The 69502-nt window shown below is 35.7% G+C and overlaps 9 protein-coding genes and 1 long non-coding RNA gene across 12 annotated transcripts; 8 read left to right on the forward strand and 2 right to left on the reverse strand.

Annotated features, from left to right (window-relative positions):
- Nucleotides 1–534: 534 nt before the first annotated feature.
- On the forward strand, nt 535–5894 carry LOC124920549 (chaperonin CPN60-like 2, mitochondrial). Its single transcript, XM_047461052.1, has 18 exons — nt 535–662; nt 749–770; nt 1017–1148; nt 1237–1396; nt 1630–1805; nt 2264–2359; nt 2457–2561; nt 2827–2913; nt 3003–3092; nt 3670–3750; nt 3829–3897; nt 3979–4056; nt 4164–4259; nt 4362–4461; nt 5056–5159; nt 5252–5357; nt 5467–5545; nt 5619–5894. Exons 1-18 carry the CDS (start codon nt 625–627, stop codon nt 5713–5715), a joined length of 1716 nt encoding a protein of 571 aa, XP_047317008.1. The 5' UTR covers nt 535–624; the 3' UTR covers nt 5716–5894.
- Nucleotides 5895–6548: 654 nt separating this feature from the next.
- LOC124914103 (putative pentatricopeptide repeat-containing protein At1g17630) lies at nt 6549–9146 on the forward strand. The gene has a single exon (XM_047454586.1). The coding sequence runs from the start codon at nt 6549–6551 to the stop codon at nt 8676–8678; it is 2130 nt and encodes a 709-aa protein (XP_047310542.1). The 3' UTR covers nt 8679–9146.
- Nucleotides 8758–9813, reverse strand: LOC124914112 (protein LATERAL ORGAN BOUNDARIES). The gene is made up of 2 exons (XM_047454597.1): nt 8998–9813; nt 8758–8826 (listed from the first exon to the last, which is right to left on the reverse strand). The coding sequence occupies exons 1-2, from the start codon at nt 9811–9813 to the stop codon at nt 8758–8760; spliced, it is 885 nt and encodes a 294-aa protein (XP_047310553.1).
- A 10412-nt stretch (nt 9814–20225) lies between these two features.
- On the forward strand, nt 20226–21588 carry LOC124918737. The gene is made up of 2 exons (XR_007097512.1): nt 20226–20290; nt 21253–21588. It is a non-coding gene; the product is annotated as an uncharacterized LOC124918737 (long non-coding RNA).
- A 599-nt stretch (nt 21589–22187) lies between these two features.
- LOC124920551 (nucleosome assembly protein 1;4-like) lies at nt 22188–25625 on the reverse strand. Its single transcript, XM_047461054.1, has 12 exons — nt 25434–25625; nt 25260–25303; nt 25070–25165; nt 24421–24513; nt 23964–24051; nt 23791–23852; nt 23529–23713; nt 23262–23439; nt 23132–23175; nt 22827–23025; nt 22705–22722; nt 22188–22600 (listed from the first exon to the last, which is right to left on the reverse strand). The coding sequence occupies exons 1-12, from the start codon at nt 25501–25503 to the stop codon at nt 22538–22540; spliced, it is 1140 nt and encodes a 379-aa protein (XP_047317010.1). The 5' UTR covers nt 25504–25625; the 3' UTR covers nt 22188–22537.
- Nucleotides 25626–42459: 16834 nt separating this feature from the next.
- LOC124920552 (nucleosome assembly protein 1;4-like) lies at nt 42460–45963 on the forward strand. The gene is made up of 12 exons (XM_047461055.1): nt 42460–42727; nt 42838–42881; nt 42987–43082; nt 43743–43835; nt 44125–44203; nt 44326–44387; nt 44477–44661; nt 44747–44924; nt 45008–45051; nt 45157–45361; nt 45485–45502; nt 45612–45963. Exons 1-12 carry the CDS (start codon nt 42658–42660, stop codon nt 45669–45671), a joined length of 1134 nt encoding a protein of 377 aa, XP_047317011.1. The 5' UTR covers nt 42460–42657; the 3' UTR covers nt 45672–45963.
- A 659-nt stretch (nt 45964–46622) lies between these two features.
- Nucleotides 46623–48085, forward strand: LOC124920553. Its single transcript, XM_047461056.1, has 2 exons — nt 46623–47283; nt 47426–48085. Exons 1-2 carry the CDS (start codon nt 46770–46772, stop codon nt 47887–47889), a joined length of 978 nt encoding a protein of 325 aa, XP_047317012.1. The 5' UTR covers nt 46623–46769; the 3' UTR covers nt 47890–48085.
- Nucleotides 48086–48422: 337 nt separating this feature from the next.
- LOC124918738 (5'-nucleotidase SurE-like) lies at nt 48423–50408 on the forward strand. Its single transcript, XM_047458781.1, has 10 exons — nt 48423–48695; nt 48775–48869; nt 48989–49056; nt 49139–49182; nt 49250–49327; nt 49389–49557; nt 49632–49793; nt 49860–49967; nt 50029–50103; nt 50188–50408. The coding sequence occupies exons 1-10, from the start codon at nt 48442–48444 to the stop codon at nt 50290–50292; spliced, it is 1158 nt and encodes a 385-aa protein (XP_047314737.1). The 5' UTR covers nt 48423–48441; the 3' UTR covers nt 50293–50408.
- A 600-nt stretch (nt 50409–51008) lies between these two features.
- On the forward strand, nt 51009–56268 carry LOC124920554 (probable phospholipid-transporting ATPase 4). The gene is made up of 10 exons (XM_047461057.1): nt 51009–53448; nt 53527–53637; nt 53746–54022; nt 54118–54206; nt 54320–54407; nt 54482–54691; nt 54788–54913; nt 54989–55087; nt 55170–55361; nt 55444–56268. The coding sequence occupies exons 1-10, from the start codon at nt 51644–51646 to the stop codon at nt 56119–56121; spliced, it is 3675 nt and encodes a 1224-aa protein (XP_047317013.1). The 5' UTR covers nt 51009–51643; the 3' UTR covers nt 56122–56268.
- A 426-nt stretch (nt 56269–56694) lies between these two features.
- On the forward strand, nt 56695–59953 carry LOC124920556 (probable protein phosphatase 2C 6). Of its 3 annotated transcripts, none has more exons than XM_047461059.1 (5): nt 56695–57081; nt 57735–58588; nt 58665–59021; nt 59108–59213; nt 59310–59953. In XM_047461059.1, the coding sequence occupies exons 2-5, from the start codon at nt 57860–57862 to the stop codon at nt 59708–59710; spliced, it is 1593 nt and encodes a 530-aa protein (XP_047317015.1). In that variant the 5' UTR covers nt 56695–57081; nt 57735–57859; the 3' UTR covers nt 59711–59953. The 3 variants fall into 3 exon arrangements, with proteins under 3 accessions (XP_047317015.1, XP_047317014.1, XP_047317016.1); XM_047461058.1 differs by having other exon boundaries at nt 57848–58588; XM_047461060.1 differs by lacking the exon at nt 56695–57081 and adding an exon at nt 57172–57590.
- The last annotated feature ends 9549 nt before the right edge of the window (nt 59954–69502 follow it).

A 69502-nucleotide genomic window follows, 5' to 3' on the forward strand; every position in this document is an offset into this window, starting at 1 on the left:
GATGTATGCGAAAATGCATGATTATTATGAGTCGTTGTCTTATGTATTACAAAGAGGGAGGTCGATTTTTTCATTTGTTTTTACATTGTTACGCTATTACAAATATATGAAGTCTTTTATTAAATTTGACTAGTATTCAATGAGTTATGCCAAAGACCGTTAGTGACTATTGAGATACATGAATCAAAAAAACTAAAAAAGCGAGACTTAGAAGATGAATTTTTATCTCTATAATTTCTTGTGGATTATCTGGTTAAAAATAAATCGGTGAACATTTAACAACCAAAATATGTCAACTTAAGGATTATTCATAACGCCGTTATTATGACTATGTCGAAGATTAAATTCGAAAAACATGTGAATTCGTGTAGAAATATTATTGCTTTTCTTGAAAATTTTCAAGTTAATTAATTGTTTTTATGTATTCTATTTTTATTTTTTTCATTAGATGTTTGTAGTTGTATTTAGACAAAATAATAATACTTTATATTTATTTGCTTTCAATATTTAGTTTTATTAATAAATTTCTGGAATAAAAAAGTCTTCAATTGGTCGTGAAGGGTTTTAAGGCTTAAACCTCTCTTGCTCGTCTCTCTCTTTCTCGACTTTGGTTCACATTTCGGCATGTACCGAGCAGGAGCAGCAATCGCTTCGTCATTGAGGTACACAATATTCGAACCAGCATCATCAATTCATTCAATTGTATTCAACTTGTTTATGCATTGTTTCTTCTTATTTATTTTCCCAGGTCACACTCTTCCAGGAAACAGGTTAGTGTTTCCGATAACCTAGTTATTGAATCTTCCTCAACTGCTCTCCACTTATTATTCCGTTTTCTTTATGTTATTCATCTGATTACCGATGAACGTATTCTTTTATTTAACCTTCTTTATAGCTGTTTCATAACCATACCCAATTTTATAGACAGGAAGGATCAAAGAACATGCTATGTCGAATTGAATCTATTGTCTATCACAGTCACTAACTCATCTTTCTTTGCTTTTGGATTTTGAAAGGTTTACAGTAGAATTGTTGGTAACAGAAATTATGTTGCAAAGGATATTAATTTCGGAACTGGGGCACGTGCAAGTATGTTACAGGGCGTTAACGAGCTTGCAGATGCTGTGAAGGTCACAATGGGACCGAAGGTAGCACCAGGCCATTCTAAAGATTGTTTACTTCTCTTATTTTGTGTAATCTATTACTGACAAGTTGATTCGCTGTCTGTCTATTCAGGGTCGCAATGTAGTTATCGAGACATCCCACGGTGGTCCTAAGGTTACAAAGGACGGAGTTACAGTGGCAAAGAGTATAAATTTTTCAGAGAAAACAAAAAATGTTGGTGCTGATCTTGTAAAGCAGGTGGCAAAGGCAACTAATACTGTGGCCGGAGATGGTAAGTTAGTATGTTAAGTATGACAGATCATGTCAGCAGGAAAAATATTATTGATTTCTCAATGGAGGAAATCTTCTTTCCTACTCCTTGGAGCATGGTTCCATGTGAATATTCTTGATAGAGCTCTTATTTGTTCATCTCTAAGTTTTCATCTAGATGCATTTTTGTTTTTATGTAATACACTCACTGCCTACCAGATTCTATACTGAAGAAATTACACTGTCTGCCTATAGGTACCACTTGTGCCACAGTGCTGACTCAAGCAATATTCTCAGAAGGCTGCAAGGCTGTGGCTGCTGGAGTAAATGTTATGGATTTACGAGCTGGTATAAACATGGCAGTTGAAGCAGTTATAGATGAGTTGAAGAAAAAAGCATTAATGATAAGCACGCCCCAAGAGATAACACAGGTAACAGAACAAAAATTTGCACTGTTGATTCTCAAGTTTTTAGATTATCGAAGGATATGAAATCTTGTTGTTTCCATGGAGAGAAGTGGAATGCAAATCATGCATTATCTAATGTCTCTCTATTTCTCTCATAAAGAAAGATTGTGAGAAACGTAAACAAAATGAGACAGCCTCCACAACTTTTTCTTCAAATCCCATGTCTCTCTCAGCCTTGAACTTTTATGCTCTAAAAAAAACCAGAAATGTGTTATTTTATCTCTTTGTTGAGCAAATTGAAGCTAGGACCAGAAATAAAGATGTCCCACATGTGAAGAATCCAATATATCTTAGTTTTTCTTACTTTCTTATTTCTTGCGATTTTTGTCTCAAGATTTCATGTTCTTGTGATTTTTGTCTCAAGAGTTCATGTTCTTGCATTAGCTCATGCTTGTTCCTGCCATTGTCCCATACTGACTCAGGTAGCCACTATCTCTGCCAACGGTGAGCGTGAAATTGGGGAATTGATAGCAAGGGCGATGGAGAAAGTTGGAAGAGAAGGAGTTATCACTATTGCAGTAAGCATAATACTATGTAGTAAAGTTGATTATTAATTGATTTGTGGATATGCTGTTGAAGTTGGAACTTGGAAGCACTAACCTTCAAACTTTGCAGGACGGCAATACTTTGGATGATGAATTGGATGTGGTGGAAGGGATGAAGCTGGGTAGAGGCTACATATCTCCTTATTTTGTTACTGATGAGAAGACTCAGAAATGTGTATGTACTTCTTCATATTCTGGTAGCTTAATTTAGGAATATCTGAATCTGAAAGATTAATGTTTTGTAATAAGAAAGCAGCTGAAACTTCTGGTTATTCTGTTGCCATGTATTATTCTTCCATTTCACATGTTCAAATATGTGTCTCTTTACATGTAGGCAAATGCTGTTTTAGATGTATTTTTGCTTTTGTTATAGTTTCTCATCCTTGTAAAGATGCCAACTATTGTTTGTGATGCTGACAATTTTCTTCCCACCTTTGCAGGAACTTGACAATCCTTTGATCCTTATCCATGACAAAAAAATTTCGGACATGAACGCACTTGTTAGGATATTAGAGATGTCTTTGAAGGTAACTTGTGTTTTGGTAGTTTCCTATATATTTTCCATGGCTCTGAGAGTCAGCTGGTGAATGATATTAATTATCTCGCGCCTTCCCAGAGAAACAGACCCCTACTTGTTGTTGCCGAGGATTTGGAGAGTGATTCACTAGCAATGCTTATTATTAACAAGCACCGTGCCCAGGTTAAGGTAATGCTTTTTTTTTGGACATGCTTACAATTGGATCTAATTTCATTTCTGATCCATTTGCATGTCAAATAACAAAAAACTACCTAAATCAATGGTTATGCCTTTAAACAACTAATATAGCATGACTGGTTTCAGTTGTTTCTCCTTGTTCTAGCCAGCTTGGAAATGTTTGATATCTTAAATAATTTTGTTTAACTTGATTTGCCTCTACCCAGTTACAATCTGTGAAATGTTCCAAACGTTTTGATTAGTTTGATAGTAGTTTGGGCCTAGAATATTTATTATTCATTTTCTGCTTGCTTGGTTGAACTCTAGAAATAACCTCTTTGTGAAAAAAAAGGTGAGCAGCTTAAATCAGCACCTCTCCCAGATCCTGCTCAGAGCAGCAGCATTGTACTCTTAGTATTACAGGGTTTTCGTCATTGGGATCGGTACTAGGTTTATTTAAATTGAAAAGGCTTGCAGTGGATGTAACTAAAAAGGAAACCTGGTCGGAGCAAAAGAAAGACCTGAAGTTTCATTCTTTTTAGGAAACTTAACATTTACTTGAAATTTGATAAATCTTTCTCCATATTAGGTTTGCGCCATTAAGGCTCCTGGTTTTGGGGACAACAGGAGAGCTAACTTGGAGGATCTTGCTATTCTCACTGGAGGAGAGGTGATACAAACTTGTGTGATGAATTTCCTGATGCTTTACTTTTACCATATATCAACTCGTGTATATATGCACTACTAGGTTATCACGGAAGAACGTGGTCACCATCTGGATAAGGTTACAATTGATATGCTTGGTACTGCTAAAAAGGTGTGAATAAAATTAGAATTGAGACATCCCTGAATTATGTTTGTTACATAGTTCCAAAGCATATTGATGTTTGTTGAACAGGTCACCGTTTCTATTGATGATACCATAATTCTACATGGTGGTGGGGATAAAAAGCTTATTGAAGAAAGATGTGAGCAGGTTGGTCAAATGTATATTTTTTTTTCCTATTGACTGTTAATCCCATGTCATGTAAAATAGTAATATTTCTTTAGGAAGATGAGTGATGATTCTATATGTTCAATTAGTTAAGGGAAGTCAAGGAGAAGAGTACTGCCGTATTTGACAAGGAAAAAGCACAAGAGCGGCTGTCAAAACTTTCTGGGGGTGTAGCAGTTTTCAAGGTAGAAAGTTCAATGTTGCCAATGATTTCCATGAATTATATCTGTTCCTTCTTTCACTGCTTTTATTTTTAAGGACCAAACGTTGTCCATATTTTCTTTTAGGTTGGAGGGGCTAGTGAGGCAGAAGTTGGGGAAAGGAAAGACAGAGTTACTGATGCTTTAAATGCCACAAGAGCTGCCATTGAAGAGGGTATTGTTCCAGGTAAGCTTTTATTTATTTTACCATTTTCAAGATTGTTTCCCGTCTTTAATTATAACTGATACAGGGCCTCGCATTTTATGGTTTTGTTATGTTTGTCAAACAAAAAAAATCAGTGATCCAGAAAATAACATGGATAATGTGAATCAATAAAGAATCTCTTGAAGTAGTATAACATATAATGAAAGTCAATCTCGAGATCAACCTTCCTAAATTGTTTTATGAGTCCTCAACCTCAAAGCTGGTGGAAGGTTCACTTAATAAGGTGTTACTGCCCTGCGGAGATCTGCTTGTCTTGTGGCCCTAACTGGAAATCAGAAGCCAAAAATCATACTGTAATATTATCTGGATAATGATCCAGAAAATATTATAGTACTAAAATGTAGCCAAAAATCAGGTTTTAATTTGGATCATGTTCTAGTGAATAATCTAGATGATTATATTCATAAAACTATCTTAAAAACCAAACAAAAGGAAACCACTACCAATTTTAACTTTCAAGAATTTCCATTAAGATCATGATTGTGTATAAAAAGTATTTTTGTTTTTGTTGCTTTCAAATAGGCTCTTACATAGTTTCTTCCATTTCCCTAATAGGTGGTGGTGTGGCCCTTCTGTATGCCACCAAAGTACTGAAGGACCTCCAGACTTCGAACGGAGACCAGAAGCTAGGTGTCCAGATAATCGAGAACGCTCTAAAGGTTCCATATTTTTTATGAGTAATTCAATTGGTCATTCAAACAGATTCACATTGGATACTGTTCTATTATATAATTTATTTTTTGACCAATAGGCGCCCACCTACACAATTGTATCTAATGCTGGGGCTGATGGTAGCTTAGTTCTTGGGAAGCTATTAGAACAAGATGATCCTAATTTTGGTTATGACGCCAGTCAAGGTAGGTTTCTTTGTTTGTTTGGTTGAATCCAAGATAGATAATCGAGAGGCATTTTGAATTCAAATTTAAACTTGAAGCTATCTAACATTGCCTGACCTGCATTGAATAGGGAAATATGTAAACATGTTGAGTGCTGGAATTATAGATCCACTTAAAGTTATTAGGACAGCTCTAGTTGATGCTTCGAGGTATGTTTATTTTATTTATTCTCTTCTCATATTCTTCTTAGCAAATAGTAATATTCATATTATTATTGTGCAGTGTATCGATACTGCTGACGACTACGGAGGTTGCAATTGTTGACCGTGCTGGGCAGAAGAACCCCCTTGCAAATCGAATGCCAAACATGGGTTACTGATTCTGGAGAAAATATATTTTGTAACAACATTCATTCATAATAGAGAAAAATCAAACCAAACATTTTAAATGTGAGTTTTTTTTTTTCCCTCAAGAGGAACTTATTTTTGTATGTTTGTTACACTTTATGGATACTTAAATATAATAATAGTATTATACATTTCTAGCTTGTTTTAATCATATATATGTATTGTAAAATCTCAATTCTTCTTTATTGAAGAATATATACATGCTATTAGGGTTATTCTCAGTTGCAACTAGTTATTTATGCATCATCTATTTGGACATATTTATAATATTACACTTTTAGGAGTTTTTTTCTTAAATAAATAAATAAAAGATGTGTAGAAATAGAAAAAAGTCTCATGGTTAGTGGTGGGGAAATTTGATGAAATGACCTTAATAAATGCCTTACTTGGAGAAATGACATGTGCCTAATAAAAATTGTATAAATGACCACTTCATATTTTTCGAACGAAAATACCCCGTCGTGAGAGAATCGTGTTAAACAATTATACTCAATTCAGTCTTGAATTTCCGTCGCGAGACGATCGTGACGCGACGGGAGTATTTTTGTCTGAAAAATACGAAGGGATCGTTTATACCATTTTTATACCGGTCATTTCCCTAATTAAGGTAATTATTAGGATCATCTCATCAAATTTCCGTGTGTGTAACGGGATGTATAAATAAGCTCATCATAAAAATAAATTAATTAGTTCACTTATAAATAAATATAAAGTAAATATTGTTAAATGGAAGGGCGGATTTATATATAAAAAAAAAAGTTATAGTTAATTGATAGTTTTTCGAATATTATGGTTTATTATTATTATGTTTCATAAAGGAATTTCATCATCTCTCATTTTCCGACGACATACACACATTTCATCTTTTAGCTTGAGTGATATTGAGCATGGTCTTCTTGTCGATTTCTTCCATCATCTTCTACAACGGGCCAAAACCCTTCGACACTGCCAGCAGGTCCACGGCCAAGTTCTTCTCACCGGTTCAGACAATTCTGCATTTCTTGCCTCCAGACTTGTCTCTCACTATGCCCGTTTTGGCCTCCTGGGCGATGCCCAAACTGTCTTCGAGACAACCCCTGTATGTTGTATTTCCAATTCACTTTTGTGGAATTCCTACTTGAGGGCTATCTTTTCACGCGGGAAACACCAAGACACCCTGAAGATTTACTGTCGGATGCGAAATCTTGGGGTTGCGGCTGATGGCTACACTTTTCCCCTTGTTTTAAGGGCTTGTGGGGAAATGGGTGTGCCAAATTTGTGTAGGTTTGTTCATTGCCATGTTTTACATGGGGGTCTTTTTCACAATATACATGTTGCTAATGAATTGATCGGAATGTATGGTAAACTGAGCCTAATGGAGGATGCCCGCAAAGTGTTTGATAGAATGCTTCTCAGAAGTCATATTTCGTGGAACACCTTGATCTCGGGGTACTCAACAAACTATGATTGTGTAGGCGCTCTTGGAATCTTCCAGTTAATGGAAATACAAGGAGTGAAACCAAACGTCGTCACCTGGACAGCTTTACTGTCAAGCCATGCTAGGTGCAAACGTTATCTCGAGACTTTACGGTTTTACTGTGAAATGAGAAAGACGGGGATCCAAACTAACGCAGAGACACTTGCGGTTGTAATTTCTGTTTGTGTTGATTCTGGCGCAGTTGATAAAGGTGAGATAATTCATGGATATGTGATAAAGGGTGGGTTTGTAGACTACTCCTTCGTCAATAACTCGCTAATATGTCTATACGGGAGGAATGGAGACACAAAAACCGCGAGAGGTTTGTTTCTAGAAACGAAGCACAAGAAAATAGAAACTTGGAATGCTATGATATCATCTTATGCAGAGTCTGGTTTCTGCGAAGAGGCCTTAGCGGTATTTAAAGAGTTGGAGATGTCTGATCAGGAGTTTCCAAATGTAGTGAGCTGGACTGCTGTTATCAACGGTTATGTGTCCAACGGGCGCGGTGAGGAAGCATTAGACCTCTTCAGGAAAATGCAACATGCCAGAGTGGGAGTCGTCGCCAATTCTGTTACTATTTCCAGTCTCTTGTCGGCTTGTGCAGATTTCTCAGCGTTAAGAGCGGGTAAGGAAATCCATGGCCATTTAGTTAGAGCTGTGATGGACTGTAGTACTAGTCTAGTTGGAAATGGTTTGATCAACATGTATGCAAAGTGTGGCTCCCTAAAAGAATCTGATTATGTTTTCAAGAGAATTGAGTGCAAGGACACAATCTCGTGGAATTCGATGATAGCTGGGTATGGTTCGCACGGTCGTGGGGAGATTGCTTTATATATGTTTAGCAAGATGATTGAATGCGGTTTTGAACCGGACAAGGTTACTTTTGTGGCAGTCCTCTCTGCTTGTAGCCACTCAGGGCTGGTGGCTGAGGGTCTTGAGAAGTTTGATCTGATGATGAGAGAGTATGATATTGCACCTGGGATTGAGCATTATTCGTGCGTGGTTGATCTTCTTGGTCGAGCCGGGCTTTTACAACAGGCGAACGAATTCGTTAGAAGTATGCCCATTGAGCCTAATGAGCACATCTGGAGCTCTCTTCTGCTTTCCTGCACTAGATATAAAGACGTTGATGTAGCTGTTGAAGGAGAAGTTGTTTCTTGGGTTTCTAGTACTAGTCTGGGTTATGAATCAACTCCAGGGAACTACATGTTGCTGTCCAATATGTATGCGGCAAATGGAAGATGGGAGGATTCAGCTAAGGTAAGGGTGTCTGCAAAACTCAAGGGCTTAAAGAAAGTCCCTGGTTGGAGTTCGATTGAGGTCGAGAAACAGGTATATACATTCACAGCAGGAAATAGTCTGGCCACAGGTATGAATGAAGTTTTGAAGAGTTTGGCCTGTCACATGAAGAAGAAGAAGAAGAAGACTGAAGAAGAAGGCCAACAAAATATGCAGGTCCATATATATCCTCGTTAGAATTACATTTCTCATAATATAATTATTGTATTTGATAAAACTGAAAATGAAAGTGTCGAACATGCATGGTTTAGAATTGTCAATCTCTGTCCTCCAATATAGGCTTGCTGCCATGCTGGTGAAAGTTAGAGATTGCTGTTGTTAAGTCCTGTTGCATTATCCATGCTGCAGGAACATCCATTTGCAATGGAAGCTCTGATAATCTCTCTTCTTCTTCTTCTTCTTCCTCTTCTTCATCTTCTTCTTGTTCTTCATCTTCCTCTTCTTCTTCTTCTTGGTGGACAATATATTTCTGTTGTTGTTCTACTGTAACTCTAACTTGATGATGGTTGTTATCCACATTGTGATCATTTGATAGGACTGATTCCTGATCATGCTGCGGATGTTGTTGTTGTTGTTGTTCTGCAGGGGCATCATCAATATGAGCTTGAAGATGATGCTGCTGCTGATGATGAGGATGGAAACCTAGGTGATTATAGGTGTCTTGAAAGGGGGGGTCTAGGAGATTGATGGATGGGGAGGACGAATCATGATGATGAGTTGATGACCCCAAGGTGGTGGTGGTGGTGTTGGTGACGGCTGCTGCTGCTGCTGCCGCCTCGGCTCCATGACAGATGGCGAGCTGGTGGAGGACGAGTTCGAGCTCCATGGTAAGAAACTCGATCTGGCGTTGAAGATCGCGTATAATTTGGTAGCAACCGCCAACGGGGTCAGAGGCTCTAACGTCAGACTGGAAAATGATAGTCCTCATGGCCTCATCTTTGTCGGGAGGATTGAGGTTTTTGATGATTTTGGTAATGTTGCTGACACCGAATAGACGGTGGGCGTTGAGGAATTGTCGGGTGCGGTCATGGGGGAAGTAAGGGGCGAGGATGCAGTCGGGGGCGCACTTTCTACGTTGGTATTTGCAGGCTGCACAGGCTTGATTACCGCCGCCAGCATTATTCCCTTTTGGTGGTGGTGGTGGTGTTGTTGTTGTTGATGTTTCAATTAAAGAAGATGGTGTTCTTATTGGTGGTGGTGCTATTATGGGATCATTATTGTTGTTATTATTGTGGTGGTGGTTGGTCATTAGAAGAAGAGGAGTCGGAAGTCTTTTGGAGGAATTGGGGTGCGTGAGATACGTCGGCTGCATTTCCGGCGGGGGAAATGAAGATGACTTTTTTTTCTCTTCATCATCTCTTCTTTTTCCATGCCTCCAAATTAATGGGAGATTCAGAGAATTTTCAGGCTCCCTCTCCCCTAACTCTCTAATTCTATTTTCTATTTTCTATTTTCTATTTCTATTCTTATTGGCTGGCCACATTTTACTTGCCTCCTATTGCACCAATCATACTTATATCTATAATCTTTATATTCTACTTTTAACCAATAATAACATTTCATAAACATCTATAAAGAACAATCATCTATCCTAATTCCCATCACAAAATTTAAAAATATGTTCTTTAATAAACTAGTATGATACAATTAATATAAAATTTAAAATTATATATATACAATTATATGATACATTTATAAAACTGATTGGATTTAAAATATAAAATTCTTTTATATCTATTTTTTTTTGGTTAGGTTACTAGTTAAAAAATTAATGTTACATTTTATCCTTTCAATTTAATTGTTTTAAATTTTGTGGACGGATAAACCTGCATATTGATTAAAATATTTTACTTATATTGTTTAGTTACACGTTCAAAACTTATTTGTCTAATTTTTAATTTAATGGTTTCAAATTCACTAGATGGTCAACCCGTAAATTAAAAACAGACTTATTTACTGTAACTAAACAAGTCGTGCGTTGTGATACGAGTATTGGAAAAAACCACTAAATAACAATTGCAAAATAATTGTTCTTTCTTCGTATGTCACCATGAGATAATAAGAAAAATCAAATCAAATAGTAAACAATAAAATCAAATACACAAACGAAAGACACGATCGGCACGATCAACACGAACATAAAAATAACACGATCGACACGGTATCAAGGTCATTGTTTCGCTTGTTGTGGTCGCGATTGCTAGTCGTTCAAAGTCGCTTGTCAATTCAAAAATGTGCGCACAATCGGAACGATCGGCACGATCGACACAATATCGACTCTAATAACTAGGTCGTTTATTCATCTGCAAAGCTTGGTTGGAAGGTTAGGGTTTCTAGTTTACCCTGTTCTGTAATAGTTAGAGTTTTTAGTGTACCATATTATGTTATTGCTCTGTTTTGTTGTTGTGTTCTGCTATTCATCAAAATGGGTAGAAAGAAAAGCAATAAGAATAAGGAAGTCAGAGAATTTGTGATGGAAAGTTTAAGAGAGGTAGCTGAAAAAGAAATCGATAGGATTGCTGAAGAAACTATCTATGAAAAATAGGAATGCAGCAAAGGTAAAGAACCGATTACTGATATAAATTCTGAAGAAAATGCAGCAGGAGAACAGGGGAAAATGAAAGAATATGGAAAGTTGGGTATAATGAAAGAGAAAACCTCTTTGGACTTAAAAATCAAATCACAAAGCTATTGATGCATGCAAAGAAATGAGAGATTATGCTCAACAAAGAGAAAATACAGCAAACAACCGTCCAATTGAATATACATTATCTTTAAGATTGGAACCTACTGAAGAAGGAAGAATACGAAAAGATAGTAAACTGGTCAGTGAAAACAATGAAGGAGCTAATAAAATCCCCAAAATCAAAGATCTATACTATCAGGAGCAATTCCAACTAGAAGGTAAATGAAGTCTGGTAAAAGAATGCAAAAAAGAAAGTAGAAGATCATTCATACAAATGTCAAATTTACTTGGGTGAGTTTAAAACAAAAGTTGAGATTCTCAACTCTCCTTTTGAATTTAAATTACCCACTTAAGTGGAGGAGAAATGCGTCAAAGAATGAGAAAATGTAGTTGTTGGGAACTACATAGGAAAGAACCGTGTATCTTTTCCTAACACTAAGGAATCACTAATGAAACAATGGGAGCAGAAGAGATTGAAGAAGGTTTCTATAAACATCCATGATCTGTATTTTCTACAATTCAAAAAGGGAACGAACTTGGATGATATTCTGGAAATTGGGCATACTTATATTGGATCCAACTATATGAAGTTGGAGAGATGGTCTGAAGAATTGAGCCTTCTAAGCAAGATAAAAGAAACAGCCCAAATATGGTTCAAACTTAGGAACATCTCAGCACACATGTATAATGCAAAAGCTCTAAGTCACTTTACTAGTCTATTGGGGAAACCATTATATATGGACTCAATTACAGAGGAAGGAGAGCACCTTATTTTTGTTAGAATAAACATTGAAGTGCATCCTCAAAATACACTACCAAAAAACATGACAGTTGTTGATAGGAATGGAAAGCCCACAGTTATGGAAATCTCATATGAATGGAGGCCAAAAAGGTGTGCTTTCTGCAATAATTTCCAACATGTTAGTACTAAATGTGCAAAAGTAATTGAGGAAGAACAGAAAATCATGAAAACCTGAGAAGTAAAAAAAAAGCAGGAAAATGAAACGGAAGAATCAAGAATGGGAGAGCATATTGTGGAAGTTAAGGATAGTGATAAAAAAAGACAAAAATGAGGAAAATACAGAGGAAGAAAGCAAGGAGAATTCTGAGAAATAGGAAAGCAACGAAAGAAAGAAAGTAAAGGGAATCAAGGTGAAGAGGAAAAGAAAATTTTATGTAATGCGAAGGATCATAATGGAAAGGGAAGATGAACCTCAAGTTGTTGTTGAGGAAACTCAAGTGAAAAACACCCAGAATTTCAAAGCTGAAACAAAGAATTCTAAAGTCGATAGAGAAGATTCCAAAACCGATATGGAGTCTGAAGCCGAAGTTGAAGATAATGAAGACAAGAATACAGAAATTCAAGTTGAAGATAACAAAGGTAAAAGCCCTAAAATTCTCAGAAATAATTATTTCTATCAAATTAGAATGGGCTCGTAAAAAGAGAGAATTCAAAATGAGAATCAACAATACTCATCATCCTCTTCAATACAATCTTCTTTTATCGTTAGAGGAAGAGGAAGGGGAAGGGAAAGAATGCATCGCAATGAAAATAGATGGCATTCGAAAATCCCAGGTTGGGATGGTTAGGTTTGAATGTAGTCTTTTTTGTTTGTAATCTTTTTTTTAGAATGTATGAATGCTACTAATCAGTTTTTTTAGGGTACTCTTTTGATTGTCATCCTAAATCATAGCTAGAGTTTGTCTAGATTTAATTTCTGACCCTTCAACTTTTGGGATTTTAATGAAATTGTTTTAACTGTTTTCCCAACAAAAATAATCAAATACACAAACACATCAATTTAGAGTGAAAAAATTTAACAAAGATAAAAAAAATAATATATTTTTTTGAGAATTAAATGAGAACTAACATGACACCCTATAGTCATGACCTCGTTTAAATTCAAAGTGTTTCTCGATGTAATTGAACTTGTGACCTTTTAGCCTATATTATAGTGAGTTATATCAAAGTTTTTTCTATTACTCTAGAATTTCACTATTACAAAGTCTTCATTGTTAATGATAAATTAACAAAACAATAATAAAATTTGGTCTTAACGGAGTGGAATATTCAAACGAGTATCTAAGAGAAGTTCAATAAATATCTCAATTGGTTGGAATTTATGGATAAGAAAAATTACCGATATTATCGGTATATCGAAAATACTGTACCGCAATATATCAAAAATATCGATTTTTAAGGTATACAGAAAGAAATGTAATGTAGGGTACCGATACCAAAATTATTTGTACGGTAAATGTATGAGATATTCAAAATTTTGGTATATCGAGATATACCAAAATACCGAAATAATGTTTATAAATTAATATATATATAATATTTATAAGGAAATAAATAAATTTAATATTAACTTAATTATAAAAACATAATTTTTTTAAATCAAATCAAAATATAATAATACTGTAATATTATTCAATATATGTCATCTTTAACTTGCTGATAAGATTGAGAAAATATTTAACTTGCTAATAAGGTTGTAGTGAATCTGCTTTTAGCTTAGGTAAAGGGATAATTTATCATTTGAAGAGTAATTTGAGTCCTAAAATGGTGGAGGCATTGGTGTACACAAATGATTGGCTAAAAGGAGAAAAATCCAACTTATAAAAAAATCATACAAATAATGAACTTGAGTTGTTTAAGAAAAATGAACAAATTAAAAAGAGTGAGTGTTTTATTATTAGTTAAGTCTAAATTAAGTGATATTTATTATTATTATTATTATTATTATTATTATTATATAACCTGAATTATATTATTAATTTATAAGAAGAATATTTTATTTTATAATAAATAATTTTATTTTTAGTTTTGTGTAACGTTTATGTATTAACTATATTGAGTTTTTTTTTAAGTTAAAATGTTTTTTAGGTATGAAAGTAATAATACTGATACCGTACCGAAATTAAGGTATATCAAAATCAAAGTAATGTAAAGTATGAATTTTTCTATACCAAAATTTTCGATAAGGTATATGGTATGGATACAAAATTAAGTTATATTATAAACACTAAAAATCTACACATCAATTTATAATATTAAAATAATTATTTTGATTAGTTTTTGAATAAATAAAATCAAAATAATTAACTCTAAGGTCAAAACCCAATTAAAATAATTAATTAGATTAATTATTGTGATAATTAAAGTCTAATTAATTAAGAAAATTTGTCAAAATAAAAAATTAAAAGTATATGGGATAAATGTAGTATTCATTTCTCTTATAATAATTTTAAGAAAATTAAGGGATTAAAATAAATAATTTAGAATAAAGTTAGGTACCCATTTCATCCTAAAAAATTATTTATTTAACCCTAAAATATACAACAAAAAAACTAAAATAAATTGGCAAAATATTTGTCATATTTATTTTAATATTTTATATATTTAAAAATATCAAAATTAAAGCCAAAAGGGTGAAACAAAAATCAATTTCAAATAAGTCTTAAAGATTTAAATAAAAATAAAATTCGTAATCGGGTGTAGCCAAAATTTTGTAGAATAGTTACAGCTGAAATCGCGTCCATCGGATGAGAACTGGATTTTCATCCAACGATCCAGACGCGCCCGCGTAGCCTGCTACAGCTAAAGGAGTTCGGCACCGAAATCAGCATTGATCAAAGAAAGTGTGATCGATACAGGCGACACGACACGATCGGCACGAGCGACACGATCGGCACGAGCGACACAATAGGCATATGCGGCACAGCCCGATCTGCATGGACGATACGATATTATATGGATCAAAGGAAGCGCGATCGGCACAAGCGGAGCGACACGATCGGCACGGGAGGCACAATAGGCATAGACGACACGACCCGATCTGCACGGACGGCACGATATTGTCTAGCGACGTTCTGTTGTGTAGTTGACATTGACTGTAGTTTTTGGTTTCTTTTGGCTGCTTTTTTGGATCTGCTGGTTGCCGTCTATTGTGTAGTTTGCTCCTTAATCAAGCTGGTCTAGGTTGGGTGACTTTTGTTGGCTCCTCTATTATCATCTGCTACTACAGATTACTATTATTGATTTCTGTTGCAGGTCTGAATTGTTACTAGTTGTTAAGGCATTTGGTTGTCTGTTGCGTAGGCTAAGCTACGATGAGCCTACGCTCGACCAGCCTCCGCTCAACCAGCCTCCGCTCGATCAACCTCCTCAACCGACCTAAAAACACAAGGAAAAATAAAGAGAATCGGAAGAAATTGGTTGAAAGGACTGCCACTTCTTTTAGGTGTCCGACCGTTCACAACGCTGCCTTCAATCCAATTGTTACATTGACCACTCACATTGCTGGTCTATCTATCGGCTGCGCCCGTCTCCCGACTCATCTCCCAAACGGCCATAACGCCCCTCCCCTGACCGGTCACGATGCTGTTTTTCCAGTTGGGCTCACATCAGCCATTACGGCATGTCACGACATCCCTACCCCAACTGCTTAAATCCCTGATAAGTCGTGGATCATTGGACGAAATGAAATCGCAAATCTAGAGGGCATTCGAAACCAAATTCTCAAGTCCCTCGCCCAGTTACAAAGCATGAACTTGTCATGACCAATGAAAGGAGCGAGCAAATCATATGCCAATTCAAAATCCGATTCGAGCAAGATTGGAACTCATTCGACAAAGTCAAATACTAGGAAATCGTTATATGGTCGGTTAGTGTAATGAGGGAGATATATAATGATCCCCAAACCTATGCCTACACTACACAAACAAACGCAAATCGAACATGGCAAACCAATAAAGTTTGGGGTAAAAACGGGACAGCTAATGGAGGCAAGCTCAATGTGGATCCTAGTCTAAAAATTAAAACGCTCGAACACCTGCTCCAAATTGAACTTCCCTAAAATTGAAGAGGGATGCATCAACGATTGGAAGCGAGTTGTCATCGGTCACTTCATGAGCACCCACAAGGCCCCATTCCGAGCAATCAAGACCGCCTTTTTCCGACAATGGAGCGAAAAGGGACTCAAAAAAGTCAAAGTCAACGAATTTGACTATTTTTCCTCACTTTTGGCACGGAGATCGAAGCCCAAGCCATTGCCGACTCAGATTTCACCTTCATGTTCAACTTATATTTTAAGCTCGCCAAATGGAATGAAGAGATGGACATCAATAGCAAACCGCCACAATCCGAACAAGTGTGGGTGAGACTGAGAAACATTCCGTCGCACTTTTGTAATGCCAAAGCACTTGACTACCTCACGAGACTCATTGGAAAGCCGCTTAAGCTCGATCCCGACTTTGACTCGTTTGAACGAGTCACGTTTTCCTGTGTTTGCATTGAGATCGATTCAACAAATACAAAACCGGAAAAATTCGAGCTAAGATGCCGGAATGGAAACATGGTCGCCATTGAGGTCATGTACGAGCAACCAGAAAAAGAGGACGGGGAAAAGCAAAAGAAACTAGTGGTCACCCCCGAACAAGAGAATCTCAAGGTGGTCAAAAAATTCTATATCGAAATCCTCAAAGCAAATGAAAACCACAACGAACACTCAACCAAACTGATCCCGATCCCACTAAGCCTGAAACCGATGCCTTTTTTCTATTAATTAGGTTCGAAAAACCCGACGTCGACGTGGATGATAGCAAAAGCCAAAACATCTCGAAAACCATGAGCTCCAAAACCAAATAAAGCCGCAACGTTGTCAAAGAAACCACCTTAAGGGAAACAACTCATGCGCTCAACTCCAAAATCAAGCCTAGAAGAAAAAAAAAAGTGACAAGAGAAGCTAGCGAAGACGAAGAAGCTGGAACTCTATCCGGAAATATATCCCAAAAAGACCTAAGGGTGACAAGAAAGAAGGAAAGGAAGAACAATGGCAAAGACAAGAGAGACAAGTTTGAGGAAATCAACTCCTATCGTCTTATTTTAGTTGATTAATTGCTAGTTTCCTTCCTTATTCACTTTTGTACTATGATTTCATGTCCGTGTGCAATTCTTAGGCCAATTGTGGATTCCTCATGGTCATCGTGTGTTGAATTTGAGCAAACTTTTGTAAGCTCAATTTCAGCTCTTGTACTCCTTTTACCCTTTTCAGGTCTTTTTAATTAATGGCGTAAACCATTTCTCAAAAAAAACTAAAAAAGTCCACGATCGAGAAGTAGGTGATCGAATAATGTCTATTAGCTGAGACGCTGATGAAACGCCCAAACGTCAATGTCGTTGGACGGACCGCTGACAAAACGCGCTAACGCGCGTGAAATGACATTGTTTCGATCGCCACCATCGTCTTCATCGCGACGCCGGAGTGATAAGGATAATGTCTCATCTTTTAATTTCCTAAAGTTGGAATACAACCGATAGTCAATCAAATCGGCTAATTCAAAAGATGAAATTATCACCCTACTTCAAATATCATTTATGCTACATCAATAAGAATGATTCATCCCTATTTCGACAAGTTGTCTCAAGAACAGTCAAAACGTCATTAATGGTTTGGCTGATTCGATCCACTTGAAACTTTCACCGACTTATGGATGCTATAAATAGTCTCTTTCAACACTTCTGAAGGCAGAGATAACATCTCAAGCCTTGAATCAAAATAAATCGAAAATCCGCCATTGAAGATCAATGCTTTGGATTTTCGAATTTTCTGTTTAAAGTTCTAAAGTTTGGATCCAAACATCCTAAAAGCTTCCCTAAGATCTAAGGAGTGTTCTCCAATCCTTAGTAAGCTTCCAATCAACCTTTAATTCATACTTTCAGTTTAAAATTGAATTTTTTATATTTTAATTTTCATAAGCTTGTATGTTGTTTGGTTCTTGAATTTGATGATTGGAAATCAATTTTATGATCATTTTTATGAGCTTTTTGTGAAAACGAGAATCGATCAATCGGTCTTAAAAGAAAAACCCAATTTTGAATTTGAAAAATCAAAAAAATGGGTTTGTTGTTCTTGGACTACTCCTTGAAGATCACAGCCTAAAAAGCTTCCCAACATGATTGTAATAATATTGGGCAATTATTTAGAACATGTTTGATCAAAATCAAAATTTTCAAAATAATTGAAAATTTTTAGTTATTGATTTGGTCCAAACGAATATCCAGTGTTCTTGTTTTGGTATCAATCAAGTACATAAGGTATAAAGAAGCTATTAGCTAGCTACTTTCACATCAAAACTGTTTTAAAACCAAAAACCTGATTTTTAGCTACAAACTATTTTAATCAAATTGATGATCACCTAAGTCGATTTATACCTTGGGATGATGTTATAAATGTTCTTGTGAGTTTTGTGAAGCTACCCAGGCCATTGGATCAAAGAATCGAAGCTCCATCAAAATTGCAAAACTTACAATTTTAATGTTCTTGGGGATTGAGAGATCCGACCGAAAAATCTTAACCTTGGACCGAGAATTTTGATAGGACCAAGAGGGTCGGCCGATGTTCTTAATCGAGGACCAAGAGGTTCAACTGATGTTTTTTAGCTAGGACCGAGAGGTCCGACCGAGAGTTTTTACATCCGACCGAGACATCAAGGACCTCGAACCCTCAAACCTAGGATCGATGATTTCCACCTAGGACCGAGAATTCATGAACATAAGACCAATGAACTTAGCCTAGAGCTAACCTAGGACCGATGGTTTTTACACCCCAACCGATAATCCAGCTAAGGACCGAGAGTCCTTAGCACCTTGACCGAGGCTTCTTAGCCCAATCCGATGAGTTCGATCGAGGGTCCCGAACCTCGACTGATGAAAACGAACCCAAGGCCTAGGACACTGGTCCTAAGGCCTATTTGGTTCTCATATTCAAAATCCAAAATTTATTATCATACATGCATACACATATTTATCTTTTTGACTTTTCACATTTTTTAGAATTTTCGAATGGATAAAATGAGCGTTTAGATATATCTATAGACATACACATATTTATCATATAAATAGTAGTTAAGTAATTTGAAGGATTCGCAACGTGGCTATGTTGCTCGACAGGGCGAGAAGAGGCAACGACTTGGTATAATTAAATTTTTTGGCTTTTTGTTCTAAAGTTGGTAATTGGATAAGAGAGAGTTTGTTAACCAACAATAAAAGTCCTTAGACTTGTCGATGTAAGAGGGATTCTCAATTGGACGTACCCCTCACCACTATTTCAAAATCTCTCATTTCAAGAGTAGAAATTTTTTTAAAATAATAAAGGATTAATCCTGAATTTTTCATAGGCTTTTTCTCAACTCACAAATCACACAAAAGAATGTTTTTATTTTAATTTGAACTTCCAAATCATATTATGTTATATGAGTTGGACCCATTGTTTTGAAACTCGGCCTGGCCTGGCCTGGCCCGTCAGTCGGACCGGCAAACCCGGTGAATCAGTCGTCATGCAAACTGGGTTGGGTTGATGTAAATATTGGAATTGTAATTAACCTAGTTAAACCCGGTCAACCCACCTGTTGGACCGGAAATCCGGAAACTCCATGCGGGTTTATCCTATTTTTTTTTAAAAAAAAAACTTCTTTTATTTTCACTTATTACTCTCTTGTTTTTCTCTCCACGTTTTTTTCTAGTTGGGTATACCTATTTCTAGTTTCATGTAGATATATTACCGGTTTCTAGTTTTAGACTCTAAGAATGTCAAACTTTTTTATTCACCTCAAGTTATATCTCCTATCTAAACTTTTTATTTTGACTATTTTGTATAAATAATTTTATGAATTTTTACTATTTTTATATTATTTTTATTATTATATAAAACCCAATAGATGAACCAGTTATTCATTATTTGAACTAGTTACCCACTAATTGAATCAGTAATTCAGTTTCTTCACTTTATTAATTATATACGAAGGGTGATAGGAAGAATTTAGGAAAGGATACAAAATATGAGCACATTAATATTGAGAGAAAAGATGAAAAAAAAATTATTATTATTTTTTTTTAATATAACAAATTCTTTTTTTAATCATTTCTCATTATGTATTATTTATTTTTATTAGATTATTTATCAATAATAATAATAATAATAATAATTGATTTAGTCTCTCTCTCCTTTATAAAGTTCTGAAAATAAAATAGAAGCCCATCGTTCTTTCTCTCTCTTCTGAATCGAAGCGTTTTCTTGTCTCTTCACTCGTCAGGTATGTTTCGTTGTTATGCAGGGTTAGATTTCTTAAAAAAAAAGTCTCTTTTTGTATACAATTCTTTCTTCTATCGTTAAGCTTTCCGTCAATCTGAATGAATCACACAAACTGCTCCGACGATATATTTCTCTTCCTTCTTCTTCTGACATTTACTTTCAAAAAATGTATTCGAGATGTTGTTTACTCTCAACGGCTCATTTGTTATTATTTTGTAGTTAGGTAGTTGATTCTGAGAATTTTGCACGAATCGATTCAAATGCTTTTGCATTTCGTGGACACTTGCTAATGTTGTTTCAAAACTTCAACCCTTAAATCTTCTTATTATTGGGATTGATTCATTCTCATGTTATACAATACTCAATTGCTGTTCTAGTTACTCAATTGATTCATTCCCTTTGAGTGAAATGCTGCTTGTTGGATATGATCTCCTCCTTGGAAGAAGGAACCAATAAAGGAGGATTGGAGTTTAGGGTTTCCAGAATTAAAGAAATTAAGAGGAGTTGTGAGATGGTACTTACTAATTTTAACTAGTACGAATGCTATAAAGAGTTTTCACTGCATTAGTATTTGCATTTGCATTTGCAAACCACATCCCTCCTCCTTATTGGTTCCTAATTGGAAAAGCTCCATGGATAACAACAGTTGGATCATAAGAAAAATGTACTTGGCTTAGGTTCCCATTCCCATGCTTTCCAGGTTTTGTGGTTGTTGCTCAGGTTTAGTGTTTACCATTTGTTAGACACCACCACAATTATTTGCAAAACTTGATTATTTTCTCTCTGAACATAACATTATGTGAATTGTGTTTTTGTTTGTTTGTTTGTTTGTAAAATTGGAATCCAAGTGAGAAGCTTGGTGGCCCATCTGATCAGTTGGGATTACTTAAATTATAATATTATCTTGATTCTTTGCAATACTTTCAATATTAAGGTTGATATATGATTTCTTCAGATACTAGTGCAGGATAATAATAATAATGACGATAAAACCAACTGTTGCCTTGAGGGCTGCACTTGTTGGAGGTTTAGCAGCATTTGCAAAGATTGCAGGTGCAGCTAAAGCAGCTGGTGGTGCAAAACTGGGGGTGGCTGCTGCCGCCATGACTGCTGCAGCAACTGCAGCTGTGTCATCCGGATCAAAACAGGAATCTAAGGACCAAACCACTATGTGAAAGTGATATCTAAGTTACTCTTATTACTTTTGAAGATTCAACTAGTTATTAATAATATACTCTCAACTCCTTTTTAATGGGATGGATGAGGAGACAGCTTTCATTTGTTTACCTGAAATATGTTCTGGGAGGAGTTGTGTAGGTTGATTATCTTTATCAAAACTTTTCTGGTTTTTTCCACCAGCTTAGATACTACATATTGCATGACAAGAATTGAGAATGTTGTGTTTAAGAAAGAAAACAAATTACCTCTAGTATGTATTGACTGCAAAAACCAAATTTTAACTTGAAGACTAGCAAAGGTCAGATTAGTCATCCCACTTTTTAAACAAAAACACATTCTTTAGGATGAAGTGTCTTCTTCATCATAGCTTGAATCCTATTACTGCATTTTGTATAGATTCAAATTTGATTTCAAGATGGATATATTATATGTTCAGTTGGTTGAGAATAAAAATCCATGTGAACTAACTACCTTAATCCATGATATTATTATCTGCAACTTTTTCAACAAATATATATATATATATATATATATATATATATATATATATATATATATATATATATATATATATATATATATATTATTTATAACTAGTGATGCCTGCCACCTCACTATAGGGTTAATTCTATTGTCCTGATGGAGCTGACAAAATGAAATTCTTTAAATATTTATGAATTCATCAAAATTAATCTCTTTTCATAGGAAAGACTTGATAGAAAGTTATCAAAAATCAACAACCGAACTTCTAGTATAAAAATGTACCAGGCAATATTCAATTCAAAGCATAAGTAATAAATAACAGTATGGAATGCAGTAACAGTAGCAAACCGACTTAGACTCTTAACAAAACAAAAAAAAAGAACCCACCAAATATCTCAAGACTCCTCTCCCTCCCCCTCCCCCACCTCTGGTTGTTATATAGGAGTGAGTGGGTAAAGAGGTATGAAGAGATCATCAACCACAACTCAGAATATTAATTAAAAAGATAAGTAATAGAAGAAGAAAAACACAAAAGTTTAATCAAATCAACCCAAAATTTTGCTTGCTCATGTTCTTCTCTCTTGCCTCCTCTATTGCTGCTTGCATTCTGGAGGTCGCTCACCTTCCCCACCAGCTGGTACACTGCTACGCTTCTGCAATTTATATGACAATACACACAAAAACAAAATGAAACTTGATAAAAAGAAACGATAATTTGCAAACAGGTGCTGGTGGTTATATCATCAACAAATCAAACCTTAGGTGGCGCCAAAGTCTGATCCAAATCATCCACCCAGGTGAAGAAGGAAATACACGAGAAAATTTCATTAGGGGCTTAGCATTTAATATTCCATATGTAAAGAAAGAAGAACTGTGTACCTTTTTCTTCGCTCCCTTCGTCTCCTCTTCTTCATCGTCCTCATCTTCTTCATCATCGTCCTCATCTTCTTCATCATCTTCATCGTCATCTTCTTCCTCACCATCTTCATCATCTAAGTCATCAAACTCATCTACCTGCACAGCCTCGCCGGTAAACCATGATACTGCATGAGGAATAATCTTGTCTCGAATGGTTGAACTGCAACATATAATAATACCATCAGATACTATTTTGTAAAGCAAGAAACAGCCTACATTTCAAGTCAATTGAACAGTCAGACAAGAGTGAGATAGCTAAAACTCACCCAATATCGTAGTCTTGCTCCATTTGGTTCTGAAGTTCCTCAGCCTGTTGTTCATTAGAGAGACTATAAATCAGATGGACTAACTCACCAATTAATCCACTTTTCTGATTAAAAATATCAGTGAACTCACCACATCTTCATCAATATCCTCGTCATCATCAGGAACTTGTGGAGGATTGAAGAAGTTAAAGAAACTCTGACAAGTTTCTGTCTTTGTGATTGGTTTTGCATTCTTTGACCCTTTCTTTGGCTTCTTCTTAAGGATTTTCTGGGTCAAGCATTTTCCTGGAAGCCATTCAATTTCCGTCCTATTTCAAGAAGAAAAAAAAGATATAACATTAGTTGTAATACAAAGAAAAAAATAGTTTATATGAGAATACACAACTATAAAATTTACCCAATAGCCTTTTCCAAGATTGGCTCATCATCATCAATCATGTGATAAGTTTTGGTCAGAACAGAATTCTTGAAGAAAGGATTAGTATCAAAGAAAAACTCTAGCTTGAAACCCTTGGGATCATCAAGCTTAAGCCATTTAATGTCTTTAATATACTTGAGAGCCTCCTCATCACGTTCTGATATCTACAAGAAAAATGGAAAACATTTAGATGTTTGTCGGAACAAAATAGAACAAGCACATATAATAAAGCATCTAGTACCTCTTCAGACAACACTTCATTTGTCTTCATTGCAATGAGCCAAAAATTTGGCACACCTTTCTCTGAAATACACATGTATACAATAATATATCAGTTAAGTAGGAATGATCATTTTAAACTACTACAGTGCCAAATTATGAAACCGAGAGGAAGGAAACTATAATCCAGGTCACCTTCGGTTTCTTTATCTCCTTCTTGATTCTGTGGTGTCTCACTATCAGCACCGGTAACTTCGGTGACAGCATTCACAATATCATACCTCTGAAAATTCACAAAATTGCTAATATTTAAGGCATTGTCACTAGAAAGCAAGCAAACATGAATCATTTCAGTCCTATACATATATGAAAACATATATGATGCATCTAAGATTAAGTTTTGACTTGAGCTAGCACTTGGAAAAGAAAGTTTCTAATACTTTGATTCATAATAAAGGATACAAAAAAGAAATATAATTCAATAAGCATTAAGAATTAGTCCATTTTATTGCACTGTTGATACTAGTTGTAACAAATACTTGAAGATAGAGTAGAGTGACAACAATAATGAGATCAATAACACCGCATGGTCAAATGACAGTACTGGTCCATGTATAATATAAAGATACTGCAACAAAATTAAGAAATACACCTTTGAGTAAAGTGGTTGATAAAGCTTCTGATACTTAGCTTCCAATATGGCCCTTTCCTGAAAAAACTTAGCCTCCAGTTCATCGTGTTGAGTCTGAAAATGGAGGAAAGTATTATTAATGTGATGAGAACTTATAAGTGTTAAAACAATCATAATAGAAATTGAAACAAATATAGCATACCATAGAACAAAACAATTTACTCACAATTCATGAAATTAATTAATTCTCCAACAAAAAGTGAAGATTGCAATATCAAGTTCCAGTAATTTCAACAACAACAAAATGTGATTCAAAGATCAGAAAACTAACTAACAAACATTGGTTATGTATGTGTTTCTTCATGCCAAAACAACATCTTCACACTTGGAAAACTCCTAAATCATGGGAAGGGCTTTCCTCAGATCAGAACTAAACAGTCACATCATTTCCTTATATAACAAATTTCATATTTTACCTTAGTTAATTATATGGTCTTACTGTGTCCTTTAAAGAACAGAAACAAAGACATTACTATAATTGCATACAAAGAAAATTTGTATAACCACTAAAATATTTCAACATGTTATCAATCAAAAAAATACCAAACTATCTTCTTTGAGGAATAAAAAGATAGTAAACACTAGTAGTAATTGATTATGAGTGTCAGACCTGAAGCTCTCTGAGGAACTCCACACGCTTCCGAACATTAGGGGTCAAACTCTCAAGAAAGTCTGAATGCTGACCGGCCAAATCTTGAAGCTTGTTCTGTAAAAACCAGTGATAATGTTATAAATAATATCCTGATTAAATTTCCAATATAGATAAACTCATATCCCCATGGGTTGTGAAAAGTAATCACCTTTAAAGCATTGACGAGGCCTGCTCGGTCCTCCGCACTAAGAGCTGCAAGCAGAAGAATAGAAGATGATTCTATTAATCAATCGAAGTCGCCGACTAAAAAGACAACAGTAATAAAATAATCTAAGGAAGAGAGGGAGGGGGTATCGGCAGTAGATTTGAAAAGAGAATTTACCGGCGGCGGCCGCGGGAAGGGTAGAAGTAAGATCGGACATATCCATGGTGTCCTTTTTGCTGTCACTCATTGCTGAAGAGATTATTGAAGATGACTGAATGAATGAATCAAGAGAAAGAGGCGAGATCGGAGATTGAGTGAGCGGTTCTCCTTTGTATCGCCGTTCAGTTTTCCCTCTCGCAATTGTGACCTAAAAGGGTTTGAGAGCATTATATAAGACGGTGGATTTAGCCGAATCACGCGCAATAACATATCGTCATTTGCACGACCCAATCAATGTGAAGGCCCAACTGATGCTGCTGTATCTGCGCTGGAGATCATACTTTTTCATCAAAACTTTCAAGCGTTTTCAAATAAAATTATAAAACAATAGTTACCTCCTAAGTTTGAAAATAATTATAATTAAACTACCGTTTGATCAACGATGATGTATGTCACAATCAATTAATTAACATTCTTTAAACACTCTATCTATAAGTTCTGTTTTTAATAATATATTTATAATTGTATATTGTCTAAATGTAATTATAAATAAATAAAATTATTCTAAATTTTGACATCTTCAATCTAAAATCTAATTGTATATTGTCTTCTAATTCTTTTTTAATTGTGTCTCTAACTATTCATGGGATTATGGATACTAATTTGTCATTATTTGAAAATATATAGAGAAGTTAAATTTGAAAGTGAAAAAGATTTTAAATGTGTGATTGCATTTAATTTTTTTCCTTTAATTTAATATATATATATATATATATATATATATGTGAAAAATTATAGTAATTACATAATATAACTAAACATCACATCATAAAATATATATATATACTAAGAGATGAACAATTACAAATTTTTGAATAAGACAATCAATTTCTCAACTGATCCTAGGAATTTCTCAAAATAAATATTAAAACCGTAAAAATAACAACTTTATAATTATACGAATCGATCAAATGTGATTACAATTGTTATTCCATAAGATTGTTTTCTTTAAATTAGTGAAAGATATTCAACCTTTTAATTAAATATATATGAAACGATTTTTGGCTTGAGGTGAACCTCCTTATTGAATTTTGCCCACTTATTTTCTTATATGTTACCTACATTATAAAAAAAATGTGCTAGGAAAAGATATTTAATAACAATTCTGAAATAATTATTTTATTCTTTTCTTTTTATGCCACAACGGTATAATTAAGAAAACAAAATCAAATAATAAATAAATAAAATAAATCAGACACATCAATTTTTTCGTAGAAATTTCAACAAGGATAAAAAAATTACGTGACGCGTAGACCTCTTTAAACACATTTATTATATTGTAGCGAGTTATATTAAAGTTTTTCTAACGCTTTAGATGTTCACTAATAAAAAGACATCACGTTAATAATGATTATAACTTATAAAAACAAGAATAATAACAAAAAAAAATATCACCAAAGTAGAATACTCAAACGAGTATATGAGAAAAGTTAAAATAAAGATCTAAACTGGTGTAGAGAACGCCACGACAATTCACCACATGTGATTTGAGCCAAAACTAATATTGTTCGTTGTCGATCGTCTCGTCGAAACTTTGAATATTTAACATTGTTTTTGTTTATGTTATCTCTTATCAGTTTTTTATTTATTTTATTATTTATTTATAATGTCATTTTCTCTAAACAAATAGTTGATTAAAAATTATTTTATTTTATATTGAACTTTTAGGCCATATTGTCGCATGAGTTTGACGTAACAAAATGAGTAATCTAAGCTGAAATAACTAGTTAACAATATATCATAAAAATAAAAAATAATAAGAATGTAAATTAACAAACAACAAGTTCTCAAAGGGGGAAATTTGATGAAATGGCCCCCATAACAGGGGAAATTCCAAAAAGGGCCCCCGCCTACTAAAGTTGGCAAAAAGGGCCCTTTTGCCCTGCGAAATGTCGGAAATACCCCTTCGGCGCCATTTCTTACGCTCAAAGACGCGAATTACCAATCACGCGATTTAATCTAAATCGCGTGAGTTCATCACCGCGATTTAGATGAAACGCGTGATTGGTAATTCGCATTTTTAAATGTATGTGAATTACCAGCCACGCGTTTCTTCTAAATCGCGGTGATTAACTCACGCGATTCAGATTAAATCCCGTGATTGGTAATTCGCGTCTTTAGTCGTATATATAATTTTCAGGCCCTAATTTTAAACAAAACCACCCCGATTCTCCCTCCCACTCCGACTGCGGCCGACTTTCCATTCCCACATCCATCAAGATCATCGTTACTCAACATCAGCATTCCTCAACATCATTGTTCCTCAACATCATCGTTCCTCAACATCATCGAGATCCTTCCAACATCATCGTTCTTCAACATCATCAGGTCAGTTTAGGGCTTAGGGTTTAGACTTAGGTTTTGATGTATATTTACCGTTTATATTCATGGATATGGATGTATTTAGGGTTAAAGGATTGGTTTTGATGTATATTATGCCGTTTCCTATGTATATCGAAGTATTTAGGTTTAGGGTTAGGTTTTGATGTATATTTACCGTTTATATTCATGGATATTGGTGTATTTAGGGGTAAAGGTTTGGTTTTGATGTATATTATGCCGTTTCCTATGTATATCGAAGTATTTGGGTTTAGGGTTAGGTTTCGATGTATATTCTGCCATTTATATGGATGTATTTAGGTTTAGGGTTTGGTTTTGATGTATATTATGCTGTTTATAATGGATATTGATGTATTTAGGTTTAGGGTTAGGTTTTGATGTATATTTTGCCATTTATATTGATAGATATTATAGTATTTATGTTTAGGGTTAGGTTTCGATGTATATTCTGCCATTTATATTCATGGATATTGTTGTATTTAGGGTTTAAGGTTTGGTTTTCCTATATATACTGATTGATTGTTGGTCTGAATTACATGAATATTGTATGGTTAGCTATTGATGTATATTCTGCTGCTTATAATGATGGATATTGTAGTATTTAGATCAGGAGCTGCCGTTGTGGTTTTCTCAGTTCGTTCAACAAAATGGTATGTATTAAAATGGTTGTTAATAAAATTGTTTTCTCAGTTCGTTCAACTTTTTTTTTTTTATAATATGCAGGCAACAAACACTGTTATGACCTTATGTCCCAATCAATTATCACCTGAAAATAATGTATGTTCTATTCTCTCTACTATGTCCATATTAACTAGTTTTGTATGTAATAACCATTATATTATTGTTTTACACAGTTGTTGATAGTTGAATTTGCTCGCACTTTTGGTGCAAGGGTGTCTCCGAAGTGGAGAGAAGATGTAACTCATGTTATTGCTTACACTGATCCCAATGGTGCATGCGGCCGAACTCAAAAAGTATTGAAGGCAATTCTGAACGGGAAATGGGTCCTTACTATTGATTGTGAGTCTCTGTTAACACGATATTTTCATACATATGTCTGTTAAATTAGTTTAAAAATTATTTTCATACACATTTGTTTAGGGATAAAATCATCATTGAAAACCGAAAACTGTGTTGATGAGGAACCTTATGAGGTTAAACATGATAATCATGGAGCCCAAGGTGGTCCTAGAAAAGGCAGACTTCTGTTGTTGAATAATGTGAGTTTGGTATTATTCCTCCTATTGGTACTTTTTCTTATTTTGCATGATAACTGAAATTATCTTCTTTGTTGGTTTTTCAGCGTTCGAAACTGTTCGACGGTTACATTTTTATATTTGTAGGGAATTTCAACACACTTTACAAACAGGATCTCATTGAGTTAATAGTTGCTGGAGGTGGTAGTATTAAAGAATCGGATAATCCAGATTATCCATTTGCTGAGCCAAGGGATGCGAAAAGTATAATAGTATACTTCGAGATAGACAGCAGGTATCGATCAATTGAAAAGGATTTTGATGTTCTCCCCGACAATTGGCTTTTTGAGACAGCGGCTGCTTTGTCAAGCATATTGGATGAACATGTTGTTCCTCATACAAAGTTGCTTCAATCTGTTGCTGCTTGTGATTTGCAGCATTTGCTTACTTAATTTGGAGTTGTTTAGACTTATTGTTCTTCTTCTATTTATGGGTTATTTATGATATTTATGATATTTATGATATTTATGGTTTATAACAATACTTAATTTGGATATTTATGATTTATGGTGGTTTATATTACTGAATATTCTTCTATTTATGCTTTATTACTTATGTTAACAATATCATAACTTATCCTCATAACTCACGCGTATTGTGTATAATCAAACAACAAGGAACAATGTTGTTATTCGCCACATAACTCAAACAACAAGGAACACTGTTGTTATTCACGCATATTCGCCACATAACTCAAACAACAATGAACAAGGAACAATGTTGCTATTCACGTGTTTCATCTAAAACGCGTGAATAAACTCACGCGTTTTAGATGAAACGCGTGAATGCATTTCACATTAAAACGCGTGAGTTTATTCACGTGTTTTAGATGAAACACGTGAATGCATTTCACATTAAAACGCGTGAGTTTATTCACGTGTTTTAGATGAAACACGTGAATAACAATTCACGTCTTTCATCGTATATATTATTTTTGTGCCCTAATTTATAACAAAACCACGAATCCTTAATTTCCCCTTCTCTCTTCTCTCGCTTTCGCCACTCCGACTCGACCCTCCCCTGAAGAACTCGACCACGAGCAGCAGCAGCGGACGACTACGACGACACCACGATACCCTGAAGAACTCGACCACGAGCAGCAGCAGCTTACCCACTACTCTTCGTTCTCAAAATGGGTATGTTTATTTAAATAACCCTTCCTCAAACGAGGCCTTGATTTGGGTATTAGCTTTGTTTTAGTGCATAGAAAGTCTTGGAATTTGTTTATCAGTATGTTGTTTAAGTTCCACAGTTCTTATAGTTACAAGACCTTTTTGTTTAAGTTCCACAGTTCTTGAGTTATCTTGTTATTCTAGTATTAAGGTATAGGGTTTGCATGCTGGCATAGTGTAGCTGATTTCACTCAATACTATCTTGTTATTCTAGTATTGAGGTAGAGTTTACTGGTATGTTTCGTGGAGATACAATGTTCCAAGAATTAACCACAAGTTTGCTTCAATGGACCTATTGGATAGGGAGCTCTTATCCCATTAGATTCATTGAAGCAAACTTATGGTAAAAAGTTGCGGCATTGGATTTCCTGAAACTCTACGAGCAAACTCTCCTCGGTTATGGTAATGTTGTTGAACTTTTTTCAATTCTTGTGATGTTGTTGAACTGTTTTCAATTCTTGTGATGTTGTTGAACTGTTTTCAATTGCAGCTCAAGTACCTGTACTTCTTTACTTTGATGGAGAGTGGAAAACTACGGATGATCTTACTCATTTTTCTGCAAAGTCAAACAGCGGTATGATTGTTCCCCAAAATTCTACTTATGCCCAATTAGTTGATCAAATTTATTCTGCTACCGATGTTGACAAATCTAGATATGATTTATTGCTTCAAGCCAAGTATAATGCTCCTGGCATGATTGCCAAATTTTCTTATATAACTGATATAAAAAAAGATGTGGATGTGGAGTTCTTTTTACATGAAGTAGTTTCAGTCCACAACCGCACTCCATTGTGTGTATCCTTAGTAGAGAAGTCACTACCAACTCAAGAAAGTGTAGCGGTTCCAGAAATTGATGACCCCGACGTCTTCCCGATGCAGCGTGAGGTTTTCTTTGAAAATGACATTGAAGATGAACATTTGCGTCTGAATGTGGGGGATGATGCTGATGATGATTGGGTTCCTATTACCCAACCTAGTAGTTCTGATTGGGTTCCTAGTACCAATCCAAATCCGAGCGGTTCTTGGGTTCCTAGTACACAACAAAACAATGTTGTTGTTCGTACTCAACCAAGCTGCAGTGAATGGGTTGCTAGTAGCATACCAAGTAGTGAAAATCCTTTACATGAGGCAGTAAGTACCGGAATCGGATTGGAAGTCGGTTCTTTGTTTGAGAATAAAAAAGAACTTCAGCTGAGGTTATATAAATATGCCATGACTAATCATTTTGAATTCAAAGTGTTGAAGTCAAAAAAAGAACTTTGGGTTGTGAAATGTTTGGATAAGAATTGCAAGTGGAGACTGCGTGCTGTCAGAGTAAATTCCTCGGAAATGTTTGAGATTCGTAAATTCGTAAAAGATCATACCTGTTCAATTGTGACGAGGCAAGAGAATCAAAGGCCAGCACCAGCATGGGTGTTTGGGGAATGCATGAAGAGCAAGTACATGGACCATCACCATGACCACATGCCCAAGAAAATAATGGAAGACATACAGACTACTTATGGAATAAAGTTGTCTTATAATAAGGCTTGGCGGTCTAGAGAAAAGGCCCTAATGGCGGTGCGAGGAACTGTAGAAGATTCTTACGGTAAATTGCCATCATACCTGTACATGTTGGAGAAGAACAATCCGGGTACCATAACAGACATCCAGACGGATGAGCACGGTCATTTCAGGTATATGTTCATGTCCTTAGGCTGCTCAATTAGGGGTTTCAAAAACTGTTGTCGTCCAGTATTGTGCGTCGATGCCAGTTTTCTTAAGCACAAGGTTGGAGGTCAGCTATTGGTGGCGATAGCATTAGATGCGAATGAACAACTCTATCCTGTTGCATTCGGCGTTGTTGATTCTGAAAATAACAACTCCTGGACTTATTTCATGCAAAAACTTAGAGATGCAATTGGATTGGTTGATGATCTCGTGTTTGTATCTGATAGACACCCAAGCATCGCCAATGCCTTGTGTGCTGTTTTTCCAGAAGCTGACCACGGTGCGTGCACATATCATATCAAGATGAATATTATGGCCAAATTCAAAACCGATCACTGCCACGCCGAGTTTGGTTTGGCTTCTCAAGCATACACAATCTTGAAGTTTAATCAGCATTTTGACAAGATCAATGCTAAGGACCCTCGTATTGCTATGTATTTGGCAGATATTGGGTTTGAGAGATGGAGTCGTGCATTTTTTCCGGGTAAACGATACAATCAAATGACAAGTAATTACGCTGAGAGCTTCAATAGTCAAAGTAGGGAAGCTAGAAAGTATCCCATATCAATCTTAGCTGATTATTTAAGATTCACATTACAAGATTGGTTTAACAGTCGAAGAGAAAAAGCTTCCAATCACAATGAACGTTTATCTTCTTATTATGAAAAGTTCTTACGTGATCAAGCTGAGAAGGCCAGATTATATAACGTTCATCCACTTAACCGTTTCGAGTTTTATGTCCATGACGGTGAATCTGATTATAAAGTTGACTTGAAAGGAATGAGTTGTAGTTGTAGGGTATTTGATGTATCTGGTCTTCCTTGCACTCATGCCCTGGCTGCTTCCCGTACCCATAGATTGGATGCCTATGAGTTCTGCTCAAGGTTTACTTTAGATTATTTGCTATTGAATTGTTCTAACTTTATTTCTCACATGTTCAATTGTTATCTTTCAGGTATTACTCAAGTGAAATGTGGGTCAATGCTTATGCGGAAACAATATATTCAGTTTGTCATGAAGAGTATTGGGATATTCCAGAACATATCAAGCAACGAGTGTGCTTTAAACCACCTGTTAAGGTTAAGAAAGGGCGACCTCAAACAAAGCGTAGGTCATCCCAAGGTGAAATTCGTAAGGTGCCGAGAAGATGTAGCTCATGTGGTGGTCAGGGTCACAACAGGGCAACATGCAAATTAGTAATGCCTGCACCCTCTACTGCAAGAGCATCATCATCTCAGCCGCCATCATCTCAGCCACAAACATGAATATTGTCTGTGCAATTTTGAATATTGTATACTGATTATTGTTGTTGGTTTTCGAATATTGTATGCTGATTGATTGTTGTTGGTTTTCGAATATTGTATGCTGATTGAAAGTTTTATACAGATATTTCCATACAGGTTGGCCATACAGTGACTCACGCATATATATTGCACAATGCTAATTCACGTGTATTGTAATATAATTCACGTGTATTGTAATATAATTCACGTGTATTGTAATATTACAATACGCGTGAGTCATATTGTAATACACGTGAGTTATGAATCACGCGTATTACAATACACGTGAATTATATTACAGCCACGTGAATTATATTGGGATATTCCAGAACATAATACACGTAATACACGTGTTTACATAATTCACGTGAATTATATTACAATACACGTGAATTTCATGATACCTATTACAACCACGTGAATTATATAAACACGTGAATTTTATGATACCTATTACCACGTGAATTATATTACAATACACGTGAAATAATTCAGTGTTTACAAAACAATATACAACAATAATTCAGTGTTTACAAAACATGTTACAACAATAATTCAGTGTTTACAAAACAATATACAACAATAATTCAGTGTTTACAAACAACTTCATGGCTCTAAAATCTGGTGGTACAACCTGACTGCCCACTTTTCTCTATATACTTGCATATTCTTTGATATGCAATGTTCTAGACCAAGTTTAGTAGTCAGGTACTCTAAATACATTAATACAAAAACGCCACAGTCCCCACTCCATTCTGCTTTTGGTACTTCAGGGTGTGGGATTCTATGAAATCTAAAAGTTTCATTTATCATGTTAGGATACCTGGCCATTTCAACTTCAGACATTGCTTTATGAAGGAAGGGCGGCAACATCTCACAAATGGCTTTCATGAATTTTCCGAATTCTTCATCCTTGAAAATTGTCTGATCGCAATCATAAACATCAATTCTCCATTCTTGCAATCGAATAACACACAGTACCCAGTGTAGGTTGTTGAGGTTGAGGGGGAAGTAAATAACATCAACACTGCTCCAACCGGGCATATGTTTATCTTCTCTACCCCAGTGGTAGTGGTAAAAGACTTCAGAGAAAGTATGGCCGGCTGGTTTTTCTGGATCAACCGAGTCAGCAACAAAATCGTCATAGTATGAAGTAATCAAAGGGCCAAACTGGCAATCTAAGATGGTGAAATCCGCCGAGTACGACTTAGGGTAGGCGAATGCTCTTGCTCTTAGCAGACAAATTGCTGCATTCATCTCCACATCAGTTAGCCACTTATTTAACCTCAGAATTGTAGTGAAGAACTTAAGGTCTCCAGCACCATCAGGGAGTTGAACCTCTTTAAATTTAGCCCCTTTCGCAAATTCTTTCCTGAACTCTTTCCTCAGTTGCTCATTACAAGTCGACATAGGATCGAGAACAATCGTCTTCTTTCTTGGACGAGGGACGATGTAGGGACTAAGTAAAGCTTTCGACGCCGTCCTCTTTCTCTTAAATAGGATGTGGGATGCATCTTCCAGTACCACCACATCCTCATCTATCCGCTTGTCCTCCTTCTTCTCTTCCTTCTTCTGCACAACGAAATGATCGTCCACCTTCTTCTACACCACCCTCCTACCCCTCTGCACCCCCTTCCTACCCCTCTGCACCCCCTTCCTACCCCTCTGCACCCCCCTCTTACCCCTCTGCACCCCCTTCCTACCCCTCTGCACAACGAAATCATCGTCCACCTACAAAGAAATCATTGAATTAGGCAACAAAAGCCCTTCAATTAGTCCAAATTCAAGAATTACCTCATCTTCATTATCCTCCACCTTCTCTTCCACCTTCTCTTCCACCTTCTCTTCAACCTTCTCTTCCACCTTCTCTTCCACCTTCTCTTCAACCTTCTCTTCCACCTCCTCTTCCACCTCCTCTTCCACCTTCTCTTCAACCTTCTCTTCAACATCATCTTCATTATCTTCCACCTGCTTCTCCACCTGCTTCTCCACCTGCTCCTCCACCTTCTCCTCCAAATTCCCAACATTCTCCATTTCCTACAAAAACCAGAAAAGCACTTCAATTAGTCCAAAAGCAAGAAATGGGCAAAGTGCGCGAATTGCACCAAATGCAAGAAATGCATACCTCAGTATTGTGTTCCCCATCTTCAACTGTCTTCTCCATCTCCATCAAAAGCCCATCCTACAAAAACCAGAAAAGCCCTTCAATTAGTCCAAAAGCAAGAAATAGGCAAAGTGCGCGAATTGCACCAAATGCAAGAAATGCATACCTCAGTATTGTGTTCCCCATCTTGAACTGTCTTCTCCATTTCCAACAAAAGCCCATCCTACAAAAACCAGAAAAGCACTTCAATTAGTCCAAAAGCAAGAAATGGGCAAAGTGCGCGAATTGCACCAAATGCAAGAAATGCATACCTCGAAATTTTTTGGCCCATCTTCAACTGTCTTCTCCATCTCCATCAAAAGCCTATCCTACAAAAACCAGAAAAGCACTTCAATTAGTCCAAATGCAAGAAATAGGAAAAGTGCGCGAATTGCACCAAATGCAAGAAATGCATACCTCAGTATTGTGTTCCCCATCTTCAACTGTCTTCTCCATTTCCAAATTCCCAACATTCTCCATTTCCTACAAAAACCAGAAAAGCACTTCAATTAGTCCAAAAGCAAGAAATAGGCAAAGTGCGCGAATTGCACCAAATGCAAGAAATGCATACCTCGAAATTTTTTTCCACATCTTCAACTGTCTTCTCCATCTCCATCAAAAGCCCATCCTACAAAAACCAGAAAAGCACTTCAATTAGTCCAAATGCAAGAAATAGGAAAAGTGCGCGAATTGCACCAAATGCAAGAAATGCATACCTCGAAATTTTTTTGCCCATCTTCAACTGTCTGCTCTTCATTTTCATTGTCCTCCCCAACAGGGGTTTTCTCCAAGAGCCCAACAATGTCTTTTTCCTGTCCATCCTACAATAAACAGAAAAGCCCTTCAATTAGTCCAAATGCAAGAATTAGGAAAAATGCGCGAATTGCACCAAATGCAAGAAATGCATACCTCAGTATTTTTAACACCATCTTCAACTGTCTTCTCTTCATTTTCATTGTCCTCCTCAACATTATTTTTCTCCACAAGCCCAACATTGTCTTCCTCTTGTCCATCCTTCAATAAGTCGAAATGCAAGAAATGCACCAATTATACAAATGCAAGGAAATGCAAGAAATACATACCTCAACTTCATTATCCTCCACAAGCCCAACATTGTCTTTCTCCAAAATCAGCACATCATTGTCTTCCTCTTGTCCATCCTACAATAAACAGAAAAGCCTTCAATTAGTCGAAATGCAAGAAATGCACCAATTATCCAAATTCAAGGAAATACAAGAAATACATACCTCAACTTCATTCTCCTCCACAAGCACAGCATTGTCTTTCTCCAAAATCACCACATCATTGTCCTCAGTGTTCACCTCAAAATCCCCCTCGTCCTTTTCTTCTTCATTCTCCTTCTTTTTCTCCCCTTGCTGTAGTTGCTTTAACATCCGTTTAATGAGAATTATGTCATCTCTCATTTCGGTTTTGATGAGACTTATTTAATTTCTCATTTCAGTTTTGAAGAGAGTCATTTCGTTTCTCATTACAGTTTTGAATTCATTTAGCTCCTTCGAAAGTTGATCCAATCTACATCTATCGTGGGGAGTTGTTGCTGTTGGAGTTGGGGGAGAGGATTCTTCGTCTTCGTCTTCTTCTTCTTCTTCGTCTTTTCTACTCGTGGCGCTCTCGACAGAATAAGAGCTGCTGGTGCTGGTGCTGGTGCTGGGGGTAGGGTTGCGGGTTCTTCTTCTTGTGGAAGGTTTGGCTTTGGCTGGAGTAATTTGTCTTTTCTTCCTCATGACAGTTTTTTTATGAGGAACTCCATCGTCAATATCTCCAAATTTCCTCTTTCTGCAGTCAAGATCAAAAAAGACATCATAAACATTACCTCCCATATCTTCAAAGTCATCCCCAGCATATAAGATCTTCTCTTCTTCAGACAATTCCATTTTATTAACAATAGTGCCTTGGAGGGCAGTGTGAAGATCAGAGGCAGTGCTCTTCCTCTTTGATTTGTACTGTATTATTCTTGGGCAGACAGGCTCTTCAGTTTGAAGCGTCGTTTTAATTGCAAGATTGGGGACAAACGTTTGGATCACCTCATAAGTCCACACTTGTAAGGCTAGTGCGAACCCATATACGGTATAAGAAACATCAACATCTTTGTCTTTGTCTTTGTTCTTCTTCCCCGAGGCGGCATCCTTCTTCTGCAGATACAGCTTCCTGTAGCGATCAAGGTCTCTGGTCAAACCCTTCATGGTTGCTCTAAAGGCCACCTTTCCCCATGGAAAATTGAGGAAGGTGTCGATGTCATCGACCATGCTGAAGAGTTTCATATTTATTATCCTCCTCGGGTCAAGGGCAAAGAGATAATGGGAAACAAGGTATACCAGCCCCAATTTCCATGCATCTTCCCTATCAGAGCAGGACAGGAATTTTGAATGAAGGTCTCCTATTCTAATAAGTGGAATACGTTTAAAATATTTAAGAACCAAAGTTGGAGATTCTTCAACCTGGTTGAAAATTGTTTGCTTAGTAGGGAATCTCCCAAAATTGAGACCTGTAACCAATGCAAACTCCCTCATCCCGAAGCACAGCTCTTCTCCATTCACAAGGAACTTTATCTCCATAGAATTTGAGCTGGACTTCCTGAGGAGCATGTGGTGTATAATCATTCCTGAGAAACGCAGTAACGGGTGCCCTTTGAATAAGAATCTGAATTGGGTTTCCTCTACCCTTTCAGTTAGATTCATCTTGGCAAACTTGGCAGCAATATTTCCCATATTGGTTTTCCAGGATACCCTCCCAGCAAACTCGGGTATTGTAGTGGACTCCATCTACAAAACAAGGAAGAAGATGGGAATAAGCAAATCGAATTAACCATTGAGAAATGCTTGCAAATTTCTTAATAGATTAAGGTGCAGTAAAGGTGCAGTAATACATTAAGGTGCAGTAATGGACAGTTCTAAAGACATTAAGCATATGATGTGTCATTTCTTAGATCAACAACTCATCCTGTCTCATTGGCATTCTATTAAACGTAAAGCAGTAAAGCAGAATAAGAACAGACGAAAATGAAGCAGTAAAGCAACAAAACAGATAAACCCTAAGCCTACACAGTCAAAGAAAACACAGAAATACCATTTCTTCACAAACACGGAAATGTCATTTCTTAAACGAGAAATGAATGAATAAGCGTGAAATGCATGCATGCAGAATAAGAACATTCATACAATACTCGTCATATACACACTAAAAGCATTTACACACATCAACGAAACGAGAACCAAACCCTAAACCCTAAATACATCAATATAAATCAATATAGACGGCATAATACACTTTTAAACCCTAAACCCTAACACTGAAAGCCCTAAACTTACCGGAATATGTCGAATAGACGGCGGAAAAAGACGATGATGTCGAATAGAGTGGAAAGTCGATGACGTTGAACGAGGAACGATGTTGAGTGAACGATGATCTTGATCGATGTTGAAGGAAGTCGGCAGTTGAGAAGACGTGTTTTGGAAGTCGGAGTGGGAGGGAGAATCGGGGTGGTTTTGTTTAAAATTAGGGCCTGAAAATTATATATACGACTAAAGACGCGAATTACCAATCACGGGATTTAATCTGAATCGCGTGAGTTAATCACCGCGATTTAGAAGAAACGCGTGGCTGGTAATTCACGTACATTTAAAAACGCGAATTACCAATCACGCGTTTCATCTAAATCGCGGTGATGAACTCACGCGATTTAGATTAAATCGCGTGATTGGTAATTCGCGTCTTTGAGCGTAAGAAATGGCGCCGAAGGGGTATTTCCGACATTTCGTAGGGCAAAAGGGCCCTTTTTGCCAACTTTAGTAGGCGGGGGCCCTTTTTGGAATTTCCCCTGTTATGGGGGCCATTTCATCAAATTTCCCCTCAAAGGAGGAGTGAGCTCCTTAACCGGCTTTCCATAATGTATTTTAGAAAGGGTCACAATAGTGTTGTAGATGATACGTAGAAGTCGATCACTGAAAATACGTCGATTCATTTCTAGCTAGATAGTCCACTAAAAGATATTAGGGAAAGTGATTTAGGTCCACCATATTTGTAGTCTAAATTCAAACCTCCAACAAATATCGAGAGACTCGTCGTTCATCTTAGTCACACTTCAAATACCTATACTCGTCACCCACAACAACAAGAATGTGATTTGTCAATTCAATTTTTTATAAGGCCCTATAATACGTCATTTTTATGCATTTGTCATTAGGGTGTTCAACTGACCGATTAACCGGTTAACTAGTTAAACGGTTCCGGTTAAGACCGGTTTTGCCTTTTATTTTACAAATTGGTTAATCGACCGTTAATGGTATCGGTTTTACCGGTTTTGATCGGTTTCGGTCGGTTAACCGGGTTTAACTAGGAATCGATAATTCAATTTTTTAAATATAATATATTTTTTAAATATATTAAATTATTAAATATTATTTATAATATATCTATTATTTATAAAAATATATTAAATTATTGTTTAGGGTTTAGGAATATGTTACCGTACATATTTTTATTATAACAATATAATATATTATATAGTTATTTTGTTAGCTTTTTATATATTTCTTTGAGAAAATTTAAATTCATTGTGTCGATTAGTCTTTGACCAACCAAATATAGTTTAATATGATTGAATCTCCTTCTCAACCGATAAAACGGGAGGTAGAATCAGTAAGTTATAATAAAATAATCGTTATCTGAATAAATTATTTAAGTTTGTTTAAATTTATTTTTGTAAAAATTTATATAAATTATAATGTTTTTTAAAAATAATTCTATAAAAATTATAATTTAAAATTTAAAAATATTATTTATAATATATCTATTATTTATAAATAATAATACAAATTATAAAATATAAAAATATATAATTAAATTATTACCGGTTTACCGGTTAAACCGTTAGAAAAATAGGTAAACCGAAAACCGAACCGTTTAACCGGTAAAAACGATTGACCAAACCGCTAGAACCGGTTAACCAATAAACCGTTAAAATAAAAAACGGTTAACTATCGGTTCGGTTGGATTATCGGTTTTCTGATTTTTTTGAACAACCATATTTGTCGTCCGTCAAAATTCTAACACGAATAACTCTTCAACCAAAGAATGATAACTCTTAAAAAAAAAATCATATTTTTAAATATTTTCCTAAAGAATATGATAACATCAATAAACATCTAAAAGTTCAAATAACAAGCTTTTGTTTTAATTTAATGTAATGTTCAAATGTAATAGTTTCATAAATTTATATCATTGAGATAATTAATAGATTAGTGGACGTTGATGAGTAACAATTGAAATATGTAACAAGTCACTTTGTCATAGTGGTTAAGGCTATGTTTATGGTTTTTGAGAGTTTGAATGCAAGTTCGTTATATATATAATATGTCATTTTTTATTTTATTTTTAAAAAAATTATTTAGAATTTGTAAAAATGATTTCTTTCTTAACTTTAGTTAAAATAAATGAACGTGTTTTAAGTGAGGATGTATGCAAATCTAGATCTATAGACAAGAAAATAAAGACTTCTAAAAAAAAAGAATGATTCAATAATGCACCTGAATCACAATATGACATATATTTTGCAGTACTATATAGTGGAAGAACATAAATATATTGTAACAACTAATGTCAATGATAGCTGGAAAATGTATGAACCAGACTACTTAATAATTGTGATGAAAACTAAACATATACTTTTCTTTGTGTATATATATTATAACCCTTGTGAAAATGTACCTACATGGTTGCCATTTTGGTTGATTTAAAGGGCAATTATGTTTGACAGTTTGGAGTTCTCTTGTCCTTTTTTATAATTTGTGCCTCCAATTTAAATGACCATGTTACAACCAAATTTTAAAATTTGAAACTAAAATATGAAATTCTAAATTGAAACTTCCAACTAAAATGTAAAATTATAATAAACAAAAAAAAAACTCATATATAAATCATATCAACACATGGCTTTAAATAAGACCAAATACATGTAAAAAAACAAAATGCTTAGAACTCTATATCCATATCACAAAAAATGACATAAATTGTTTGAAAAAACAGGTCTTTTGTCTAATGGTTTTTACTTACACAAATACATAAATAATTATATTTGATCTCTCAAAATATAAATATATTGTGAAGTTATTCTATCATCTTACATTTAAAAAAATAAAATATATTTGATCTATAAAATTAACAAAAACAATATATATATTACACCTTTATTTTTAAAATTATTTTCATAATTTTATTTTATAATTTCTTATTGTTAAAATTCTCAATTAAAATATTATTTAAAAATATATTTTTATATTTGTTATATAAATTATATTAAATAATCCACTTTTCAATATCTCAAACTAAAGTTATTTGAAAACAAGGTTTTCAACATGAGTTCATAATTTATAAAAGAATATTTTTTTTTTTGACAACAGAAAAAATGGATAACTTTCCCATTCAAATACACTTCTTAAACCAAATATACATACTTTATTTATTTATTTTAACAATTTCTGATAGGGATAAACACTAATTGTATTCCTTTAAGTTGGAAAAATTGGGACGAGTCCTTAAATTGATGTATATTTTAAAGTTGTTTATTTTTTTTATTTTTTTTAAGAGAGCTAACTGACACCCCACAATTATGACTCCTGTTTAAACTCAAAACGTTTTCAGATGAAATTGAACCGTGACCTTTTGGTCTCTTAAACCAACTCTTACCTTTAGACTACCTTGATTAAATATTTTAAATTTATATAGATTGACAATATATAATAACGGAGAAAAAAAGTCTCTTATTAAAGTTATTGACCTCCACCTAGAGGCATTCGAAAATGTTTAATGAGAAAGACGAAAATATATATATAAAAAAAAACGTCTTTGTTATGATTTAGTAATATCTATTTTTTTTAACTCATCTAGATTAATACTGTACCGTCAATTTATATAAAATTTGAAACATTATATCAACTTTAGAATATAAACAACTTATTTAAAATTATGTATAAATTTAAGAACTGGTCAGAACTTGAAGGATAAAATTAGTATTTATACAATTACTTATTATATATATATATATATGAAAAGAAGCCCTTAAGGTCCATTATTATTAGGTCACGCTCTAAGTCTCTAGAGGAGATTGAAAACTGAACAGGGAAAGAAGTTAGAGCCGCTCACCCTTTCCTTGTAGTTTATCTTCTTCTCTTCTGTAACCCTAATTTCGCCCCCCTTCTTCTTCTTCCTCTTTCTCATATCTTCAATAGCCGTTTTAGGTTTTACGAAATCGCATACAAAATGAGTGACAGCAACAAGGATATCATGGATATGTCCGATCTTACTGCTTCCCTACCCGCCGCCGCTGCCGGTAAATTATCTTTTCAACTTTAGTGCTGACACTCTCTCCTTAGCTTCTTCTATTACATCTTTTTATTTTTAATTCTAGCTTTGATTAATATAATGATCTACTGCTTGTAGCTCTTAGTGCTGAGGACCGAGCAGGTCTTGTTAATGCATTAAAGGTGAGTACTGTTCACAATCACGGGGATATGAGTTTGTCAATATTGAAAATTTAGTTGAATATCATTTACTGGTATAATTTATAACATTGTTTCTGGATTTATCAGAACAAACTTCAAGACTTGGCTGGTCAGAATTCAGATTTTCTCGAGAGTTTGACCCCAAAGGTTCGGGAGCGTGTGGAAGCTCTTAGAGAGCTGCAGGTCTGAAATCATAGTCAATTACTACTACTTCTTATATGTATATGTTTTCTCAAAGAAGCCTGAATTTTTAGATTTTTATTTTTGTTTCCTTTTGTTTTGACAATTTTGTGCTTGATAACATGTTCAAATATTTTAGAGTTTAATAATTCTTTGTTATTATTCACTTATAGTAATGTGGTTCTGTAAATAAGATATTTGTTGGAAGTATATGATGTGAGTGAAGATGTTTGTGTTAGTGTTAAGAGAGACATGCATAACCTATGATTAATAGTTTGTTTTTAATCATACTTGTGATCAGCCTTCTCAATATTTGAAGCACTTAGTTTTTTCTCCATATTTCTGTATTTTATATTGTAACATCTTAAAGTGAAATTAAATTGATTTCTCCTTTATGCTATGTTTATTTTCTTTTCAATTATGATATTTTTATTCGTATAATTGAAAAGAAACAAACACAATATACCAGAGAAGAAATATACTTATCTCACTTTAAGAAATCCATTCATTCTCTAACAAAATAATGTTACAATATAATGCCCAGGAATAAAAGTATTGCATGTTCTGTTAAAATATGATGCCCTGGCTTCATTCTCAATACCTAGAATAAGCTCTCATCTCATCAATAATATTTGCCCTTCTTAAAATTTCTTCCATTTTCAGAGCCAACACGACGAACTGGAGGCTAAGTTTTTTCAGGAAAGGGCCATATTGGAAGCTAAGTACCAGAAGCTTTATCAACCACTTTACACTAAGGTGTGTATTTATTAATTGGGTTTAGGGTATTTTCTTATTGTTCTTAGACCAGACCTGTCATTTGGTCTTGTGGATCTCATTATTATTTTTGTCTTTTTAAATTATCACTATAGTCAAACCTTACTATTTATTATATATATATGTGTGAATGTTCTCATCATATTAAGAGACTTGTTACTTTATTGAATTATTTTATCTTCTAAAGCCATATTACTGAATTGGTTATTCATATAAGTTTGTTTTCTTGTGGAAACACCTTATATTTGAGCATTTTTTGTGATTTTTTCAGAGGTATGATATTGTGAATGCTGTTACTGAAGTTAATGCTGAGACAACACAAAATCTGGAAGAGGATATTGACACCGAAGGTGATTACAGTCTTTCACCTAGATAGTTTCCTTCCACTGTTGTTCATATTTTGGCACCGAAGTAGTATAAAATGAAGATCATTCCTACTCAACTGATATATAAATATATATTTGTGTTTCAGAGAAAGGTGTGCCCAATTTTTGGCTCATTGCACTGAAAACAAATGAAGTGTTAACTGAAGAGGTAGAAGCTATATTATATATTTGCCCGTTCTATTTTCTTCAGGCTAAAATTAAATGGGTTTTTACTATTTTATTTTGTTTTTCTTGTAGATAACAGAGCGTGATGAGGAAGCTCTCAAATTTATTAAAGACATAAAATGGTTTAAGCTTGATGATCCCAAGGGTTTCAAGCTTGAGTTCCTCTTTGATACTAATCCTTTCTTCAAGAATTCTGTTCTGACCAAAACTTATCACATGATTGAGGATGATGAGCCGATATTGGAAAAAGCTATTGGGTAAATTTCTACTTGTGTAATTTTCATCTAAGATATATTTTTTTATTCTTTCTATTACAACTCATGTCATTTTTTTCTTGAATAGGACGGAAATTGAATGGCTTCCAGGAAAATGTTTGACCCAGAAAATCCTTAAGAAGAAGCCAAAGAAAGGGTCAAAGAATGCAAAACCAATCACAAAGACAGAAACTTGTCCGAGTTTTTTCAACTTCTTCAAGCCTCCACAAGTCCCTGACGATGATGAGGATCTTGATGAAGATGTGGTGAGTTCATTTGACATTATTAATCAAAATGTATTAAATGGTTATTCAGTTCACTGATTTATAGTCTCTCTAATGAACAACAGGCTGAGGAACTTCAGAACCAAATGGAACAAGACTACGATATTGGGTGAGTTAATAGTTGTCTCGCACTTGTCTGATCGTTCAGTTGGCTTGAAAAGTACAATCTTTTTTTGCTTTACAAATTAATATCTGACTGTATTATATGTTGCAGTTCAACCATTCGGGACAAGATTATTCCTCATGCAGTATCATGGTTTACCGGGGAAGCTGCACAGGTAGATGAGTTTGATGACTTAGAGGATGAAGATGAAGAAGATGAAGACGAAAATGATGAGGATGAGGATGAGGACGACGAGGAGGAAGACGAAGATGATGAGGATGAAGAAGAAGTGGAGACAAAGGGGAGAAAGAAAAAGGTATCGGTTTGTTCTGTCTGTACATATGAATTGTTATTAAAAATATTTATGAAACTCCCACTAACATGCATCTCTTTTGTTTTTTCTTAACCTGGTATACCGATGATTTGAAATTTGGAGCAGACTTTGGCGGCACCTAAGGTTTGATTTGTTGATGATAACCACCTGTTTGCAAATTGTAGCTTATGAAGGTCTTCTTTTAGATTTTTTGTTGAAGTGTTTCTGAGTGTCAATGTCGTATAAATTGCAGAAGCGTAGCAGTGTACCAGCTGGGGAAGGTGAGCGACCTCCTGAATGCAAGCAGCAATAGACAAAGAAGAGAGGAGCTTCAGCCAGAAAGAAATGTTTGGGAAAATTTTGGGTCTTGGATTGATTGATTAATTAATTTACCTTGTGTTTTCTTTGATGATTTGGTTCACTTTGGAGTCTTGGTTGTTATTTCCTCTTCTTTACCACCACCCACTCCTATATAGCCAGGGTCAGGGGGGAAGGAGACTTTATTTTTGGGTTTGTTTTTGTTGGTAAGAGTCTTGGCTTCCTACTACTGTGTTACTGCAATTCATATTATTATTATTTATGCTTTTGTATTGAACGTTACTCTCTGTCTGTTGAATTTTTTATATACTAGTTGATTAGTGCTATTATTTTCCTTAATTTCTAAAGATTATCTATCACTACAAATCATGATCTCATATAAAGAGGAGGCACTAAGAGCAAGTATGAGGTGGTGGTGGACTAGTTTGAGATTCTTTACTAAATACAATAGATAATTTTTACTTCCATGCATCTTTGTGATAGATTGATTGATTTTGTTTTTATATATTTTTTTTCTTTTTTAATATGTCCAACTTCACTTATGTTTTAAATTTATTATTTTACGAGTTTATAAATAATTTTGATTATACAATTTTATATTAAAAAATAATTATACTTATTAAAAAAAGTTATTTTTTATTGAATTAATAAAATAAATTTTGTAAATAATTTTTTTATTATTTTAATTAATTTTATATTTTAATTAATTTTATATTTTAAAATATAAAATAAATAATTATATATATATAAATAATAATAATAAATATTTTTTAAATTAATTTTTTACTATTTATAATGCACTTTCTATTGACAAAATTATCACTCTTTTCAAAATTATTCGGTTCGGTTAACAGATTTATTTTAATAAACCCGAATCATACTTCCCAGCTCTAATGTAAAATATCTATATGAAGAACACACACACACACTAGATATTTGAAATTTATAATGCAGCGCGAGTGAATACCACCACTACACCACGATGGAGGCGTAAAAAATAGAAAGAAAAGAATTTGCCGCCGGCCCTTTCAAGATCTTGGTTGAGTTCCCTGTCTATATAAATTGACTGACTGAAGAACGTCAAGTGCAAGGAATGGAAATCCAAGGACAGGATGATGATGATGATGATTATTATTGTGGTTCCGAAACCTTTGTGTTGAGAGAGGGGGGATCCAAGGAAGTGCTCGGCAGAGGCGGATTTGGCTCGTCTGACCCCAACGACCGCTTCGTCTCTCGTCGCCACGTTTCTCTCCAACTCCAACTCCAACCAGAAGAAGATGACACAAGTCCCTCGCTGCTTGTGGTCCGATTCGAAGTCATTGGAAGAAATCCCATCTGGGTATTTGACCATTCCACAGAAGAAATTCAGACTTTCAGGAGATCCGAGAAAGGTAAACTCGAGGCCGGCGACAAGTTCTGTCTGTCGTCGAATCGGCCGGTGTGGTTAGGGCTGAAAAGAATCAAGCTCGATGAAAAGACGAAGAGCGCGGTGACAAATGAGAATGATCTGTCTAGACAGAGATTACATCTGGGAGGATTTGGACACAAGGGTGTTGATGATTTGGAGTTGGAGTCTATCGATATATCTGAAATTGATCCCGTCAAAGGTTTGCTTTTAATCTGCACCCCCTTCATTTATTTATTTGTATTGATTATATCACTGTTTCTCATATATTTGAAATTGCAAATCCAAAGAACAAATAAATGAATGTTTCTGCTTAATTTTGACGTTTTATTATGCAAGTGCAGAGTTCGGATTCCTTGTTCTGGGGCATGAATTTGATAAATTCCCACAGAAAATGGTATGCGGAGGCAATAATTGGAACTGGTTTCTTGAGGAACCCAAGGGAAAAAGCGAAGATGATGAAAGTTCATCCTATCAGAAAAGAAAGAAGAAGGGTGTGAGGTCTACTAGGAAGAAGAGGGATGATGACGATGATGATGATGATGAATGGAAGGGTGAGAGCGATGAAGAAGACGACCAGGCGATCATGAAATTGAGAAAGGTGGTGGGGGGAGCTAAATATTCAACAAGATCAATGGGTGGTGGCAACTCAAGTAAAAACAACAAACACCACGAGGTGCGGACAGTCCATGTAAATGAAGACGACGAAGAAGACGAGACCCTGGGAGGTTTTATAGTTACTGATGATGATGATGAGGAGGAGGAGGTGGTGGTGGAGGATGAAGAAGAAGAAGAAGAATTTCACTAGGAAATGATGATGGATCGTGTGTTGTATAAATAATATATTAAATCCAGCAGCCTCATCAGAGTCCTTTGAGAATATGTTAGTGTGTATTGGTATTATAAACAACAGGTCTAGGTTTTGAATTCCATCCAGTCAGTCATGTCATGTGGAGTTGTGCTCTATTGTTAATCTGTTTCCTTGGAGGCAAACAGGTTTACTCTGTCTGTCTGAATTCTGAAATTCATAGGAAAATATATTGATTTTTGTGGTGGTTGTAAGTAAGAATTGAGATTGACATGAATGAATAAATAATTTTGAAAATTTCCTTCTTCCTTCCTTTGTCTGATGATCTATCTCTCTAGAAAACCATTTCTATATTTAGATCATTGATTGTATTCTCTCTTCTCTCTCTCTCATAATAGCTAAAAGACTAAAACATCATCGTGCGAACCGGTCTGTCTGTTGACCACCTTTCTGGCTTTCCTTTCTAATCCTGTCTTGTTCAATCAAAGATAGATATTGGTTTCAGGGAAATAGTCTTGTTCTCTTAATTTGTAATTTCAACCGTTTGAGAAGATGATGATGCCTCCCGGGCTTGTCTCGAACCTAGAGCAAGCGCTTCTGAAGAGGAAAGGTAACGAGGATGACAAGAAGACGACGGAGGATGAATCATCATCATCCTCTGATCCTTCAACGTCGGATGTGGATGATTCCAAGCCTGTTGTTTTGCTAACTAATGCCGACGGCATTGACTCTCCCGGCTTAACTCACCTGGTCCAGGCTTTGGTTCTTCAAGGTCTCTACAATGTATATGTCTGCGCTCCTAAATCGTACGTAGGTTTCATTTACTTACATTATAATATACATATGCTATAGCTGTCTGCATTTATTCAATAATCTGTTTATCAGGGACAAGTCATCCTCTGCTCATTCCTTAACTCATCAAGAGACTGTTGCTGTCAATTCTGTCGACATTACTGGTGCCACAGCTTTTGAAGTTTCCGGTATATCTATGAATCTTTGCGTCATCTAATTTCCTCTTTCAAAATTAAAAAAAAAAAAGTATCATGAATGAATAAATTAGATCATTGCATTGTATTGTATTGCATTGCATTGCATGCAGGCACTCCTGCGGACTGTGTATCATTAGCTTTATCGGGTGCCTTATTTTCTTCACGAAAGCCACTCTTGGTATGTATATGGTTTTCAAATTAAACCTATACAGCACAACACATCAATTACTGAAAGTTGACGAATCTTTGTTTTTTTTCAGGTAATCAGTGGAATCAACAGAGGTTCTAGTTGCGGCCAACAAATGTAATAATGAGTTTAATTTATATTATATTGTGGTTTGGATTGGATTGAAAATGAAAATCATTTTTAGGTTTTACTTGGGTGGTGTAGCCGCAGCAAGGGAAGCATTAATTAGTGGCATTCCTTCTATGTCGATTTCATTGAACTGGTAAAGAATGAATGAGCTAGATGTCCTTTTAAAAATATTTGGTAATTAATTAATATTTCAGGAAGAAAGATTCAAGTGAAGATAATGATTTCAAGGATGCAGTGACAGTGTGCTTACCATTAGTGAATTCAGCGATTAGAGATATTGCTGCAGCAGCTGATCAGAAACAAGTTTTCCCCAAGAGTTGCTTACTTACTATTGATGTTCCCATCTCTCCTTTGACAAACAAGGTTAATAATATTTTAACTTGTTTCATTTCTCAATAATAATGTTTCATTTTCTTACAATTACAATTACAATACAGGGCTTCAAAATGACTAAGCAAAGTTTGTGGAGGAGATCCATGCCTAATTGGCAAGCAGTTTCAGCAAACAAAAATGCAGCAGCTGCTGGTGGACGTTTCATGCCCAACCAGCAAATGCTCGGGATGCAGCTTGCACAGCTTGGCCGAGATGCATCAGCTGCGGTTTGTTTCTTCTGCTTCTACTTTTCATTTAGTTTCAGAATTAAAATTTTGATTTTAATTTCACAGGGAGCACAACGTCAGAAGAAAAACGTGGAAGTGGTTGAATCCGTAGGGGCTTCAGCAGCAGGAAAGTCTGCTTCTAGCCGCGCTGCTGTTAAATACTTCAGGATGGAGGTACCCCAGAATTCAGCATTCATTTCTATTTACATGTATATTAATGTACAGTCTCTTGCAGTTTCTGGACAAGGAATGTCATGAACTAGAAGATATGGATGATGACCATGATTTCAAAGCACTTCAAAATGGATTTGTAAGATCAATAAAATAAATGAAGTTGAGTTTCCAAAAGATCAAACAAACAAACGAATCATTCATTCATTCACTGTTATTGTAGGTCACGATCACCCCAATGTTTATTTCGCCACATGTGGAACTTGAAGCCGAAACGGCTGCTGCTTCTCAATGGATTTCCAGTGCCCTCAGCAGCACAGAAGACTAACCATGATCTGCCTCCTTTCTAAATGATACGCATTATTTAGTTTAGTATTGCTTCCTATAAAGAAAGAAAGAGTGCACAAAAGCTTTGAATTTTCAGCATTTTTCATTGTATTAAAAGAGAAGAGAATGATAACTTCTGTAGGAACACAAACTTATTCAAATTAACTTGTGTTTAATAAATCGTGTGAGTTGTGTTTCGGTTCAATAACCTTTTTTCTTTTAGAAACAATATGTTTAACTATTAAACCATATTTAATTAATTAGTATCAATAGTGTTAAGTGTTTTATATGTTATTAACAATGATAACTAATGCTTTATATAATCTCTTACCAAACCTATAATAATGCATACATCATACATGTCATAAAAGTTTATAATTAATTCCCCTTGTTATTATAACATAAATAAATAAATAAAAATGTATTAATTAACTGATATCTCTTATTTCTGAAACCATAACCATAATTTTATATTTTGAGTGTTATAAAATTGTTAATGGTGTAACAATAATAAGAAAAAGAAACTGAAAATTTAAAAAAAGAAGATGTTATTTCTCATTATAAAATTAGGTGGAGGAGTTAACGTTAGCTAAAAATGCGGGAAGAAACGGATATAATTAATTAAAAAGAAAGAGGTAAGTAAATAATAATAATAATAATAATTTAGTTTAGAAGGGAAGGGAAGGGAAGGGAAGGGAAGGGAAGAAAATTGTTGATTTAATTTAAGCCCCCTAAGAATGGAATGGGGGAAAGAGATGGCCCGTGAAATCCTGGCATTGCCTCAGAGTTTGGACGGAGAAGAGAGAGAGAGAGAGAGAGATGACTCCTCCTCCTCCTCCCTCTTCACTTTTCTCTCACTAACCACCACCATCTCTGCAATTCCGTTGTTAATGTAATCCTCATAATTTTCATTCAATCTGGACGCTGCCTGCCTGCCTGCATTTCCATGTAATGTAATCCTCCTAATTCATTTCTCCGTTGATCAATCTGGAATTATATTCATTATTGTCTCTGCAATTATACTCTCTACTCTGTTGTAGCCTCGAGCATATACTATATTAAGGTTGATTTGTATTAATATGTGAAATCAAGGCCTTTCCATGTCTATGTATGTTATAATAATGTGTTGGAGGAGGAGGATGATGAAGAATGGCTAATCTATGTTTCAATTTCCTCTGAGTCAGTAGTCGACTGACTGAGATTATTCATTCTGTCTCTCAGAGGGAATTAGTTATAAACAGCTGCTGCTGCTGCTTGTTCTTTCATTATTCTTTAATTTTGAAAAAATAGAAGAAGAATAAAAAGGAGAGGTTTTTCAAATAATACTTGGTACGGTACGGGACTAGTTGACAATGACACGGGGTAGGATACGAGCCAAGATTCGCAGAAGCCATCTTTATACATTTGCGTGCATTCATCCTCATGCTGCTGCTGCTGCTTCTTCTTCTGAAGGAGAGGAGCCGTGCCAATTCGACGGCCCTGGATTCTCCAGAATTGTCCACTGCAACCAACCTAAACTCCATGAAAAGAAACCTTTTAAATATTGTACCAACTACATATCCACAACAAAGTACAATTTCCTCACCTTCCTCCCAAAGGCACTCTTCGAACAGTTCAGACGTGTTGCCAATATCTACTTCCTCTTGGCCGCGGCTCTCTCCCTTACAGATATCGCTCCCTTCTCCGCAGTCAGTATGATTGCCCCTCTCGCTTTTGTCATCGGTCTTAGTATGGCAAAGGAAGCTCTGGAGGACTCGCGCAGATTTATTCAGGACATGAAGGTTAACATGCATAAAGCTACTTATCATAAAGGAGCTGGGGTATTTGCTCATAAACCCTGGATGAAACTTCGAGTAGGAGACGTCGTCAAGGTGGAGAAGGACCGATTCTTTCCCGCTGATCTACTTCTGCTGTCATCAAGCTATGAGGATGGTATCTGTTACGTAGAGACAATGAATTTGGACGGGGAAACAAACCTTAAAGTAAAAAGAGCTTTGGAGGTAACCTTAACTTTAGATGATGATGCCAGTTTTAAGGAATTCACAGGAAAGATCAAGTGTGAAGACCCCAATCCCAATCTCTATACTTATATGGGCAATTTTGAGTATGCTCAAGAGGTTCATCCTCTGGATCCTAATCACATTCTCCTAAGAGATTCAAAACTTAGGAACACAGCTTATATTTATGGCGTGGTAGTGTTCACCGGACATGATAGCAAAGTCATGCAAAATGCAACCAAATCTCCGTCCAAAAGGAGCAGGATCGAAAAGCAAATGGACAAAGTCATTTATATTCTCTTTAGCCTTCTTGTTTTTATCTCATTGATCAGCTCAATAGGATTTGCTGTAAACACTGGATATGAGATGCCCAACTTCTGGTATTTGAGGCCCTATGTCGATTCAAAGCTATACGATCCCACTAGACCAGCTTTGTCTGGCTTTTATCATTTGATCACTGCCCTTATCCTCTATGGTTACTTGATCCCAATATCACTATATGTTTCAATAGAGGTTGTAAAGGTCCTGCAAGCATTCTTCATGAATCAAGACATCCACATGTATGATGAGGAGACTGGAACACCTGCCCAGGCACGGACTTCAAATTTGAATGAGGAGTTAGGCCAGGTGGATACCATCCTTTCTGATAAAACTGGCACCTTAACGTGCAACCAAATGGATTTTCTCAAATGTTCCATCGCCGGATGCTCATATGGCACACGACCAAGTGAGGTTGAACGTGCAGCTGCAAAGCAAATGGCCATGAACCTTGAAGATGACGATGATCCTGATATATGCCAAAATGATATAGATGCTTCCCAGATTGAACTTGAAACCATTGTCACTTCCGAGACTGAAAACGATCAAAGACGAGTCATAAAGGGATTTAGCTTTGAGGATAGCCGTCTCATGAAGGGAAGTTGGATGAAAGAACCCAATTCCGAACAAATTCTGTTATTTTTCAGGATACTTTCTATCTGTCACACTGCAATTCCCGAGATGAACGAGGTGACTGGTGAGATGACTTATGAAGCCGAGTCTCCAGATGAAGCGGCCTTTCTTGTTGCTGCCCGAGAATTTGGCTTTGAGTTCTGCAGAAGAACACAGTCAAACATCTATGTTCAAGAAAGATACCCTTCTTATGATAATCCAGTCGAAAGGTTAAAGAGTAATTTCTTTAGTTATTTCAGTTCATGTTTCATGTTTATGTCTCTTATCTTTCAACTGTTTTCTTGCAGGGAGTACAAAATTCTTGGACTCTTGGACTTCACTAGCAAGAGGAAAAGAATGTCAGTTATGGTGCGGGACGAGGATGGCCAGATTTTTCTCTTCTGCAAAGGGGCGGACAGGTATGACTGTTTTTTATTGATTAATCATCATGCATTGGAACTCTTTCCAAAATCCACGCAGCTTTGTGATTCTGATATACCTGTCTCATTCTTATATGATTTTATCAGCATCATATTTGACCGGTTAGCAAGAGATGGAAGAGCTTACGAGGAAGCTACCACTAGGCACCTAAATGGATACGGAGATACTGGATTGCGTACATTGGCACTTTCCTTTAGGAAACTTGACGAGGAAGAGTTCACATCATGGAATGGAGAGTTTCTCAAGGCAAAAACTGCCATTGGGAATGATAGGGAGGCAATGCTAGAAAAGGTTTCAGATATGATGGAAAAGGATTTAATCTTGGTTGGTGCAACTGCTGTAGAAGACAAACTACAGAAAGGGGTATTTGTTCTCATTTTTTGCATCACCGGATCTGATTTTCATCAGATTATCTAATTTTAAAGTTTATCCTATCTCCCCCTTCTCTCTTTCTCTAGGTTCCCCAGTGCATAGATAAACTGGCTCAAGCTGGACTTAAGATCTGGGTTCTAACAGGTGACAAGATGGAAACTGCAATCAATATAGGGTTTGTATCTCACCATTCAAAGAGACAGCCTGGAGTAGATTCACCATACTGTTTGATTACTCTGTAGGTAGGTACTTTTAGTAACTGAACTACAAATGTACTACAATGTGCAGGTTTTCTTGCAGTCTTCTTCGTCAGGGGATGAAGCAAATCTGTATATCATCAACAAATACAGATGCCTTAGAGCAAGAACCTAAAGAGGTACACACGCTTTAAAAGTTTCTTGGCTCTTCATTTAAATTCTTAATTTTTTGAACTTTTTAACAACTGAACAGGCCATCAAGGAGAACATTTTGCTGCAAATCACAAATTCCTCCAAAATGATAAGTGTTGAGAAGGATCCTCACGCCGCATTTGCTCTGATTATAGACGGGAAAACATTGGTTTATGCTTTAGAGGATGACGTGAAGCATGCATTTCTGAATTTAGCGGTTGGATGTGCATCTGTCATATGCTGCCGCGTTTCTCCTAGACAGAAGGCCTTGGTAAAAATAGTCGTTCCGTGTTTCCCCTAGACTCTTATCGCCTAATTTATTTTCTTCTTCAATTAATTTTATTATGTATGTCATTGGATAAAACAGGTGACGCGATTGGTTAAAGAAGGGACTGGAAAAACAACATTGGCAATTGGTGATGGTGCAAATGATGTTGGAATGATCCAAGAAGCTGATATCGGTGTAGGCATCAGCGGTGTTGAGGGAATGCAGGTTAGCTTGTATCTATCTAATGCATGATAGATTAGATAGTGTTGAAAATGTCTTCTTAATGATGTTGATTTGCAGGCGGTGATGGCTAGCGACTTCTCAATTGCGCAATTTCAGTTTCTAGAAAGACTTCTTGTGGTCCATGGACACTGGTGCTATAAGAGAGTTGCTCAGATGGTAATATTGGATGCATTAATTAATTAATTAATTAGTTAGTTAGGGAAAACGGAGTTTAATTTGAGATTAATAATGGTTTCAGATATGTTATTTCTTCTACAAGAACATAGCTTTTGGGCTTACACTATTCTACTTTGAGGCGTTTGCTGGGTTCTCGGGTCAAGCTATTTATGACAACTGGTATATGCTTCTGTTCAATGTTGTACTGACTTCGTTGCCAGTGATTTCACTAGGCGTATTCGAGCAAGATGTTTCTTCGGAGATTTGTTTACAGGTAAGTAATGAATGGAATGGAATGGAATGGAATGGAATAGATTGGATTGGATTAAAAGTGAATGTATTTTTGGTGGTGGCAGTTCCCTGCACTTTATCAGCAAGGACCAAACAACTTGTTCTTTGACTGGTATAGGATATTCGGGTGGATGGGTAACGGGCTATACGCGTCGATTGTGATATTCTTCGTGAGCATATTGATCTTCTTCGAGGAAGCATTCAGAGGAGACGGGCAGACGGCAGACATGTGGACGGTGGGGAGTGTGATGTTCACGTGCATAATCTGGGGAGTAAACGTGCAGATAGCGCTGACGATGAGCCACTTCACATGGATACAACATTTCATAATATGGGGAAGCGTTGTATCATGGTACATATTCCTTTTCCTGTACGGGATGTTGTCTCCTGTTCACAGCGGGAACGGGTACCGGCTGCTGATGGATGTGCTTGCCCCGGCCCCAAAATTCTGGGTGGCAACCATCCTAGTAACAATCCTATGCAACCTTCCCTATTTGACGCATTTGTCTTTCCAGAGGTCCTTCCGACCCATGGACCATCATGTCATCCAAGAGATTAAGTACTACAAGAAAGACATTGAGGACCGCACCATGTGGAACAGAGAGCGCTCTAAGGCCAGACAAGAGACCAAGATTGGGTTATCCGCCCGGGTAGATGCCAGAATGAGGCAATTCAAAGACAAGTTAACAAAGAAGTATTCCACAATTGGTGTTTTGCCATCTTCATTGTCCCCTCACCATTAATCTTAATCTAATCTAATCCTTTTTCTTACCTCATTTTTTAACTAATACTTTCTCTCCTCTCCTCTCCTCTCCAAACTTATATTATACTCCACTTGTGTTTATATATAATTTGAAATCTCCATGATTATAAATAAATGTAAGTTGTCAATTTCAAATTTTAAGGGATAATTTTACTCAATTTAAAAGTTATAAATGAAGCGGTATGGTATGGTATGGTATGACAACTTAAACATAGAAATTGATTGATAATAAGATAATTAATTAATAATAACAAGTGATTTCAAATCTGAAAGAAGTCAAGAGAGGTAAAAGTCTTAAATCCTAATAAAATTAAAAGTATGGACTTTCTTTCTTTCTTTCTACAAATTAGGTGACAAAGGCTCTTTTGTAACAAAAGGGAAAGAAAAGCCAAATAGAAAGTTGTGTGTGTTTGGAATTTGGATGAACTACTACTACTTCCACAGGGGGGAGATAACACGTGTTTTTATGTTTTGTTTTGTTTGATTTTTGGTAGGATGAAAAGTCCATGAATCATGAATGAATAAATGAATGAATGAAGGAAGGTACTTGTTGTCATCTAACCACCATACCACAACATTTTAAATTGCAGAGGAAGCATTGATTGATTGAAATTAGATAATTGAATGACATACGTGTCGCCCAAAGCAGCTCCCCCTTCTCTGCACTCGCATTAAAATAGTACATCCATTTTTCCTTTTTTTTCTCTCTCTCTCTCTCTCTTTCTTTCTTTCTTTCTTCTCTCTAATCTCTATGTGCTTGTGTGTCTCTCTGTGTGTGTGTTGTGTGTCTCTGTGTGAGAGGTTGAGAGAGCCCAGCCCAGCAAGCAAAGAAAGAAAGAAAGAAAGATCTTGGACGTAAAACAAACAGGCTATCATCCATCCATCCATCCCAGTAGTAGGCCATGTTTCGAGAGAGGTTCTTTTTCTTTTTTTTTAAATGGTATGTTTCTTCTCTTTCAGTTCATCTTTCTCATTTCTATCTGACTTTCCCCCACTCCCCTTACCTAATCTAATCTAATCTCGGATGAGATTGTACTAGGATCCTTCTTTCCATGAAATTCTTGATTTTCTTTTTAAATATATATATATATTATTTGGAATAAATAAGAAGAAAACTTAGGAGGTAAAAGGCTCGTCTTGTTACATTACAAAAGAGAGAGAGAGAGGCTGAAATGGGTTGCCTCAGATCCATGGAACCCATGATGATTTGTTTGTTTCGTCAGAAAGCTGCTACCTTTTTTAGGTAGGGTTTGGTTCACTTTGAAGTTGATTTCCCGTTTTCCTAACTAGGTTCTTTCTCATGACTTCTACCCCTTGTTGATTGATATGGATAAGGATTTCAAAAATATTTCTTTTTTTGTCTGTTTCCTAAGCGGTTCATGTATTTATTTTAAGGTTGGTAATGGAAAAGTTGAATCATATATACGAGCGAGCCTCGTCCGATTTTGGGTATTCACCACTTTTCCCCTTTGTGACTCAAAATCTATACTATACTATACTATACTAGATCCAGTGACTTATTAAATAATAATTAATTAGTTTTGTGCCTCTCTTGGGGATTGACGAAGCTTTTGGTTATTTGGGTGATCCAAGGTTGTTTTTGCTTGCTATGATGGTCGTGGTGGTGTTGGTATTGTGAGAACAAGCAACGCTGCTGCTATTGAAAGCTTATTATCTGTCTGAGTGATTTGTCTTATGTGCATAAGGTGGTTGTTTTGATGGATGAGATGTCTCCGCCAGCGGCTGTTGCCGTCACACTAACCATAAGTCCTTCTACATGTGAGGGCGCAACTAATGTGGAAATTACCAGCTTGAAATTGGTCCAAGAAACTGCCAGTTTATTTTCAAATTCTGGATTAGCATTTGCAAATGAGGGAGTTGGGATTGCCTTAATTGAAGAAGAAGAAGAAGGAGGAGAAGAGATGTCTTCTGAATCTGGGCTAGTTGTTGTTAATGAAGAATTAAGCTTGCCGATTGCTGTTGAGGTCGAAGCCATTGATGACGGTGGTCAGATTGTTGTTGGTAAGGTTATTGCTTTAAGGGAACGAAGTATCGAAGAGAAGCCTATGATTGATGTTGTTACAGTTGTAGCTAGTAGCTCTTCTAGTCTACATCATCATCATCACCACCTCCTCGAGGGTTCTAATGGTTTAAATACATCTGATGTGGTTCTTCAGCTTCCTAGGGGCACCAGTATTGGCAAAGGAGGAGGAGGAGGAGGCTGCATTAAGAGTGTTTATGAACTGGATTGGATTCCTCTATGGGGTTCCATGTCTATCTGCGGGAAAAGCTCAGAGATGGAGGATGCTGTTGCAGCCGTCCCTCGCTTTATGAGGATTCCTATCAGAATGTTTGTTGGAGATGATGTGATTAATAGACTCAACTTATGTTTGACTCATTTAACTACACATTTCTTTGGAGTTTATGATGGCCATGGCGGATCCCAGGTAAGAAATTACATAGAATTGTCGTTTGATATAAAAACTTGAAAAGATAAATGGGAATTTGTGTTTGTGGATTTAGGTGGCAAATTATTGTCGGGATCGAGTTCACTTGGCTTTAGGAGAGGAGATGATGAAGGAGGAGGAGGAGGGGGGTGTAGGATCGGGTGAAGAAAGTGAAAGTGGCGGTGGTGGTTGCGTACTACAAGTGAAGTGGCAGAAAGCCTTCAGTCGTTGCTTTGAGAAAGTTGACGATGAAGTTGGAGGGGGAAAGGAAGAGGCGGCTAGTTGCTGCGAGCCTGTGGCCCCTGAAACCGTTGGATCAACTGCTGTGGTTGCATTGATCTGTCCCTCACACGTAGTAGTTGCAAACTGTGGGGATTCAAGGGCCGTCCTTTATCGTGGGAAAGAGGCCATAGCATTGTCCGTGGACCACAAAGTAAGAGTACTGGACTTTATCTAACTTGTATACAGTAGTACTTACTGCATATGATTAATAGGGTTTGTTTTCTTCTTCTTTTTAAGCCAAATCGGGAGGATGAGTATGCAAGAATAGAAGCGTCTGGAGGAAAGGTGATACAGTGGAACGGCCATCGCGTTTTTGGTGTCCTTGCGATGTCGAGGTCCATTGGTAAGTAAGTGTAGAAAGAAAGGAGAAGAATTTAAGTGTATTTGGAACATTAAAATTAACTCATTATAACAATAATAATGGTAATAATAATAATAGGTGACAGATATTTGAAACCATGGATCATCCCGGAGCCAGAAGTGGTGTTTGTTCCGCGGGCGCGGGAAGACGAGTGTCTGATCCTAGCGAGTGACGGGTTGTGGGACGTGATGTCAAATGAAGAAGCCTGTGAAGTGGCGAGAAGAAGAATCCTTGTATGGCACAAGAAGAATGGAGGAGGAGGAGGAAGCGTGGCTGCTGCTTCATTCAACAACAACAACAACAACAAGGAGCAGCGCGGGCAAGGGGTGGATCTTGCAGCACAAGCAGCAGCCGAGTACCTGACCATGCTTGCCATCCAAAAGGGTAGCAAAGACAACATCTCTGTCATTGTGCTCGATCTAAAACCACACAGGAAGTTCAAGACCAAGTCTTCACTACCCACCACTCCCACCCTTTAATAATAATAAGTTCTTGCTTTCTTTTAATTTTCCATGGAGAATATATATATAGTAATATTATTACACATAGTTTGGTCCATTAATTTTCAACATGGCCCTAATGTTGTGTGATGACAAAATTAAGATCTCTGTAGTAAGTAGTAGTAAGTAAGTGTATGTATATTATTACATCTTGGATCATCAACTCTTTTACTACACATTAATATCTTCAATGTTATTATCAGTAGTCAAGTCTGTCCTATTCATCCTACATTACATTCTACTACCGGTCTTCTTAAATGTTGCTGTAAAATCTTCTTACATAAGTCAGTTTAACATTTCGTCGTCTCAGAAAAAGTCATATCGCTTTCGTAAATTCTCTAGGAATGTTGGCCATTTGTTTCATGCGAACCGGTTATAAAATTAAGATTTGGGACCAATTGAATATGTTTCTTTAAGGCATACAACGCTAATATTGAATAAATTATTATTTTTAAGAAGAAGATTCTAACATTATTGAGTTAACAGACCGCATAAAACATAGAACTCCTTCTCGTCTATCTTACCTACATTATTATTAATTTTTTTTTTTTTTTTTTTTTTTTTTTTGCAGTACCTTCATATTACCCAGATGAAGAGCTTGGCTTCCAGAATCCAGGCCATTTTCTGTCAACCCCATCCCCTCCAGAAATTGGGCTTTAATATTTTATGTTATTTGTAAGGCCTTATCTATCATAGGCTAGATTCTAGAACCCATATTAGCCGAAAGGGAACAGGCATAAAATTGCAAAAACTAGGTCAATTTAAGTTAATGGGCTTACCCAAAATTACAAATTAAATCAATAACAGGCTTAGAAATTAAAACTATCAGATCAGTTAATGAACCTATTAAAATTAATAATATGAAAGTAGTCTATTTAATAATTAATAATAAAATCTATGTGCCGCTAGTGGCTAATGTAATTATGAATGAGCCATTGGTAGCCCATTTGACAGTAAATGGCATGTAAAAAGCCCATATAATTATAGAAGTAGACTATTTAAATCCAAAAATTGTCATTTCATCTTAAATTGAAAAATAAATAAATAAATAAATAAAATTCTTGAAGCTTATAAACGCTCTGTAAATTAATATCACAATAAGACCACACAATCATATTAAAAAACAATAGCTTATAGAAGAGTATGTAATAAAGCAAATTCTTTTGGGTTGGGTCGTTCTCTTATTCCAAAAATTGATAAAGTGTGTCATGACATCGACTACACCAGAATTCACATAAGATTCATTTTTTAGTGAAAGCATATGACATCTTTTGAGCGTGGTGTAGTCGTTGTACAATAACACTTCATTGCTGAAAAGAAAAAAAATGAAGAGTTAAAAAAACATCCTAATAAAAGTTAAGAAAACATTATAATGAAGAGTTTTAGATGTTACATGTCCGCTTCTTTTAAGTTAATCACCTCCACTACAAGTTTATCTTCTTCATCTACTTTGACAATTAGCATATTTTGAGTGATGGTTGTCATGTATGGAGATCGAAGGGCCGGTGGATGTTTCGTCTTCCTCTTAAGATTTTTTTTATTGGGCCTCTTGTTTGTTGTTTCCAACCACCACTACGAGTGTTTTTTCATCACTAACCACCATTTGTAAAGGATTTTCTACTTCAGCCTCCACTACGAGTGGATGTTGAAACACCCATGACAGTTTCTTCTTTCTCTTAAGATTTTTTTTTTTAATTGAGCCTCTTGCTCTTGCTTGTTGTTCTCCAATCACCAATGCGGGTGTTTTTTCACCAACTTCTTCAACCACCATTGTCGGTGTTTTTTCACCAACTTCTTCAACCACCATTATGGGTATTTTTTCACCACTAATTACCATTTGTAAAGGATTTTCTACGGCACATCCACCAACTTCTTCAACCTCCACTACGGATAGAACCACCACTTCGGGTGTTTTTCTAACTATAAGCTCTTGTACCACCACTTTAGGTGTTTGTACCACCACTACGACTTATGTAGAGGGTGTTTTGACTTCTATAAGTGTCTCTATGAAAACTTTTAAAAGGTAACCCTAAGATTTCCATCTTTGCGTATATCATCGTATAGTACTTGGATGGTAGGGGTGACCAAAAAATCCGATCCGAAAGATCCGATCTGTTGATCCGGCCGATCCGATTCTATATTTTTACCGGAGTTTCGGATCGGATACGGATCAGGCAAAAATTTTTTTAGATACCCGAAGCCGATCCGGTGATTTTAAAATTTATTAAATGATTACAAACCCAAACAAAAATATTATTAAATAATTACAAACCCAAACAAAAATTTCTCTCTTCATTTCTTTTCCTTCCCGTTTCCCTTTACAAACCCAAACAAATATATTATTAAATAAATACAAAGCCAAACGAAAATATTTCCCTTCCTTCTATTTTCTCCCGTTTCCCTTTACAAACCCAAACAAAATATCTTTCTTCCGTTTGTTTTTCTTCCCGTTTCCCTTTAGATCTTTCAAGGCTGCAGCCTACAAGTATTATAAAATGTTGGGTCACTTAAGTGAACTAATGTTTTTTGTTTTACAAAGATATTGATTTCATTTTTGCATTTGAATTATATTTTTGATATGTATTGTACTTATGAGTTGAATTCATAACTGAGATCCTTAATAAAACAATTTTAATTTTCTAGCCTATAAAAATATTACAAATATGAAAAAAATCGAATCAACGGGTATCCGGCTGGCCGATCCAATCCGGTGTTTTCAGATCGAATAATGGTTGGATACCAGGTTGAATACTATCACAATTTTTGAAAAAAATAGAGCTGGATATCTGATCCGAAATATCGGATCAGATCGGATCGGTAGGTTTGTCCACCTATTGGATGAAGGTCTCATACATTGGCCATGTGTCCCATTTTTATTTTTGCCAACTCTCTTACACTTGCCAACATCCTGTGGCTTTTGAAAGATTATGGGTAGAGGAATCAATGAGTATGAATGCATCATTGACAACATGCCCTAACTCAACCTCATCCTCTACAATATTATGCGATGCCTTCTTAGGCGCTATCTTCTTAGGCTCTGCCACTGTCTTAGGCACCCCCCTCCCCATCTGCCCTTGCCTCATGCTGAGACACCCCCTTAGTTCCCCCTACCTCATGCTTCTCCTCATTTTCCATTTATTGAGTGTTTGCCAACTTTTGTCCAACTTATTCTTTAACTTATTGTCATTCCAACATGACATTATCGAAAATTGACCGTTTATGAGGTATTTGGAGTTTATGGTTGCAAACCCTATACAAGTAGCATAACTACAAACATATATATATATATTCAATATGTTAAAAAAATATTTACATTTGAATAAACCACCAAAATAAAGTACCGATGACAAATATTACTTATGAATGATGCTTTGAAATTAGGGATGACAATGGGGCGGTTCGGGGCGGGGAATGCATTTACCATCCCCGCCCCGTTTTAATTTCAGAGATTTTTTTAATACCATCCCTGCCCCGTTCGGTTTTTTTCGGTTTCGGGGAATTCCGCAGGACACCGTTAATAATTTTTTTTTTTAAATAAATAAAAATTATACAATAAAATTATATAAACGAATTTTTAATATAATATATATTGTAATATATTAAAATTTTATATTACTATAAAGAAATAACCTTTCTATTCTTATAAAATATAGTGAATAAATAAATATATTAGTGATTTAATATATTTAATTATGTTTATGGTGTTCGGGGCAAAATCGGGATAAAATCGGGGCGGAGGACACAAATACCATCCCCGCTCGGTTTCGGGGGAAAACTGTCCCAAACGGAGCAATTTAGTTTGGTTTTTGCGGGGCGGTTTCAAATTGCCATCCTTATTTGAAATGTATACATGGATTGTTGACCCGATTGTGTTGTCTAGAGAAAGTAGCTGACAACATATAGTACAAAGTCTATCCTGAAATTATTAATAACTACTGTATTCTCCAACAAGTTGTCTGACATTTCGGTTACTTTAGGATTGCCACTTGTATGTGTAATTCTCAATCAAACCATAAACTCCGTCAACTTATAGTTCCCAATCGAATCCTAACGTATTCTACAATCACTATCTCCCCTCTAGGGATGCCTAATATGCACTAAACATTCTCTTATTCTATTTTGACTCTCTTGCCACTCCGTAGGATGATCGCATACCTATTATAGTTAAACGACCTAACGAGGTATCGAGAGAGTTGGCCGAGACATTTATAAATGGATAATGACAAAAGACTTTCAAAGCCTATGACATTCACCGCCTCTTGTTGTTGAATAGATAGTCATTGAATAAGATGGTAAAGGTCATAAGACGAGGTCTTGGTCAAAAATATGTTGTTGGCAACTTTTATTTATTTTTTGCTCGTTTTTTTGGATGGTATTTTTAGAGAATGTTAGTTACTGTCTTCCTTTTATATACTCTAAAAAAACAAAAAATGAACCATGAAGCTCGCTAAACAAATAAATAATTATACAAATAATAGATAAAATTCGGGAAAAACGTTCCGAAAATCAAACTTTTGAAAACTTTCAGGAAAAAATCGTCCCAAAATGGAACTTTTGGGAAAAAATCTTCTCGAAAAATTTCATTTTTGAGAGAAAATGTCCCGAAAAATGAATCTTTCGGGAAAAACGTTCCGAAAGATTTCATTTTCAGGAGAAAACGTTTCGAAATATGAATATTTTCGGGATATTTGCAAATTTTCACCAGCTCCAACCAAAAATCTATTAAAAAGTTTATTGCAAAATCCTAATCGAAAAATGTTAATCGCTAAATAAAAACGCATAGAAACGAAGACATAGATTCATGCATGTAGATTCGAGATTTTACCTTGGTGACTTAGTGGATTCAGGAATGATCTTCTCCTGAAACAAAGATGAAGAGACATAGGTTTAGATACAAAGAGAAATGAAAACGAAGAGCAAACGGAAGAGAGACTTGAAGACCTACCATTTCGAACTTTTAAACTGAAGAAGAAGAAAGAATGCGTAGAAAAAATAGTCAGAATCGCTAACTAAAGAAGAAGGAAGAAGACGCCGAATAAATAGTCGAAATTGATGACTGAAGAAGAATGAAAAAGAAGACGTCGAATAAGAGGTTTCTCCAAATAAACAGTATGAAAGGATGAAATCAATCGCCGAAAACGAAGAGAGAACTAAAGATACGCCGAAGAGGGAACTGAAGAAAAGAGAGTGAAAAAATAAGGAAAAAAGAAAAAAAATAAAAAAAATATATAATATCTTTTTTTAAATGGTCGACGTGGACAACGTGATAGACCATGTCAGATTCGTAACTGTAATATCTAAATTTTTAAAAATAATAAAAAAAGAAGAAGTAAAAGACTTCATATTTTAATCATAGTGGCTTAATATGTAGGTGACACATGCTTTACTTTAAAGGAAATAGGTGGAACAAAGCATTATTGACACTTAGACTATTCTAAAAGAGAAAGAGAAATAGCAAATGAGTTTGAGATACTAGGTAAATGACAAATGTCATTAACTATTAACCTTTCAATGCATGTAGTCCTAAACCAAGAGATCATTTGTTTTTGCTCTTTAGGTACATAAAGAGAGAATCAGGGCTTGTAGATTTGAGTTTGGTTGAAGTGAAGAAAGAGAACTAAGAGAGCTTATTGGAAATTAGATAAGGAAATATATTCTTCTACAGTTTTAGTTTTTAAAATATATATATATGTATAAGTATTTTGGGTATAAGATGTTGGTTTTCATCCAACAGATTTTAGGGTAAACAGATTTATTGTTAAATGAGTTTATAAATTTATGGATCAAGAATGCATGCAGATTTTGATGAAGAAATAATGGTTTATGATGATGGTTTATGAAACTTGATTTTAAATAGTTTTGAGGAAAAATATTGATTTATGAAGGATAATTCTGAAATAATTTTGTGAAAATGATGATTTGGGGATAAATTGTTTTCAAATAGTTTGATATTGCTTTTATTTCGACATTGAAATGGAAATCGGTATATCTAGACTTAAAAGATTTGACTTCTAAATGATTTTAAAGATATGGTTATTTTTATTACTCTAGACTTGATTTTGTTTTGTTTGTCTAATAATGAACTATTTGTGTCTCGAGTGCCGCTTACATCGGTTAAATGCGTCAACGCAAGACACTTATGTCTTAGTTGATGGCTCATGCGTTAATGCAAGACCTATGTCTTGATTGATAATGCGTCAACGCAAGACACTTATGTCTTGGTTGATGAATAATGCATCTATGCAAGACTTAAATGTCTTGATAGATGGCTTATTAAGTTATTATGATAATTCAGACTTTATCTTGATCCCAAAGTTATTGCTAAAATATATTATTTTCTGTCCAATGAGAAATTTAATTTCTTAATAGTTGGTTAACCTATCTTTTGCTTCTTGATCCACCTGTATAAGGGTTTGATTTTTTTACTGAGCGCGTTTAACTCATCCTTTTTAAATGGATTCTTTTCAGATAAGAGCAACGACTAGTCAAGGGGATTAAGAGACGGAAGACTATAGTTGTATAGACTAGCCGGTAAAAAGCTACTCTCTTTTTGTATTAGTAGGGATGTATAGAAAGTATGTAATATGTAAGGAAAGTTTTTGGTAAGAGTGAGAGTCATCATCTGTTTTGAACTAGAGATTAATTGACCATAATAGTTGTAATTGAAGACGGATTTATTAGTAAGAATGGTTAAAAGAAGTTCTTTTGTTTAGCCTAGCATGTTATATTTGGGTAATGACATACGGCGTCTGCACGCCTCATGCCTTGGTTCGGGGCGTGAAAGATTTTGTGGTATCAGAGCATAAGGTTTAAGTTAAAGATTAAGAGTTAGTTTTGCTACAAATATGGAATTATGTATTCAAATCATTTAGGATATCAAACTTATTAGTGATTTAATTACTATAGGCATGGACGATAATGAAGTACTTGCGAATCTTCCTCAAAGGAAAATGAATTGGACTGACTCAAATGTTGAAAGGCATAATACAAGTAATGAGATAGAGAATATTAGAGAAGAGCAACATCGTCAACAAGAAAAGAGTGCACTGCATAAAAATTTCACGGAAATCAAAAAGTTGGCTCCACCATCTTTTGAGGGACAGATGTATCCTTTGGAAGCTGAGAAATGGTTGGAAGAGATGGAGATGGTGTTTGAAGTGCCGGAGTGCAATGACAAGGAAACAATTTTCTTCGCTATGTACCAACTGAAGGGCAATGCACGTGATTGGTGGAAAGCGGAGAGGATGACGCACGAGCAAGATATTACAGCTATGTCATGGAATAAGTTTAAAGACTTATTTTATGATAATTATTTTCCCACGAGCACTCGTCAACAAAAGGAGGTGGAGTTTGTAAAACTTGAGCAGGGATCGATGACAGTGTCAGAATATAGAGCCAAGTTTTTAGAGCTCGCCAAGTTTGCTGGAAGGTGGATCGAAGATGAGGTGGGCAATACAAGAAAATTCGAGATGGGTTTACAGCCTTGTATCCGATAGATAATGGTTTCATTTCAGCTTAATACTTTTAGTGGAATTGTTGAAAAATCATTATTGATTGAGAGGGAGCTAAATACAACTAAACTAATTGAGGACGAACAAGCGAGGAAACGAACTTTTCTCATTACTTCTCAAGGATCTTTCTCATCAAGAAACTGAGACCGAGGTAAAAGTCCGATGGTGAATCAAAAATCATGGGGCAATAGGTCGCGAAACTCTAGTGTTCATTGTTCTTATTGTCATAAAAATCACTACACAAAGGATTGCCGATGGCTTACTAGTGCATGTATTATCTGTGGGAAGAATGTTCACTAGAAGGCTAACTGTCCACAACAAAAGGTGAGTTTTAGAAATAATTCTAGAGAATTTAGAGGAGCATCAAATCAGAAGTTTGTGGATAGTCAAGGCAGTCGACCGAATCAACCACAAAGAAGCCATGAACAAGTGTTTTCAATTTACAAAGAACAAGCCAAAAATTCTAAGGCGGTGGTTTTATGTACTATACTAATACCATTTATTTATGTTTTGGTATTATTCGATTTCGGTGCTACAAATTCTTTTGTAGCTGAATATTTTGTGAAAAATCATGGTTGGATTGTTGAACCTAGAAATGCTATATTAGTTGAAACCCCGTTAGGTGATAAAATGATTGTGCATTTAGTATGTAAATCTCGTGATATTTGTATAGAAGGCAATGTGTTACCAGTTGACCTTATTGTACTTGATATGCATGGATTTGATGTCATACTCGGAATGGATTGGTTATCAAACAAACTCTTCTACACCACCCTTTCTTCTCGACCTCGAGAAGGACTCTTCTCAACCTTGAGAAGAGTATTCATTAGAAAATTTGGTTAAATACAACACACTTGTACACAACCCAGTCGAACAACCAGGACTTAATTGTTGCCTGCTTTCGAACTCCTAGCACACACACCATCACCATTTGTTGATAGACACTCTATCAACTTACAAATAAAGCTCACAATATAGAAAGTGATACACTGATTTTCGGTATAAAAATACTCTCTCACAAAAAAATATGTTAAGGAAAATATTTGTAGAGAAATAGTTTTTGATTAACAAGAGAGCTCTAATCTTTTTTTGGTCTACTACTTATCTTCGAGTCTCTTCTTATATATCCAAAGTACACAACAACGGTCATATTTTCTCCAACGGACATGTAATGGTCAAATTTGCTTCATATGACACTAGTCTTTGTTTGATTGGAGGAGCTTCAGAATTGGTACAGCAGAGAAGATCTTCTTTGATCTTGTCTGTACTTGGTGGATAGTAAGCCAATAAATCATTAATGGAGCTTGTTGTACCAAAGCTTTCTTTGCAGAGATTTTGACATTAATCTTGGCATGTGACAGTCTGTCTCTGCTGCGTCAGACTATTCATCCCAGATTGGTAGACTGCCCATTACGAGAGCTTAATTTGGTGCTGAGAATACTGAAGCCATTTAATAAACTGAAGCTCATATAATGCTGAAGCAATTAAATGAACGGAGCTCATTTAATACTGGAAGCACTCCTCATTTAATACCAAATATTTAATTAACCGATCATGCTTCATTGAATACTTGACCGTCAGACTATTCATCCCAGATTGGTAGACTGCCCATCACGAGAGCTTAATTTGGTGTTGAGAATACTGAAGCCATTTAATAAACTGAAGCAATTAAATGACCGGAGCTCATTTAATATTGGAATCACTCCTCATTTAATACCAAATATTTAATTAACCGGTCATGCTTCATTAAATACTTGACCGTCAGACTATTCATCCCAGATTGGTAGACTGCCCATTACGAGAACTTAATTTGGTGCTGAGAATACTAAAGCCATTTAATAAACTGGAGCTCATATAATGCTGAAGCAATTAAATGACTTGAGCTCATCTAATACTGGAAGCACTACTCATTTAATAACAAGTATTTAATTAACCGGTCATGCTTCATTAAATACTTGACCGTCAACTGAAGCTCATATAATGCTGAAGCAATTAAATGTCCGGAGCTCATTTAATACTGGAAGCACTACTCATTTAATACCAAGTATATTTAATTAACCGGTCATGCTTCATTAAATACTTGACCGATCTCAACTAACATTAAATACTAGACGAGCAACCTTTATATAATCGGAACATTAAATTATGGACGCCCTTCTGAAAACCGACCGGTAAACCGATGTCACCGCAGAAATTCTGGCATTTTCTCAGCTTCTCTGAAATAACAAAACTCCAATTATTATTTGCAACTGGTGAGATT

Source organism: Impatiens glandulifera, chromosome 1 (genome assembly GCF_907164915.1).
Source record: "Impatiens glandulifera chromosome 1, dImpGla2.1, whole genome shotgun sequence".
Lineage (NCBI taxonomy): Eukaryota > Viridiplantae > Streptophyta > Magnoliopsida > Ericales > Balsaminaceae > Impatiens > Impatiens glandulifera.

Excerpts from the sequence above, each read along its gene's own strand:
- LOC124920549 (XM_047461052.1), top strand. The coding sequence starts at position 625 with ATGTACCGAGCAGGAGCAGCAATCGCTTCGTCATTGAG. Across the intron at positions 771-1,016 it reads CACACTCTTCCAGGAAACAG|GTTTACAGTAGAATTGTTGG; the intron begins GTTAGTGTTTCC and ends GGATTTTGAAAG. Across the intron at positions 2,562-2,826 it reads ATGAGAAGACTCAGAAATGT|GAACTTGACAATCCTTTGAT; the intron begins GTATGTACTTCT and ends CCACCTTTGCAG.
- LOC124914103 (XM_047454586.1), top strand. The coding sequence starts at position 6,549 with ATGTTTCATAAAGGAATTTCATCATCTCTCATTTTCCGACGACATACA.
- LOC124914112 (XM_047454597.1), bottom strand. The coding sequence starts at position 9,813 with ATGCAGCCGACGTATCTCACGCACCCCAATTCCTCCAAAAGACTTCCG. Across the intron at positions 8,827-8,997 it reads TGGATAACAACCATCATCAA|GACTTAACAACAGCAATCTC; the intron begins GTTAGAGTTACA and ends ATAATGCAACAG.
- LOC124920551 (XM_047461054.1), bottom strand. The coding sequence starts at position 25,503 with ATGAGTGACAGCAAAAAGGACACCATGGATATGTCCGATCTTACTTCT. Across the intron at positions 25,304-25,433 it reads CCTTCCCGCGGCCGCCGCCG|CTCTTAGTGCGGAGGACCGA; the intron begins GTAAATTCTCTT and ends TTCTGCTTGCAG. Across the intron at positions 24,052-24,420 it reads ATCAACCACTTTACTCAAAG|AGGTATGATATTGTGAATGC; the intron begins GTGTATTTCTTA and ends GTGAATTTTCAG.
- LOC124920552 (XM_047461055.1), top strand. The coding sequence starts at position 42,658 with ATGAGTGACAGCAACAAGGATATCATGGATATGTCCGATCTTACTGCT. Across the intron at positions 44,388-44,476 it reads ATGAAGTGTTAACTGAAGAG|ATAACAGAGCGTGATGAGGA; the intron begins GTAGAAGCTATA and ends TTTTTCTTGTAG. Across the intron at positions 44,662-44,746 it reads ATATTGGAAAAAGCTATTGG|GACGGAAATTGAATGGCTTC; the intron begins GTAAATTTCTAC and ends TTTCTTGAATAG.
- LOC124920553 (XM_047461056.1), top strand. The coding sequence starts at position 46,770 with ATGGAAATCCAAGGACAGGATGATGATGATGATGATTATTATTGTGGT. Across the intron at positions 47,284-47,425 it reads TGAAATTGATCCCGTCAAAG|AGTTCGGATTCCTTGTTCTG; the intron begins GTTTGCTTTTAA and ends ATGCAAGTGCAG.
- LOC124918738 (XM_047458781.1), top strand. The coding sequence starts at position 48,442 with ATGATGATGCCTCCCGGGCTTGTCTCGAACCTAGAGCAAGCGCTTCTG. Across the intron at positions 49,183-49,249 it reads TCTAGTTGCGGCCAACAAAT|GTTTTACTTGGGTGGTGTAG; the intron begins GTAATAATGAGT and ends AATCATTTTTAG. Across the intron at positions 49,794-49,859 it reads GCCGAGATGCATCAGCTGCG|GGAGCACAACGTCAGAAGAA; the intron begins GTTTGTTTCTTC and ends TTAATTTCACAG.
- LOC124920554 (XM_047461057.1), top strand. The coding sequence starts at position 51,644 with ATGACACGGGGTAGGATACGAGCCAAGATTCGCAGAAGCCATCTTTAT. Across the intron at positions 53,449-53,526 it reads TATGATAATCCAGTCGAAAG|GGAGTACAAAATTCTTGGAC; the intron begins GTTAAAGAGTAA and ends GTTTTCTTGCAG. Across the intron at positions 54,408-54,481 it reads TAGAGCAAGAACCTAAAGAG|GCCATCAAGGAGAACATTTT; the intron begins GTACACACGCTT and ends ACAACTGAACAG.
- LOC124920556 (XM_047461058.1), top strand. Across the intron at positions 58,589-58,664 it reads ATGGCCATGGCGGATCCCAG|GTGGCAAATTATTGTCGGGA; the intron begins GTAAGAAATTAC and ends TTGTGGATTTAG. Across the intron at positions 59,022-59,107 it reads CATTGTCCGTGGACCACAAA|CCAAATCGGGAGGATGAGTA; the intron begins GTAAGAGTACTG and ends CTTCTTTTTAAG.